The 51456-nt window shown below is 39.7% G+C and overlaps 1 protein-coding gene across 1 annotated transcript; it reads right to left on the reverse strand.

Annotated features, from left to right (window-relative positions):
- Positions 1-387: 387 nt before the first annotated feature.
- On the reverse strand, positions 388-46144 carry LOC124147682 (platelet-activating factor acetylhydrolase-like). The gene is made up of 9 exons (XM_046518409.2): positions 45841-46144; positions 38244-38358; positions 36654-36819; positions 7803-7980; positions 6620-6733; positions 3837-3928; positions 2227-2397; positions 1053-1201; positions 388-667 (listed from the first exon to the last, which is right to left on the reverse strand). Exons 1-9 carry the CDS (start codon positions 46012-46014, stop codon positions 567-569), a joined length of 1260 nt encoding a protein of 419 aa, XP_046374365.2. The 5' UTR covers positions 46015-46144; the 3' UTR covers positions 388-566.
- Between the last annotated feature and the right edge of the window lie 5312 nt (positions 46145-51456).

Here is a 51456-nt window from a genome sequence, read left to right on the forward strand (position 1 = left end):
AAATCAGATCTTAGTTTTTGCTACTGCTAAACAAAGATCTGAGGACATCCCATTATGGGTCACGTCAGAACGAACTTTCGCGAATTTTGACCGACTAATGAAATGACTGACAAGAAATCGACATTAGCTAATCAGAAGGCAGCTTTCTCGAGCTTTACAACACTAGTTTCAAACTGGCGACTACGCTTCGAAACATATTTTGTCGTATTCTCGATTAAAGAAATTAAAACTGATAAGAAGAACATTCTGGAATTTCTTATAGATGGCCTAGATTGTATGGATATAATCATAAAACCCGTAACTGTCGTTCGGAATACCCTGTGTTAAATATTTCTTGGTTGCATGATTAGAAAACACATTCCGAATGTCACTTTCATGATCTGGTAAGCGACGCTCTGATTGGTTGGATGAAAGGTCGTTCTGACGTGACCCTTAATGGGATGTCCTCAGATCTTTGTTTAGCGGTAGCGAGAACAAAGGTCTGGTTTTAATGAGATTGTGGTTGTCTCCAGCCACAACATGTTGCCCTGATCCCTGGTCCATGGTCCGCTTTCAGGTGGGTGTGATCAGCTGAGGTCCAGCAGGGTTCCCATGACAACATGTTCCCGCGTGCCCATCAATACATCATCAAACTGGTTCCCTGTGCATGAATCAGTACAATCCTGACCTGCAGAGGAAATGTAAAGTATGTTTATGAAAAGTAATTTACATATTTACTAAAGAGATGGATATTTCAGATTCCCCAAAACTTCACCAGTCTTCTATCTCAACTGATATCATAACACACTGGGACAATACGCAGTCCTTGAAAAGTGACACTTTGGATACAGTTGTGAATTTCTTTGCATGTGAAAGGTAAATATTTGAACATCCTTGCTTGTAACTCTGGAATGATAACATCCGAATCCCCCAAGCAAGTCTAGATTTCTCCAGTTTCTGAGAATCGCTTTCTTCGGACTCCTTTCTATAACATATTTGAGGACAATTTAACCAAACACATTGTAATCTTTTTTTATTTGAGAGACATAATGCTACACTACTGGCCATCATACCCAGGTGTTTCCAGAGGAAGCCCAGAGTTCCACAGCGGATGATGTCCATGGCGACATGTGGAGTGAGCTTGTTCCGCAGATTAAACAGGCGACCCATTGCCTTGTTGGTGAGGAACTGGAAGTCTGAGACACTCTGATGGCATGTACCCCTGCGGGACACATGATAGCATTGTAAATATACACTGTCAATTGCGAATACTCTGTCTAGATTATCTGCCGAAACAGATTCCATTTGACAGAAGGGGCAAAATAGCTGTGAAAATTATATGAATGGACCACTGAAAATCAGTGATGACACCAGGTGTTCATGAAAATGGCAGACATGTCCTGCCCTTACGGTAGCACCCGCCATTCACAAGTTAAATTAATAAATCCAGTATTAAAAAAATAAATTCAGAAATACATACCAATCAGGACAAATAAATGTGAGATTTAAAAGACAGAACCTGTTGAATCTGCTCTGTGTCATGTTCTTTGCTCAATGTGACATGCTACACTCCATGTGACCTGCTATGGTCACTATGACACATGATTTTACCTGCTAAACCCCCAATACCCAAAACACTCTATAACCCACCATGTGACCTACTACTCTGTGTGACCTTGACCTCTATGTGATGTGTGGCCCTCAATGTGACCTGCTACAATGTGACCCTTGACCTTTACATCTGTGACCCTCTGAGACCACTGACTGTGTATGTGACCTTGACCTTCTATTCCACACATGAACCTCAACCCTCTAAAGTCACACATTACCCTCTATGTAAGCTGCTGTTCTGCTCTCTATGCAACCCATTATACACTAGATGTGACCTGTTACCCTCAATGTGACCCTTGACCCTCCACATGACCTGGTAAACTCTATGTGACTTATTACTCTCAAGTCATTGTATGGCCTTAATTAATGTTGATGCGACATTAAGTTTTGACTCACTCACTATTACTCTCCATGTGACCCATGACCCCTCAAGTACCTGCAAAAGTCAATGCGACATGCTACACATGATGTCACCTGTTACTCTCTATGTGACCTTGAACCTCTAAGTGACCCTTGAACTTCTTTGTGACCTGTTACTCTCTATGTGACCTTGAACCTCTAGGTGACCCTTGAATTTCTATGTGACCTGTTACTGTCTATGTGACCTTGAACTTCTATGCGACCTGCGACACTTACTTTATTGTCAACATCTGCCTCTCCACATTGTCGGCCTTCAGCCTCATCATCTGCTGCACGTTCTTCCTCCACTGGAACGTCTCCATGTTGAGCATCAGGATGGGCTGACTCACGGTCTTGTACACCTTGTCATCTAGGGGGTGCATCCACCCGTCTAACACCACACCAGCTCTGTACACAACACGTTGCAAGGAATAAAGTGGATGGACAAATACATCAAATACACTCAAAAGAAAGCTGGAGTGCCTTTGAATACTGTGCATAGTGGTTCAGGTCATCTTTCAGCAACATCTCAGCAGCAAAGTAGAGATAATTTATGGATAACAACTTCTTTATTTACTGTAAAGGCACCATTTCAGTGTAGATCCTTAAGGCCTTGCTTGACAATGGTATAAGGATCTATACCGAAACCTCGCCTTTACAGTAAATAAAGAAGTTGTTATCCATAAATTATCTCTACTTGTCATCCGTCAACTTCTAAGTAAAGCCTATCAAACAATTTAATCTCAGCAGCAGGCAAATCATGTAAGAAATCTCACATCTAAGTTCTCACTACCGCTAAACAAAGATCTGAGGACATCCCATTACGGGTCACTAAGATCCGATTTGAATGAGATTAGGCATGTAAGCAAATCTCAAGCCGCCTTACCAGCAGCTGATAGCGTGAGCTTCAAGCTCTCAATGGAGTACAGAGTTACACAAATCCAGCCCAGTAATGATGGACGCAGCCCTCCAACATGGCTGCCTATTCGGGCACTATCAACAGGTTTGTCATCTGATACCCTCATGAGATCTTACTGACAAATATTGTATAATGGAGACTCCATGCAGTTTGAACACCAATGGCAACAGATTTAATCTAGTCTCAGTATAATTTCTGTCACAATTGTCCACATGAAGCCATTCAATGTTTCAGCTTCCATCTTTGTTGTGCTCTTCCGTCTTTGTTGTGCTTTGTTAAGCTTTTGTACACACACAAACAAAGGATGACGTACTTAGAGTTTCATCAAGGTAGGAATGAAGACAGGATTCTTTCCTTTTTTGTCAATACAATATTTTGGTACAGATGCTAGTACCTTCATCAAACAAGTGGAGAAAGTTGAAGTCAATTGTGACAGTGCCAATATCAAGGTAGGAGTGTGATCAAGTCAAGCACTTCATTACATGTAAAGCGGTTCATGTTATCCAAGTGAAATGTTTTGTACCAAACAGTTTATGCATAAGGCCTGAAAAAATAAAAGAATTGGTTCTCAGGCAATGACCTTTGAAAATTACACAGTACGAACTGGCGGTAGGTAGGTTGTTTTTTTGCATGTTCAACTAGTATGTAACCAATTTAACAGTTGTGTACCATCAACCTGGGAAAGGGCCTCCCTACATAAACAAGCATACAAACTCCTATTGCCACCATGACCTTAGCACAAGATGCACACTAATGTAGTAATCATGTAAAGGGAAGTAACTGCGTGCTATATTGAATCCCATTTCAGTATTAGAATTTCTTATTTTATTTTGAAAATGGAAATAAAATGTGCGGCACTTTATGATGTTGAGAGCAGTACCTGAGAACCAGGACTATGAGCAAATAAATGAGTTCACAAGCTGCTTACTTAAACCTCTCATCGTCAGACAGTGCACAGACACAGGTGGCGCCACCAAACGAGTGACCGATGATGGAAGCTTGTGTGATGTCCATGGTGTCCTGAAGGAAATACATAATCATTAGTAAAACATTGTAAATCAGTAGTAAAACATTTGTAAAACATTTGTAAATCACCCAGGAACATATATAGGTGTTGCCAAATCATGCTAGTTACAACCAAATCATTCAAAAAGTGACTGACGGACTGAATGTTGTTCTACACCACAGTCAACAATATACAGTCAAGTCTCGTTAATCCGACATCGTTGGTTGCACATGATTGTGTCGGATTAACGAGTATGTCGGATTAACGAAATTAAGTGATTTGTGATCGAAAATCGGACGTCTTCGCGACAGATAATAAGTGTGTGCCTTGTAATAAAATCATTAAAAACGAAATATTTATATTATAATGTTGTTTATTCATTCATTCCTTAATTTATAATCAATGACAGTGCAACAACACACGTTTCCTCGTGTAAATGCAAGTGCTACTGTCTTAACAACTTGCTTCATCAAATGACCACGGAGTACGATGACCAGTGTCGGATTAACGAGACTGATTAATGAGTGATTTCGGTAATTCGTTGCAAATTAGGTGTGTCGGAGTCGGAGTGCAAGAATGTCGGATTAACGGGGCTAAATAGCACTGAATCAATCGATTCCCATCATTTGTGTCGGATAAAGCCGAGTGTCGGATTAACGAGTGTCGGATTAACGAGACTTGACTATATCAGGTATATCACTGCTAGGAATACACAATGCCATTTAGAAAGTGGTCAAATGTAACACTTTCTTAGAAAAGTACAGATTCTAGTACTTTAGGGGGTTGAGTCCCGTCCGTCCATACTCAACCCCAAAAAGTACTAGAATCTGTACTTAACTAAGAAAGTGTTAACCCAAACATAACATTTGTCATTTATCACTGCTGTCTGTAAATAATCGAGTCTGGATCATAGCATGGCCATTTGAAATGTGTATATCTATCAAAATAATTACATCTATAGCTGCTTAGATCTGCATCACTTCAGCAAGATATTATCGAAAAAATGTGAATCAGTTAATCCATGTATCAATTTATTAGTCCATCCCTGTGAATCATGTTGGTTGACCAAGGTGATTGTAGAAGCACAGTACTGAATCATTCAACTACAGTGAGTGAGTGAGTGAGTGAGTTGGGTTTAACGCTGCTTTTAACAGTATTCCAGTTACATCACGACGTGTCAGCTTATGTGGGAGAAAAGCCCGAAGTGATGAAGGTCTCAGATGTTTACCACTTCGGTGAAACCCACGAGCACGGGTATGGTGCTGACAAACCTAGAAACATAATCGGGACGAGCCGGGATTTAAACCCATGGGACGCAACTCTGCACAGCGAATCGCAGCGCCTTAGACGACTGGGCCACCCGTCCCCCCTAATTCAACCACAACTCACCATACTTAAACCTCCTTATATCAACAGCAGACAATATTTTCAAAAGATCATCTTTAGATTTTGTGTTCATCTTCTAGTGTATCAAATGTCAAACAGCCATATGGTTTTCAAAATAAAAAATAATTTTAAACCATTTCATGAATATTTAAGAAAATATTTGGCACAGGACTCTGGAATCTCAGCAGTCAACCTGTAAATATTTCCTTACCCCCTTCTTATGTATGCATGTATACCCAGGATACAGTAAGACAGTGTATTGATTTCAGCAATCAGAGCACATATAGTACAATGTGCAATAATGTGTCACACAATATGCTATTGATCAGGTATCAATAAGGACTACAATACTCTCCTATTTCACCCATACTGTGTGTTAAGATACTTGGCTCCGGGATCAATACTTCTGCCTCTTTATAACACACAGGCTCTTTCACTTTACCTAATGAGCTGTGTGTCTCACAATGACATTAACATAAGAAATAGGGCTGATTACTCTTTCATGGAAATTTTTTTTTGGGAAATATCGTTTTATGGTCTTGACATTGTCAACTACACAGCTCCACCTTAGATTTGATATGTGAAGATTTGCAAAGGTATTAGGTTAATATCGCCTTTTATTAGTATTCAGAAAGATTTTTTGTAGTCATTGAGTTTAAAAGGCATTTAGAAGTGATACACAAAAGGGTGAGAATTTATGGATGTCAACTTCAGTATTATGAGGAACACAATGTTTTGGAGTATATACTTACTCCTTCATTCACTTGGTAAAGGAGTAAGTATATACTCCAAAATGTGAATATACACCTGATGAAGGAGTAAGTATATACTCCGACACATGAATATTCACCTGATGAAGGAGTAAGTATATACTCCGACACATGAATATTCACCTGATGAAGGAGTAAGTATATACTCCGACACATGAATATTCACCTGATGAAGGAGTAAGTATATACTCGGACACATGAATATTCACCTGATGAAGGAGTAAGTATATACTCCGAAACGTTTTGTTCCTCATAATAAAAAAGCTGACATCCATAAATTCTCTTTCTTATTTTTCATATATCAGTTGAAACATTTACCATATTTCTGTAGACATATGTTGATTGTGTATATTTTTTATCATAACATATTTTCATTCTGTTTGGGGATCATTTCGCAGATCAAATTGATCAATGAAGATCTTTTTAATTCTTTTCTTCAATGTTCAAAATATGGAAACTGGAAGCCAATCTGTAAACATGGTAAACCAAATTGAAATAGGCAGGCTCCCTATAAAACATTAGAAGTTTCTGGTGCATTCTAATATTGACCTTGAAGTGACTTGTATTGATGATAATTCCCAGGGAGTTGTACAGCGGTTTGCCATCATTCAGATCCTTGAGGATGTCCAAAACACGGCTACACTCTCTAGCTCTTTGGTGAACCTGTAATATTGAAATAACATGTCGCTGGTACATCCAAACTGGCTGATCATTCCACATTATCAGGGTTATTTTACTACTTGACATTCTGAAATCACACAATATATTCCGAATTTCTTGTTTTCAGTCTACCAGGCCGAACCGACTCCGACTCCTTCATTCAAATATTACCCAAGTGCTCAAAAACTCTTGCATGTAATATTTAAATCAGGTTCAAGAAAATTTCATGAAATCAAATCTCAAAATATATATTAAAAGAAGGATCTATGTTGAACATAAACTAAATGTCACTAGAGATATCAAATAGACTTCTTCTCATCTGCGTCTCTTAAAATGTTAAATAACATGACTTTATATACTACTCTAAAGAAGTTAAAAAACAACTGATTTTGTTCATATGACTATAGTTAATCTGTCATGGCTATGGGTATTGCAATACGCAACCTCCATTTGTAGGTGTACTTTAACTTTAGTAGAAACATTTCTGTCACTCAATTAATCTAAATAACTTTTCTTTTCTTTTTCACCATGTATTGCTATATTTCTAAAGCACATCAAAACCAACCCTGAGGTCAATCTATACCTCACATTATTCTATTACAAAATACTACAGTTTCTGTAAGTAAACTTAAGTGGTACTATTAGGTTACAACTAGCTACTTATCAATCAAAAGATCGGCATATTTGTTGATCAGATTACCACAAGATGGAACATGAAACTAAGGCTGATGCTGTCTGTTTAGATGCCTGGTTGTGGTGTGGATTATGTGAAGTTTCCAAGTAGCTTTTGTCCACGTGAGGTATTGTGACAGCACTAATTGAAATGATTAAAGGTAGTCATATGGTAAGCATGATCTTGTAGTCACCTGTCAACCTCCGAACTGAGTATGATTAGGATAATTAACTCCTAACACATACCTTGCAACACCTTACACAGCTAGTTGTTGCTAATCATTGTAATTTGTACAAATGACCCCTTCTGACGAGGTCTTTATTATCAAAACATTATCACATGATTAGGCTATCTCACATATATGCTGTCATTAACGTTCTGGTAGAAATCTCTATTAACCTGTTTGTTTCTGTAGTTAAAGTCATCCCACTGGATGTGTTTTGGCTTGTCAAAGATTTTCCAGTCCTCGCTGAAGCTGTTGCGATGATGATGGTGACTGTGGTTGTTGTCGTCAACGTGTCGGACGGAGTGACGGAAGCTCTCTCGGAGGCAGAGAGTCATGGAAGCGGATCCATCCCTGCAAAATAATTTGTTTTTTAAATTCAACACAATCCAGAAAACCTTCTTAATGTAAAATAGGGACAGACCTCATGCACTTGTCCAAACTCATTTCTGTTTATTTTTATGTTATATGCAAAATAACTCCATTATGGAAGAAAAAAAGTAGTTTCTTCACACTGACACTAGTCTTGAGACCATCAGACTAGTACAGTCTCTAACCTTGAAAATAAACTTAAATACCCTCAAAATATATTTGTCACCTTTTACCTTATTCATTTACCCTTGGATATTTGTCAATACCCTGATCCATTTTCGTCTACCAGACCATTGATTAAAGTGTGTAAGGGATCAGGTGGTCAAAGGGCTATTATGACTTAGACTGCACACAACTCAATCAGATAGTTTCAGCTGAGCCTGTGTGTCCTGGTACCCGACAGTGTAATAATCAATGTTCACAATCAGTAACAGGCCAACCCACTCCAGACCTGAGTGACCCTGACAAGGCCATGTTGACTACACCTTGGCTTTAGTAACGCCCGTCTGCCTGCCAATCCCAAACTGATAACTACCCGGTATTTCGTATTGATTTGTTTGTCTTACTAGGAAGGGGTGGTCGGGTAGCCTAGTGGTTAAAGCGTTCGCTCGTCATGCCGAAAAACCCGGGTTCAATTCCCGACATGGGTACAAGGTGTGAAGCCCATTTCTGGTGTCCCCCGGCCGCCGTGATATTGCTGGAATATTGCTAAAAGCGGCGTAAAATCAAACTCACTCACTCACTCTTACTAGGAAATCGATTATATATATTTAATTGATTTTAGGGTCATAACAAAGGTTTGAATAATGGTCAGTAGAGTACAATAAAAAAATATTTTTAGAATTAATTAAGAATATAGGTCGAAAATGTTAACGTAAATGCTTTTATATTTTTCTCCAAAAGTCATTAATTAAAAGTTCTAACAACTTAGCAAATCTTATAAGCACATTTTGAAAACAAAACAAGCACTATATTTCATAAATGTGCTTTTACATAACAACCTTGATATCATGCTGATGCAGAAAAGACAAAGAAGTGTCAGGTCCACATTTGAAGAAGAGGGTTTCAATATGTCCATCATTACTTCAAGTTTGGGAGCATACAATCCCCTCTACTTGGTAGAGCAGTGCTAATCCTACAGAGACTCCATCTGTATGCTACAGTCAAGTACATGAAGCTTCTTGACTCCTGTAGCAAGTCCTTGAGTGATCATTGACACTAATGTAGCGACACAGGCTTCTCATCAGCACTTTAACCTCTGCTCCACCAATTCGTTCTCACCTCCTCCTGTGTCACAGATCTACGTTTGCTCTATTACACAATGCACGACCATGCTCATCCAGGTGGCAGTTCAACCGGTGTCGTCAGAACGGAAATGGTGTTGTCTTTAAAACTAACAGGTTCCTTTGGGTCTGTTAAGACCAAACTAGACCCTTTGTTTAGCCAATTATGTTGAGGCCCTAACAGGATCCTTGTAGCTCTGACCAACCAAGGACCTTCCCCAACATCTGTGCAACACTGGGCCTATGACAGACCTCACTAGAGACCCTTAGTCTCTGAAAATATATAACCTTGACAGAAAAACAACTCCATTTAAATTGAAATGGAGCCTCAGTGTGATGGGTGATTCCCTCAAAACTGTGGAAAATCTAGACTTGCTTCATTCAGAGCTATTACAGTAAGGACTCGGTGGAAGGGAGACTAGACTAGTCCCCCCACCCCAACATCTGTACACCACTGGGCCCATCTAGTTCTGTTTAGTTCTATTCTGTTGACTCCCTTAACTTAGCATGCATACTGCTACTCCAATTCGAGCTCCTATACTTCATTCTATAAGTCAAACATATTTCCAGTCTTTCACCTAACCTTGCTCCAAGTCTGTACTGACTGATAAAGTTCATTGACATAATTCTATATAGATAGTAATTATATCTTTACAACAGGCAAGCCTAAATAAGCCAGTCTTTTATAAGGACAATTTGTTCTTATTAATTATATAATCTAGATATTGTGATTAAAACTTATAATCATTGCCTTAGAGACTTGTGCAAGTCTATCTTTTACCTGACACTAACAGGCACACTTGTTTCCTCCGGTCTACCATTATAAGATTGTGCCCTCCTAAGATCGGAGTAACCTGTCAAGTTGTATCAAAGTAAAGTCTGTGTAAGACATGTTTATGTAGTTGCACCGGACTGCCCCCTTCTACTGCCCCCTTCTACGTGTGTTGTCTGTCCAGTTGAATCAAGGGACTAATTAGATCAAACATTTGAAGACAGACTTGATTAACAGGTTTCCCCTCCTTCAACACATTCAACAGATTCCCCATTTCACTTGGTGATGATAAAAAACAGGACTTTCTTGAGTAGCTGATTAAAGATTGACAACATTCAGTTCCAGTTTTCCTACGCTTGTGATATGGGAGATGTGTTGCCCTAACGATTCCAGGCAGGAATCTGTGAACCCCCCCCCCCTCCCCAGCCTGAAAGTTTTTAAATATATGATTGCATTTTAAGCAATTTAGTGCAGTTTGCACAACATTCACACCAAGAAATGTAACAAGTCAATGGCAAAAGTCAATAAGTCAAATAAACAAAGATGGCGGATGCAGTAAAATTTCGAAGTTAAATCAGTACTTTTAAAAAATCCGGCATAGCTGCTGTGCAGGTCTGGGAGCAATACTGCCATAAACTTCACCCCCCATCCCCCAGACACAAGGACAACTGTCACAAGCGTGCAATGTCTCACCCTTTCCCCATGTTGATGCATATTGAAAAAAAAATACCTTGTACTTACTTACCGTTTGTTGAAAAAAAACCAACCCATTGCGACCATAAGATATTAATACAATATATATCCCCGTGTTATGGGTTGTCTGACGCCGAAGAAACATTCATAGTTTTCTCATTTATTTATAGGCTAAAAGACAACTTTATCTTAAAAACAAGCCATCATCTGATTATTTACAATTTCAGTGTGATGCCACACCCCACGTTATAGTGCAAGTATTCGTGATAGAAAACGTATGATGTCTGAAAACCTATGATGCTGAAAGCTCTGATCGAAAACAGGACAATCCTCAACGGTTTTCGATAACATTTTTCGGAGTGTTTTTTAAAAAATCTGATTAAATTTTTACGCTGAAGAGGATTTTTTTCCAAGGACTACTGTTTTAAAAGTATAATCGACTGCATTTGGCCGAGATTTCTTATGAATATGGGAAGTGTTTTGTTGTTTTTATTTCTAATTCATAATTCAGTTTGACAATTGGCAAATATAGCAGCCCACAAAACAAGCCAAGATTAAAGGTACATGACACCCCACAACATCAACATGGATGATTTCCTGATCATTTATTGGTAACTGACGGCAACAGGAAATGGTCCGTCTGAACCTATTAATTTCTTTTATGTCTATCAATGCCATAGTATGTTAACACAATATATGTATAGCAGATGGCTGTGTTGTCAATATCTTTCCTCATTTGGCAACCAACCTGTTAACAGCCTTATCATTTGGTTGTCAACAGCAACAATGTAAACATTTACTGATGGGTCATTAGGTGAGCATTTTGGAGTGTTTCCATATTTGGACTTTGACTTCAGGTGTTTGTACTAAAGGGAACACTCAGTGGGGTTCTAATAATTAACTCATTCTCAATGCAATAAATTTGCTGACTGTACAGAATCATGAAAAGAAGAATTTCTTTTGTGCTCACAGTCTACTGCTTTTGAAATGGTCATTCTATCAATTCAAGGCCATTGAATCCTGAGGTGGTATCAATGGGGCGTGACTGTTTACTGTTTGTATGGCGTTGCCAAAATACCACCTGTCCTTGTGATATATGTCCTATCTGAATTTGTGGATCCTACGTAACATTTGAATAGGAGGCATCTGAAAAAAGAATATTACATCTGTTCCTAAGGGAGACATTTATGGAGACACGGCCATATATGTCACTCATATATCGCTTTTGAATATTTCTTGGATCAGCCAATTACATGACAATTTCGATTTCAGTTACCCGATCACTTACAGAAAACATGATTAATTATTTGGTGGTTGTTTATTGGAGTTAATATGTGTGTTAGAAAAGTTCAAATCTATTTCACTATTGTAGTTATTTTATTTCATTTATTCACCTAAAATTTCTTTGAGAAAAAAATTCAAAAATCACGAATCTTCATCAAACATACATTTTGCATAAAAAAACATAAGGTTGATTAGGTGTAGTGTTCATTTAAACCATGTTAATAGTTAAATCAGGTGAAAGAAAAATACCCAAAAATACTGCAGTACACCAAACGTATCATATCTATACCTGACATACTAATTACCAACAATTTGGTTCACAGACGCTACCGGCCAGCTTTACAGCTGATCTCACATGAGTAAGTGTTTGTGACATATGCATCATTGATGACCCCAGGACACACAGTAAACAATACAGTCAGGGGAAGAGCCCTCACAATCATCTGGGACTTCGTGCTCCCATGCAATGTAGGTCTGTGGGTACTTCATAATTAATGGCCTCATGACACTACATTTCAATGAGAAAAGAGCAAGCTAATAAACTAGACAAGGAACAAGAGATTGACAACAAACACCAGACAGACATTGATATTTGTGTGTCTTCACTTGACACAAGTCAAACAACTTGAACCCTTATCTACATTCTCTTTGAGATTGTTCACTAACTTATTGTTGAAGTCTTACAACGATTTCATCAGATAAGAGTGAGTGAGTCTGGGTTAACGCCACTTTGAGTATTCCAGTTGTATCACAGCGTGTCAGCTTAATGTGGGAGGAAAGCTTGAAGTGATGCACGTTGGTGACACCAGCATAGGTATGATAGTGACAAACCTAGAAACATAACCATGGGATACTGGAATTCAAACCAGATCCTAGGTTTCTGGGATGCCCAAGGGATACAACTCTACACAGCGAATGTCCAACAAGTGCCCACTGATCAGATAAGAACGGAATCAAACAGGTGAGGTGAGGTGAAATTTGGTTTAACGTCGCGTCCAAGATTATTGCACTTATATAGCGACGTGCATGCACGTGTATGTGTGTGTGTGGCTGCTTGTACTAGTCCGGACTGATGCCGATTTATAGTGCTAGCTCACTGAGATACCATGCCGCAGTTTAACATGAATACCCCACTCAGACACAGTATACTGACTCCGAGCCGACCAGTCCTTGTTTTAGCCCCTTAATGCCGAGTGCCAGACAGGGTAACAACAAGTACCATCTTTTAACGTCTTTTTGTATGACGCGGCCCGGGATCGAACCCTGGACCTTCCGCTCTCCGGGCGGACGCTCTACCACTAGACCACGGAGGCGGTCCGGAATCAAACAGAGTAGAGAGGTGGGGGATATTTGCAATTATTTTGTCATGGTTTTTTTTTTATTTTTACTTCTCAGTATCATGTACACAGGAGTACACCAGCCATTTGTGTCCACAAGGAGATTCTGGGTCTCTAAGAACTTCTGCTTGTCGTATGAGGCTACTAAATGGATTGGGTGGTCAGACTTGGTGATCGTGCGTCAACGTACACTGCTAACATGGACACTGCTCATAATATCAATCACTGGTTTGTCTGGTATGAATCTTATTATTTTCATGTCACCATCATATAGCTGGAGTTGCTGAGTGTGGCATTATACAACAAACAAAGTTGTCGTTTGGTACTTAATACAACTCTCATCTTGTTCATGGGAGGTTGGGTCCCATTGTAGGATGTCTTACTGGACACATTCAACATAATCATGGTGATCCCAAAGTTAGAATAGCTGAAGATCTGTTGTCTTCTACATGATGTCTATAAGGAAGAGAATATATGGATGTCAACTTCTTTATTATGAGGAACACAACGTTTCGGAGTATATGCTTAGACCTATCAATGTTAATTACCCCCCACCCACCCCCACCCCCATTTGCCCAGTGTCCATTACCAATTACTTAGCTCTGATTACTTGAGTGTTGGCTTCTATTGTCTATCGCTAATCACCCATCAGCCCCAATCATCTGTTGGCTTCCTTTGTTAGCTTGTTCCCTTTGTTAGTTTCCACCGTTTGTTATCTTATTAATTTTGTTGTCCTTACATGTACATATATATGCTCTCTGCCTCATGGCATTCATTCACCTGATGAAGGAGTAAGCATATACTCCGAAACGTTGTGTTCCTCATAATAAAGAAGCTGACATCCATATATTCTCTACCTTCTGTGAATCACTTCTAAATGCCTTTCAAAGACCTGATGATGTCTGATGAACACTGATTCAATACTCAAAATGCTGTATGGTCCTGCACAGTGACTGTGGAAGTTGACTTAATCATTGGCCTCAAGTCTAGATGGTGAAAATAGATGTTTCGCTAACCTAATCAACATCAGAAGCAGAAATCTTATATATATCTAATATGATTTCATAGATAAACGATAACCAATGTACGATATAATTGTATATTACAATTTTAAACATCCCACTATTTATTAACCCTATTATCAGTTTATATACCGCCATTCTAGACATAACACTGGAACATCATAGGCGGATTCTGAGGGGGTGTTCCAGGGGGTCCGGACCCCCCTTTTGAAAACCAAATGTAGTATGGTGTAGGCAGTAAAATTATCTGTGAGAGGATTTCGATATTTTAGCCCCCTCCCTATTAAAAATCCTTGATACGCCCTTGAATTTTTTTGTTATAAACATCTATTGATATCAGCTGTTGAGTGTCTCATATGACCAACAACACAATGTCTTAATATCTTTTGAACCTATTGCACCCCCATACATGAAGAAGTCTAACTCAATCAAGCTGATCAAACAGCCACAGCTGAAGAGCTACTAAAGACCACTGACCACGACTAAAGCAGAAGCCATAATGACTGTATCATGTACTCCCATCCTCCCAAAGAGAGATGCCCATATAAGTTCAATAGAAACTGTTTATGTCAACACCAGGGGTCACCCCAACCTGTCAACAGCGACACAAGCGTCCTTATAGTGAGGGAGGTGTACCTCAGTGTATACAGTTCCCGCCTCTGTTGACATATGCTGCATTCCTGTCAGCCTTTCCACACTGGAGGTCGACCTCCAACCTCACCCACACCTACACGTGCCCGTCAGCTGGGCCACATAGCTACTTATATACCTACATGTGCAGGACTGAAGGGCGTGGCACTTATCTCACCATGGGGGCAATCTGATGACAAGGAATTGACTATGGACCTGTCGACCTATTTTGATAAATGGGACATTCAGTATTGAGGGGAGGTGTCCCGGACAATCAAATGTTCTTGGTCTCAAGGTACTTCTGTACATACACAAGAATAATGGGATTACTGTCATACAAAACTTTGTCCACACGAACCTTGCCTTGTGTGTCTAGGCATACAAGTCTGTATTTTGTAAGACTTGGGACTCTAGAGACAAGTGACCATGCAGTGCTGACAAGTCCTACTGTACCATGATCCCCAGTGATTGTTTAAACACTGTCACCAGGGGGAATTGAGGATCAGGTGGACAAAATGGCTGCTTGGTATGGATAGTGCTGGAATGAAAGACCATGTGAAGAAACTATATGTATGTGAGGGATACAGTATTATTTCAGCAATTACAATATCCAAGCGGGATTCATCAATCACAACTTCATATCGTACACTGGGTGCTAATCATATTTTCTTATATCCACACATCAGGGATATCAGGGATGTGTGGCATGATTAGGTCTAAAACTAATCATATTTTCTTATATCCACACATCAGGGATATCAGGGATGTGTGGCATGATTAGGTCTAAAACTAATCATATTTTCTTCTATCCACACATCAGGGATATCAGGGATATTTGGCATGATTAGGTCTAAAACTAATCATATTTTCTTCTATCCACACATCAGGGATATGGGGGATATTTGGCATGATTAGGTCTAAAACTAATCATATTTTCTTATATCCACACATCAGGGATATGGGGGATATTTGGCATGATTAGGTCTAAAACTAATCATATTTTCTTCTATCCACACATCAGGGATATGGGGGATATTTGGCATGATTAGGTCTAAAGCTAATCATATTTTCTTATATCCACACATCAGGGATATTAGGGATATTTGGCATGATTAGGTCTAAAGCTAATCATATTTTCTTATATCCACACATCAGGGATATCAGGGATATTTGGCATGATTAGGTCTAAAACTAATCATATTTTCTTCTATCCACACATCAGGGTTATTAGGGATATTTGGCATGATTAGGTCTAAAGCTAATCATATTTTCATATATCCACACATCAGGGATATCAGGGATATTTGGCATGATTAGATCTAAAGCTAATCATATTTTCTTATATCCACTCATCAGGCCGATATTAGGGATATTTGGCATGATTAGGTCTAAAGCTAATCATATTTCTTCTATTCACACATCAGGGATATTAGGGATATTTGGCATGATTAGGTCTAAAGCTAATCAAATTTTCTTGAAAAAACGCAACTTTTGGATGAATAACTTCACTGAATGTAACTCTGTGCCAAGTGTGGAGTACTTAACAATATTTCTCATTGGAAAAGCTTCACCAACTGAAACAGGTTTCTCAAGCCTTGTCTGGTCATTCAACCTGGCAATATACTTAATGTTTCTACGGTGAGGGAGGCAATAATTTGATGTTGAGAGCTATAGTTAGTAAATACATGTACAAGGAATATTATATAAAACAAGAAACAAGAGAATAACTTGATTATCCACAGAAACAGATGCCATTTTTAAAGGCCAAATACAGGTGATAAAAAAATATTTTATTAACAATGTCAAGAAGTAGTCCGAAGTACTGCTGATGTTTGCTTACAAATTTGAAATATGTTTCACTTGATTGTGTTCGTGGAATTTCATGCAAAATATCATTCTGATTCTGCCAAAATGGTAAGGGTTGGCATCACGGTGATAAATAATTATTTGCTGAAATATTGCAAAAAGTGGCATAAAATCCTACCTCACTCATACATGATCATATAACTGACATTAAATTAAACATCTCATTCGCAGTAGACCTGTGTACTGGCAAAAGATATGCACTGCAAATATATATTGTGATATAGGTATCAGTATTGCAACATAATCTGGAAGCAGAAGTGTTTCACATTGGTTAACCTTTAGCCTGCTGAATTATTTTCACACTGCTTACCCCTGCCTGCTGGATTAATTTTAGCATAAGGCGCTCTAAAGAGGGTGGGTGATTTCAAACAGTCGGTGCCTCATTAAACAAGGGCCAATTGAAGAAATATTTTGCACATTTATTGCTGATAGAAAACTACACAGTACTTTATAAAAATATCCCGATGTTTTCAATCATACCAAGGTTAAGACCAAAGCGAACACAAAATTTTAAAATTTTCTTGAACTTACCTCAATTGCGTTTGTACAAGCAGATCCTATTTTCTACATACTAAAGTAAATATTATTCAGCATGGTCAGTCGCTGCCATTTTGTAGTCAGGGAACCAGGGGAGATAACAACATAACACTTCCACATTTCCACCGTTTTGTCAATCAATTTCAAGGGGAAACATTATTTATGAATGAATTTCCGTCTTCATTTTTTGTTTAACGATACAAGTAATAACAAAACTTCTTATATTTGTTTTTACTCAATATACCGAAACACAGAAAAAATATTGCAATAAAGTTTGTAGAGCGTGTTGCAATATAGCGGTATACCGGTAATACCGTACATTCTTAATAGGCAGTACTACAGCCTTATAAGGGCAATGATGTCATACTTGTTAAATCTGTACCAGCATCATAAACCTACACTGGAACCAGTTTTCTGTTTTCCTTTGAAGCAGGGTAAAGGTCACGTTTACCTATACAAACTGGTTGTGTAGAGGAATCCATTCACTGCTAGATCAGTGGGGGTGGGGGCAGGTTACAGTTAAACCAAACAAGTTTGCATGGAGGCACAGCAGGCTTTGCTTGTGATGGTATTTATTTTGCATCTATTTTTATATGTGTGTTATTTTGTGTTAACATGGCTACAATGACACTTAAGGCCACACTATATTTATTTCATGGTTTAAGGATTTTCGCTTACCATTGACACCTTGGATTGGGCAAAACAAAATAAAAAGAATATTTTAACATTTTGTTGGACGTGTTTGGCATGGATGTATTTTAGTCAGTTGGATCTTTTGGGAAAAAATCAATTACTGTAACATATTATGAACAATACATTGATCAATTGCTGTAACATATTACAAACAATACATTGATCAGTTGCTGTAACATATACTGAACCAAATTAAAAACTCCAAAATCCTAAAATTTTAACATTTTGACCAGTTATCATTGTGGGCCCTTATTGTGTATTTAAAACAGTAATGGCCACGTATTGTCTTCAGATAACACCCGTTTTTGTGCAGGTGAATCGAACAAAATAATTTTCACAGCACTATAGTGACAAAAGTGTTTTTTCACGTGCAACTGGTCACGTGGCCATAATACCGCACGTGTTTTCAGCCATACTTATTAGCAGTCATTAACAAAAAAAGAAAAACACAAGAAAACAAAAGTCTTTACGGCCATTTGTCATGCCACGCCTTTCAAATGTGCAACGTTAACGTGCAATCGGCATGTTGCAGACGGGAACGTCCGTAGCTGAAGTCGCAAGGATGATGGGTTGTAGTCGACGGACTGTTTATGATTTACAGACGCGTCTACAGCAAACGGGTACCACCGCTGATCGCCCTCGGCTAGGTCGACCACGTGTGACGTCACATGCAGAGGATCGTCAGATTGTCTTACGTCACCTCCATAACCAATTTTTGACGGCTACATCAACCAGAAATGAACTCTTTAGACTGAGTGCGCAACCTGTTCGAAACCGTCTGAGAACTGTTCACCTTCAAGCACGACGGCCATACTGCGGGCCGATTCTGACTCAATTACACAGACGTCAACATCAATTGTGGGCACAGCGACACTTACGATGGACTCAGAGGAATTGGAATCAAGTCGTCTTCAGTGATGAATCCCGATTTCATCTTCGATTTGCTGATGGTAGGGCGAGGGTGTGGAGGCACCGTCATGAACGTTACGCCCAGTGTTGTGTACAGGAAGTTGACAGATTTCGAGGCGGAAGTGTCATGGTGTGGGGTGCTTTCTGTGGCAATGCACGTTCCAGGCTTCTTGTCATCCGTGGCAACCTCAACGCTGCTGCTTACCGCGACCAGGTACTGGCACCAGAACTTCTGCCTTTTATGGCAGCACATGGACCCGGTTTGATCTTCCAACACGACAATGCCAGACCCCACACAGCAATTTTGACAAGGACTTTCCTTCAGAATGCGGGAGTCAACGTCATGGACTGGCCGTCAAGGTCTCCCGACCTCAATCCCATCGAACACGTCTGGGATGCTCTTGGCAGAAGTCTGCGCACTCTCCAGAACCAACCACAGAATTTGCAAGATCTTGGCACCATTTTGCAGCAACAATGGCATCGTCTTCCCAATCATGTGTTCACAAGCATCACAAGGTCCATGCGGAGGCGTTGTGTGGCAGTTGTCAATGCACATGGTGGCCATACACGCTACTGAACTTGTGTGCCAACAGATTCTCGTGCTTGGGACTTATGATTTAAACTGTTGATGTTATTACCGAATACCGTAGGTGCTTTGAACAAAATTATGGTTACCACCGTTAATTAAAATCCTTCTTTGGACATTAATGATTAAAAATTACCTTCTCTGATACATTTGTCCGTTGTATATCATATATGGGATTACTTTTAAAAATGTGAAGTTTTTAATTTGACTCAGTATATTACAAACAATACATTGATCAATTGCTGTAACATTTTACAAACAATACATTGATCAAATGCTGTAACACATTACAAACAATACTTTGATCAATTACTGTAACATATGAACAATACATTAATCAATTACTGTAACATATCAAGAACGATGCATTGATCAATTATTTGAACTGTTATTAGTTACCTTAAGTTTCTTTGATTTTGGAATCGTATCATTTCATTTTTTCTAATCCATCAAAGATGAAGAGGTTGGCCAAACAAAATAACTTTGAATCATTTTGATTTGATTTTCTGTTTGTGTCCTGGCTTCAGTTACCAGTAGTCGAATCTGTAAACCCCAAAATAACAACTCCCCATGTGCAGTGTGGTGCAGAAACTACTTCCCTAGCACCTGTAGGAGACCACAAAATTGAACATAAGTAAGGGACATCGGGTGGCTATTTTTAAAACCAAAAGGAAAAAATTTACGGCCAAAACGTGAGTAATAAGAGAGATAATTGACTACAAGATACTTACAACGTCCAGACGTACTTATATTGAATTTATAGGATGTTTCTTATAGGTTCTAAAAATAGCCACCTAATCTCCCTTACTTATGTTAAATTACGTGGTCTCCTACACCTCTATCTGAGACAACAAGATACACCTCACACAGACATGGCTCGTGTACAGGTTTAAGACAGCCAACAATGTCTTTCCTGTTCATATTTAAAGGCTAATGTTTGAACAGTTTATATTCAGGATTATTTCTAAAACTGTAGCACGATTGTAACTTTGGGATTGGTGCCTGAAGGTCAAAAGTCAATTAATATTCAGCATATGATCAGAAATAGTTTCTGAAACCTTCTACATCAGTGTTATCTGTTGGTAAACTTGGATACAGAGCAGCCATTGTTCAAAGTCACATGTGACCGCCTCTGTGGTCTAGTGGTAGAGCGGAAGGTCCGAGGTTTGATGTCATACCAAAAGACGTTAATAGATGGTACTTTTTGTTACCCTGTCTGGCGCTCGGCATTAAGGGGCTAAAACAAGGACTGGTCGGCTCAGAGTCAGTATACAGTGTCTGAGTGGGGTATTCATGTTAAACTGCGGCATGGTATCTCAGTGGGCTAGCACTAGGACTAGTACAAGCACACACACACACACACACACACACACACACACACACACACACACACACACACACACACACACACACACACACACACACACACACACACACACACACACACATACACACACATGACACTCACTGTCTGAAGCAGACATTAATACTTTGTGTGTGACTGTCTTGCTGAGTTGATTAAATCGGTGTCAGATATATTTAATTACACAAGTTCGGTACGCTACACGCAAATGTAATAATGTCTTAACTTATAATCCATTCTTATTAAACGGGAGTGCTGCCTTCTATAGAGAGACACGTGTCAACGAGCTAATAGTATCCACATGACCTTAATGCTGTGATATATCACTACTTACCTCGTCAAGTGATGTCGTCTTACGTCAATAGTGTTTGTAATGTGTCAGTAACGCTGTGAGGCATGACATATTTAGTATGATCCTAAACATGTGCTTCATCGTGTCCATATGGATTGTTACCGGTATAACATGTTTATAACCACATGGGTGTTGAGTTCATAGTGACCCATCAATTTTCCCTTGTTTTCCAGAATTTCTACACCAAAGCTTAGTAAAGATGTTGAAACCAAAGGAAAGTGTAATAATGGTTAAAGAGAGACAAATTTATACACCAATATGCTAAGATGGTTAAAACAAAGGAAAGTGTAATAATGTTTAAAGAGAGACAAATTTATACACCAATATGCTAAGATGGTGAAACCAAAGGAAATTGCAATAATGGTTAAAGAGAGACAAATATATACACCAATATGCTAAGATGGTGAAACCAAAGGAAAGTGTAATAATGGTTAAAGAGAGACAAATTTATACACCAACATGCTAAGATGGTGAAACCAAAGGAAAGTGTAATAATGGTTAAAGAGCAACAAATGTATACACCAATATGCTAAGATGGTGAAACCAAAGGAAAGTGTAATAATGGTTAAAGAGCAACAAATGTATACACCATTATGCTAAGATGGTGAAACCAAAGGAAAGTGCAATAATGGTTAAAGAGAGACAAATATATACACCAATATGCTAAGATGGTGAAACCAAAGGAAAGTGTAATAATGGTTAAAGAGCAACAAATGTATACACCAATATGCTAAGATGGTGAAACCAAAGGAAAGTGTAATAATGGTTAAAGAGCAACAAATGTATACACCAATATGCTAAGATGGTGAAACCAAAGGAAAGTGTAATAATGGTTAAAGAGCAACAAATGTATACACCAATATGCTAAGATGGTGAAACCAAAGGAAAGTGTAATAATGGTTAAAGAGCAACAAATGTATACACCAATATGCTAAGATGGTGAAACCAAAGGAAAGTGTCATAATGGTTAAAGAGCAACAAATGTATACACCATTATGCTAAGATGGTGAAACCAAAGGAAAGTGCAATAATGGTTAAAGAGAGACAAATATATACACCAATATGCTAAGATGGTGAAACCAAAGGAAAGTGCAATAATGGTTAAAGAGAGACAAATTTATACACCATTATGCTAAGATGGTGAAACCAAAGGAAAGTGCAATAATGGTTAAAGAGGTGAGGTGAGGTGAAATTGGGTTTAACGTCGCGTCCAAGATTATTGCACTTATATAGCGACGTGCATGCACGTGTATGTGTGTGTGTGGCTGCTTGTACTAGTCCGGACTGATGCCGATTTATAGTGCTAGCTCACTGAGATACCATGCCGCAGTTTAACATGAATACCCCACTCAGACACAGTATACTGACTCCGAGCCGACCAGTCCTTGTTTTAGCCCCTTAATGCCGAGCGCCAGACAGGGTAACAACAAGTACAATCTTTTAACGTCTTTTTGTATGATGCGGCCCGGGATCGAACCCCGGACCTTCCGCTCTCCGGGCGAACGCTCTACCACAAGACCACGGAGGCGGTCCTGGTTAAAGAGAGACAAATGTATACACCAACATGCTAAGATGGTGAAACCAAAGGAGTGAGTGAGTGAGGTTTTACGCCGCTTTTAGCAATATTCCAGCAATATCACGGCGGGGGACACCAGAAATGGGCTTCACACATTGTACCCATGTCGGGGATCGAACCCGGGTCTTCGGCGTGACGAGCTAACGCTTTAACCACTAGGCTACCCGACCGGCCCCGAAACCAAAGGAAAGTGTAATAATGGTTAAAGAGAGACAAATTTATACACCAATATGCTAAGATGGTTAAAACAAAGGAAAGTGTAATAATGGTTTAAGAGACAAATTTATACACCAATATGCTAAGATGGTCAAACCAAAGGGAAGTGTAATAATGATTAAAGAGAGACAAATATATACACCAATATGCTAAGATGGTGAAACCAAAGGAAAGTGTAATAATGGTTTAAGAGAGACAAATTTATACACCAATATGCTAAGATTGTGAAAGCAAAGAAAAGCAAAATAATTATTAAAAAGAGACATATTTTTATACCAATATGCTAATATAGTGGTAGCAAAGGAAAGTGTAATAAGTTTAAAAGAAAGAGAATTCCTGACAAAAATTCATAAACCACGTAGCTAAACGATCACCAAGTATATTGACTAACAATTCCAAACAGGTCAGATCAAACTCAAGTCAAACATACTATTGCCAAGCAGGTTTCTCTTAGTTTCATGTACTCCCCCAACAACAGATGTCATAATTAGTGAGGGCTGTTATTGACCCAGATGTACAAGCTGTATAAACATGATACAGGTTCTCTTAGAACTAGGCCAAAAAACATGGCAAATCAGGTCCAAATATGTGGTTAGCACAAATAATGAGTACATGGCTGTTATTCCGCGTGACTGACACCATTGAGGGTTCAGGTGTGTGATCGTCCCATCTTTGTTGGAGATTGTATCGGTGAGCTTCCATGTCAGTAGAAGCTATTGTGGGCCTGGCCATGCTTCACTGACCAAGGCCCTGATCAACCCCTGGAGAAAGCTAATGGGCGATGTAGACAGGAAGTGGATGATATAATAATTAACACTTGAGAGTCTGTCATGTTATGGAGGCTTATTTTGGAGGATTAAACCTATGTTACAGAGGTGTTTGTTATATATTTGTATTTTCTGCAGGGAGTAGGAGTTGAAAACCATGAAACAAAGAGAAGAATTTGTCACACACACTGCATGCACATCACCATATAAATGCAATAATCTTGCAGCCAATGTTCAATTCTAATTAACCTCGGCTCATCAGTGATATCCTGACCATGTTGACTGGCTTAGTATGTCAGAACAGAGACCATAAAGTAGAGGTCTTCGGTCAGAATGAACAATAGACAAGTATATTTTTTATTTGTAGTTACCACCTGTTATGCGTATTTGGAGAAGATTTGCTGTTTTTCTATGCTTACCATTTATCCATAGACCATTCTTGTACACACTATTCAACAGACCATTCTTGTACACCCTATTCAATAGACCATTCTTCAACACACTATTCAACAAACCCTTCTTCTACACACTATTCAATACACCGTTCTTCTACACACTATTCAACAGATCATTCTTCTACACACTATTCAATAGACCATTCTTCAACACACTATTCAACAGACCCTTCTTCTACACACTATTCAACAGATTGTTCTTCTACACACTATTCAACAGATCATTCATCTACACACTATTCAACAGATCATTCTTCTACACACTATTCAACAGATCATTCTTCTACACACTATTCAACAGACCCTTCTTCTACACACTATTCAACAGATTGTTCTTCTACACACTATTCAACAGATCATTCTTCTACACACTATTCAACAGATCATTCTTCTACACACTATTCAACAGATCATTCTTCTACACACTATTCAACAGATTATTCTTCTACACACTATTCAATAGAACATTCTTCTACACACTATTCAATAGACCATTCTTCTACACACTGCTTTACATCCACTTCTTCTACACACTATTGCAAACAGTGCTGGATCAAACACAACTAAAATGAAAGTTGAAAACTGTAGCAATCAGTATAGGTATCATGTACCTATAAAACTGATATTGTTCACCTGGGTCACATGTCTATAGTCACAGGTTAAGTTATCAGCAGAACTCCAGGCAGACATTCACAGTGCAAGCTGATCATGTGACACCGTCCACACTTCATTATATGTAAAATCTCCACGTCATTTAAAAATTCCTACACACAACATGAGTTCAAAATTGACATGAATCTTAAACACATCAAAAACACATAACTGGACACAAACTCAAGTGCTAATGAATTATTCATGAAAGTTGTGGGCACAAGTTGTGTGGTCTATACAAGTAAGGGTATTGTACTGTAAGTTCAACAGCGAACAATGTGTGGGTGTCGGTTTGTGTGAGACACTCGGCTGGGCATCCTGCAATCAACTGAGACAATAAAGGGTGGGTTTACGATGTACTGGTTGAATGTTAATGTCGCCCTAGACAGGATGGGTGTACTATACACTGGTTGAATGTTAATGTCGCCCTAGCCAGGATGGGTGATCAATGTACTGGTTGAATGTTAATGTCGCCCTAGCCAGGATGGGTGTACAATGTACTGGTTGAATGTCAGCCCTAGCTAGGATTGGTGTACAATGTACTGGTTGAATGTCACCCCTAGCCAGGATGGGTGTACAATGTACTGGTTGAATGTCACCTCTAGCTAGGATGGGTGTACAATGTACTGGTTGAATGTCACCCCTAGCTAGGATGGATGTACAATGTACTGGTTGAATGTCACCCCTAGCTAGGATGGATGTACAATGTACTGGTTGAATGTCACCCTAGCCAGGATGGATGTACAATGTACTGGTTGAATGTCACCCTAGCTAGGATGGATGTACAATGTAGTGGTTGAATGTCACCCTAGCCAAGAAGGGTATACAATGTACTTGTTGAATGTCAATGTCACCCTAGCCAGGATGGGTGTACAATGTACTGGTTGAATGTCACCCCTAGCCAGGATGGGTATACAATGTACTGGTTGAATGTCACCCCTAGCCAGGATGGGTATACAATGTACTGGTTGAATGTCACCCTAGCCAGGATGGGTATACAATGTACTTGTTGAATGTCAATGTCACCCTAGCCAGGATGGGTGTACAATGTACTGGTTGAATGTCAACCCTAGTCAGGATGGGTATACAATGTACTTGTTGAATGTCACCCTAGCCAAGATGGGTATACAATGTACTTGTTGAATGTCACCCTAGCCAAGAGGGGTATACAATGTACATGTGGAATGTCACCCTAGCCAAGATGGGTATACAATGTACTGGTTGAATGTCACCCTAGCCAAGATGGGTATACAATGTACTGGTTGAATGTCACCCTAGCCAAGAGGGGTATACAATGTACTTGTTGAATGTCACCCCAGCCAAGATGGGTATACAATGTACTGGTTGAATGTCACCCTAGCCAAGAGGGGTATACAATGTACTGGTTGAATGTCACCCTAGCCAGGATGGGTGTACAATGTACTGGTTGAATGTCACCCCTAGCCAGGATGGGTATACAATGTACTGGTTGAATGTCACCCCTAGCCAGGATGGGTATACAATGTACTGGTTGAATGTCACCCTAGCCAGGATGGGTATACAATGTACTTGTTGAATGTCAATGTCACCCTAGCCAGGATGGGTGTACAATGTACTGGTTGAATGTCAACCCTAGTCAGGATGGGTATACAATGTACTTGTTGAATGTCACCCTAGCCAAGATGGGTATACAATGTACTTGTTGAATGTCACCCTAGCCAAGAGGGGTATACAATGTACATGTGGAATGTCACCCTAGCCAAGATGGGTATACAATGTACTGGTTGAATGTCACCCTAGCCAAGATGGGTATACAATGTACTGGTTGAATGTCACCCTAGCCAAGAGGGGTATACAATGTACTTGTTGAATGTCACCCCAGCCAAGATGGGTATACAATGTACTGGTTGAATGTCACCCTAGCCAAGAGGGGTATACAATGTACTGGTTGAATGTCACCCCAGCCAAGAGGGGTATACAATGTACTTGTTGAATGTCACCCTAGCCAAGAGGGGTATACAATGTACTTGTTGAATGTCACCCTAGCCAAGATGGGTATACAATGTACTGGTTGAATGTCACCCTAGCCAAGAGGGGTGTACAATGTACTTGTTGAATGTCAATGTCACCCGAGCCAAGATGGGTATACAATGTACTGGTTGAATGTCACCCTAGCCAAGATGGGTGTACAATGTACTGGTTGAATGTCACCCTAGCCAGGATGGGTATACAATGTACTGGTTGAATGTCACCCCTAGCCAAGATGGGTGTACAATGTACTGGTTGAATGTCAATGTCACCCCTAGCTTGGAGGGGTATAAAATGTACTGGTTGAATGTCATTGTCACCCCTAGCTGGGATGGGTATACAATGTACTGGTTGAATGTCAATGTCACCCCTAGCTGGGAGGGGTGTAAAATGTACTGGTTGAAGTCAATGTCACCCCTAGCTGGGATGGGTATACAATGTACTGGTTGAATGTCGCCTTAGCCAGGATGGGTGTACAATGTACTGGTTGAATGTCACCCTAGCCAAGAGGGGTATACAATGTACTGGTTGAATGTCAATGTCACCCCTAGGCAGGATAGGTGTACAATGTACTGTTGAATGTCACCCCTAGCCAGGAGGGGTGTACAATGTACTGGTTGAATGTCACCCCTAGCTGGGATGGATGTACTATACACTGGTTGAATGTCACCCCTAGCCAAGAGGGGTATACAATGTACTGGTTGAATGTCACCCTAGCCAAGAGGGGTATACAATGTACTGGTTGAATGTCACCCCTAGCCAGGATTGATGTACAATGTACTGGTTGAATGTCACCCTAGCCAGGATGGATGTACAATGTACTGGTTGAATGTCACCCCTAGCCAGGATGGATGTACAATGTACTGGTTGAATGTCACCCTTAGCCAGGATGGGTGTACATTGAACTGGTTGAATGTCACTCTAGCCAGGATGGATGTACAATGTACTGGTTGAATGTCACCCCTAGCCAGGATGGATGTACAATGTACTGGTTGAATGTCACCCTAGCCAGGATGGATGTACTATACACCGGTTGAATGTCAATTTCACCCCTAGCCAGGATGGGTGTACAATGTACTGGTTGAATGTCAATGTCACCCCTAGCCAGGATGGGTGTACAATGTACTGGTTGAATGTCAATGTCACCCCTAGCCAGGATGGGTATACAATGTACTGGTTGAATGTCAATGTCACCCCTAGCCAGGATGGATGTACAATGTACTGGTTGTATGTCACCCCTAGCCAGGATTGGTATACAATGTACTGGTTGAATGTCACCCTAGCCAAGAAGGGTATACAATGTACTGGTTGAATGTCAATGTCACCCCTGGCCAGGATGGGTGTACAATGTACTGGTTGTATGTCACCCCTAGCCAGGATTGGTGTACAATGTACTGGTTGAATGTCAATGTCACCCCTAGCCAGGATGGGTGTACAATGTACTGGTTGAATGTCAATGTCACCCCTAGCCAGGATGGGTATACAATGTACTGGTTGAATGTCAATGTCACCCCTAGCCAGGATGGGTGTACAATGTACTGGCTGCACGCATCCTCAGAGTGATGTTGTGACACCTGACTCCAAGTGACACTACACTCTAAATCTGCTGACAAAGATACCCTCTATATAGGACGATGACTCATAGGACAAAAGGTACTCGGTACACCTACCAATTTTTTTAAGCTCCAGCTAGACAACTCGTAACTCATAATTTTATGGCTGGATCGGAGGTTACATGACAAGCATCAAGCAGTTTTATTCTGATACTTACTCAAAATCTGTAGAACAAACTTGCAGTGTTAGCATTACAGGTAATTTGATTCCTATCCAGATTTGTTGGTTCCGAATGAAATCTTGTGCCATTGAATACTCAGTTAGATCCACAAATATGAAGACACAATGTTTATTGCCGAGGTGTTAACATTTTAACTACAGGCTTTATTTCAATCTGGATATAAAAACTCTACACACAAAGAGGGAGATGGGGTGCGCGAGGGCACATGGAGACGTATTGATGTGTCAGTCAAACTGATCCCGAATACGTACATGCTCGTGTGGTGAGGTGAAATGGGGTTTAACATCCCATTCAAAATTATTGCACTTATACAGCGACTTGCAGTAGGTGTGTGGCGGCGTAAACTAGTCCAGACTAATGTTGGTTTATTAGTGATTAATTAGAGATACCATGCCACAGTTTATCAAGAGTACCCCACTCAACACAGGATACTCCAAGTCGTCCAGTCCTTGTTTTAGCCCCTTAATGCTGAGCACGAGGCATGGTAACAACAAGTACCACCTTTCAACATCTTTTGGTACGTCAGTCAGGGATTGAACCCCAGACCTTCCGCTCTCTGGGCAGATGCTCTATCCACTAGACCACGGAGGCGGTCCATACTAATGTGGTAGTGTAGTATAGCACAGACAATATGTAGTTTATTTAACGTGGACCATATGAATGTATTCTGTACAAGTACATGACTGGTAAGGAGACTGTGTACTCTCTCTTGAGGAAGGGAGAATTGTTTTACACCGCTTTTAGCAATATTCCAGCGATATAACAGAGGGCTCCTACTCTCTCTGCAGAGACGGGTGAAGACTACAAAACGACATACAACGCTTAGCCTTTATACTTTTGTTGAGAGTGGGCTCGCCAGTAATGCAAGATAATAACTTGAAAATGATGGAAGTGCGTAAATGCAGAATCTTGAAATTGAACCAGCGAGGTGACTCTGATATAACTCTTTACCTCTGTTTATCACTGGAAATAACTTATTAATAAACATGATAAGTCATCACATGACCATGACATTCTCAAGAGCAATCCTCTGTCTGCTGACTTCCCCTCTTTAATCATCCACTTCCCCTCCTAAAACTGGACGACTGCACCTGGTGACCCCTCGTGACCAGCAACATCAGCGACCTCAACCATCAACACTGGACGACTGCACCTGGTGACCCCTCGTGACCAGCAACATCAGCGACCTCAACCATCAACGCTGGACTGGACGACTAAACCTGGTGACCCCTCGTGACCAGCAACATCAGCAACCTCAACCATCAACGCTGGACGACTACACCTGGTGACCCCTCGTGACCAGCAACATCAGCGACCTCAACAATCAACACTGGACAACTGCACCTGGTGACCCCTCGTGACCAGCAACATCAGCGACCTCAACCATCAACACTGGACAACTGCACCTGGTGACCCCTCGTGACCAGCAACATCAGCAACCTCAACCATCAACACTGGACGACTACATCAGGTGACCCCTCGTGACCAGCAACATCAGCGACCTCAACCATCCTCCACTTCCTGTCCCAACACTGGACGAGGACACAAGCTGACCTGTCGTGACCAGCAACTCATTGACATCAGCAATCATCTACCTAAAACTCCCCCAACACTGCCACCCCCTAATGACATCAATCAGCCAGCACAGCTTGTGTCAGTCATGGTCTGTGTGCTGTGTCCCTGTCATCACAACAAAGGGCACTGCTACTCAGTGTGCGATGTTTGACAGTCCTGTCTCCTCCTCCATGGACGATCCCATTGTGTCCCGACTCTAAGCTTACTGTCGTGATAGGTCGGTAATTTGGGAGGGACACAGGTTAAATAATTTCATGTGACTCTGATTCATGAACTTGTTGACGTTTACAGTGTGGAGTGTGTGAATTTCTTTCACAGGACTATATTACACAGTCTGTTGCCCATTTGCAGCAGAGACTTAAATATCCGTGTCCTGTGTCTCTGTGTCATTAGGTACATGGCTATCTGTTAGACAGGCCTCATAAACAACAGGAACACGTAGCTGTACAAGATTTTTTTTAAATATTGACCCATTTTCATCCTCATAGAACACATGGGTAATTTGTTTGTATGTTATTTTTTACAGCTACATATTCTTGTGCATTAAGATGGTGTGTCCACGACTTGGACCAAATTTGCTAGAACAGCTGATTTTGGCTCACCCATAGTGTTCTCCCAGTATTCCAGCTGTACCTAGGTGGCCTGTATAGATGGTATATAATCGGGCCTACCGATGGTTGATAGCATGAGAAACATCCATGCTGTAGGGACATGGTGTTACGAGGCAGGCTACACTCTTAATCCTGATAGCCTTAGAAATTATCTTTTAAGACTTAATAAATTCAGAGATCTGGGTGCCGTTGTACAAAACAACCTAATGATACGACTGTTGTAAGTCTATATTAGCGCTAAGATCGCTTCGTACAATGGCACCCTGGTGTAAAACTTATTTCACTCGTCCTCCGAGTTTGTAGCATTCCAGCAAGACTAGTTCGTATTAAGACCAAAGTGTTGAGAACTGGTAAAAATTGAAAGCCTTCTAATGTCACTTGTTTCTTTTTCATAATAGATCCCCAATCCAATTCTGCATTGCACTTTATCTGCTTCGACAGTATTGTGCAGAATCGTGAAATACAACATGATTCTCCTCCTAAGACTCTTCCCTTCAAATACGATTATTATATTTTAGATCATGCACTTCCTACATACCAGCAACAATGGCAAGCTATGGTTCAGTGATCTAGCATTACCAATAGTTAGGAAGCATTAACAAAATAGTGTTTTGTTGAACTAGTAGACAGGGGAGACACACCGGGTTACACCGATAAAACTTTACCCGATATGTTAAATCAAGTTCAGTCCTCTCTCTCACATGTAAGTGTGCATGCCGCAGACACATTACCACAACGTAAACATAAGTGCATGACAACGCCACGAACATGTTGGGTTCTACTTAGGCTAACTTCTATACAAATTCCATTTAGCATGCATTTTATTACACTATTTAAGTGTTTGTGACAATAAAATAGTTTTTGTTGAATCAACAAAATCTTTTCACAAACATGACATAGGCTGTATAAACTAGTCTCCATTGTTAACTCTATGACTGACTGTCTACTTTATGACAGATACAGTAAACAACGTTTATAAGACCACGCTTATAACAAACTGACGAAAATAATGCACTATTTCTTCAGTCTCTGCCATTTGCTGTATATTTCATCAAATAAAATGAATGGAAGCGAACACGCCTATAACGAAATAACGGATAGAGCGAACTCGCTTTGTGGTCCCATTTGTACTGTCAAAGACAATGCTTTTGTTTATAAGGAACAGGTAATCTGAACTGTTCACGTGTCACCAATCACTCTATCAATACATCCGGGGCCACGCATGGCTGTCCAAAACAGCAATAAACAATTGAAGGCAAGTAATTAACTGGATTTAGTACTGACACCTTGTCCACAATCAACACCCTCAATTAACAAGAGTAAAACAGTCATTAGACTATAGCCTTTGAAGTGGGTAAATTCTGTCTTTAAATGTGAAGACTTCGGAGGAAATTCAGTCAAATGCTTATAACGAATTACGGTTATAACAAACTAAAATTAGTGGTCCCTTTGAGTTCATTGTAACTGTAGTTTACTGTACTTCACTCACATTGTCATTTTGTTCAGTCTTGTCCCTGGTCACTCCATACCTACTTCTCAAGGGAACCTTAACTTCCTTTGAGTAGTATACATATGATATACCTGCGATGACTTGTTTGTTTGTTTGTTTGTTTATTTGTTTGTTATGTTACATGTTTTCATGCTTCAGTCAGCAATATTTCATCAGCATCATGACACAAAATATTTTAGTGTTTCCTTTTTATCAATAGTTTTTTATGCATCTTAAAGGTCTTATGGCCATATTGGCAGGTATTGTTCACATCAATCAGAATATCTAGTATTTTATTTTTATTTTATTTTTCCTTCTTTATTCATCACAGCAGGTACAGCATATATATACATGTCATGTCAAGAAATTGAGGTACATGGTGTTTGAGAAGTGTAAAACTATTTATACATTTAAATTCCTGTCTCTAAAGTCAAAGTGTCATACTCACTATGTATTGCAGATTGGTTTTAAAAACAAAGTGTGGAAGGAAGGCCAGAAACTAAAAAAGTTTTCATAGTTACAAATTGTAAATGACAAATCTAGTATTTTATTTGCGGTACAAAGTGTGGCAATTAAATAATCATCAAGCAATTTCCCATGTCATTGGGGACACGTAGGCTGACATTGAAACAGCTGACCTGACAACGTGATTTAATTGCATGTCTCTAAGACAGGCAAGACATTTTCTAACCCAATCAGGTCCAAATGAACATCCTGTGACATAATCTTAGGTCTCAGACACCTTTACCGCCTTCAGGGTACAAATCTAACTTGTTATTCATTCTACAATGTTGAGAACATGCAATAATGGCTTCACACGAACCAGTCAAGCAGGTTGTGCTCGGCAAGTAACTGGTCTTGTCAATCTCCATGTTAGGATGTATTGTTAACGTAATGCCCCTAATCCCTGAAATAGTTCAATATCTGTTTTCCCCACGCAAAACATTTCTCCAGACCAGGCCAGAGACAGTCATGCACAAAATGCTTTTTGGGCAAAAGAATAACATGTCGAGTACTCTTGAAATTTCAGTGTCAGTCTGACTGAAAACTAGTTTCAACAACAGTGTCAGAGAAAAGGGGCAGGCATTGTTTATTAATTACACAGAACGCTAAATGGAACTGTCCAACAAAGTACACAGAATGCATTAAACTATGTTTATAACGAACACGCTCATAATGCAGTGACGGATATAATGAACTGTATATTGGTCCAGTCCATTTGCTGTATATATGTGTATATGCTTATAACAAATTATGGTTTTAATGAACTAAAATTAGTGGTCCTTTTGAGTTATAACCGTAGTTTACTGTGTATTCACTGCATTATTATAGTTTACTGTGTATTTCACTGCATTATTAAAGTTTACTGTGTATTCACTGCATTATTATAGATTACTGTGTATTCACTGCATTATTATAGTTTAATGTGTATTCACTGCATTATTATAGTTTACTGTGTATTCACTGCATTATTATAGTTTACTGTGTATTCACTGCATTATTAAATCCATCTGTCAGCTTGCCATGTATTTTCATATTCGTGGTTGTTACTGAGAGTCAATGCTCAGAAATATCATTGGAACCGATGAGGTTAACAAAAGTCATCGCTCATAGTAAATAGCAGTATCTCTCTACTTGAACTTTCAAGGTCGTGAGACAGACATAACATCACGCCGGAATACTATCACAAAAACATGGATTATGTCATATGCTTCCATGATAACTGAAATGTGGGCAAAAAAAACTAAACCAAATTTGCTCTGATAAATATCGACCAAACTTAATATTTAATTGATGTGGTATCCATTTTATCAAGCTGAATGGCAATTTTTTAGTTCAGGATTAAGAAAAAGTGGACTTCCATTCACAATGAATAGTTTTGTACAATCAGTTTTCAATCTTTATTGTTTATTTTATATAATTGAATAAAATTACAAATTAAACTTATGTTTATTCAAAAGATCCAAGAATATATCAATATCAAATATATCTTGTCAAGCAGCAGCTTGTATTGGGATGCATGTGTCATCATGTCGCAGTGGACATATCGTATCCTCTATTTCAGCCAGAAGGAGACCACACAATGTAGTGGGGACTAGCGAGGGTCTAATTCTCCTGTGCAAATACCTCAGCCTGACAGAGGGAGGAAATGGGGAACTATTTCAGGACATTTGTATGCTACTTCATCATCAAGAGCATCAGTTCATTGTTTATTCATGATGTTGACACCAAAATTTAGGGGAGGGGGATTTGTGTTTCTGGTAACGAACCCTGGTCAGATGTGGCTTAGTTACTAGGTAACACAATTATATATATTGTATGCACATGGCTATAATTAAAGATTCTTCAGGGTGGTGGGAGTGTTTATAAAAATATATATAAAAATTTGACACTAGACCTGTGGGTTTTTCCTTTTCATGCAATATCAGCTCATCCAAAAATAGTGTTAGTAGATATTTGTTTCTCCATTTTCTTGTTTAAATGACGGGATAAGCACAACACATTAATCTGGTGGTATAGAAAATGGAAAACATAGGAATGTTCATAAAGCTGCAGTGTAACTCGAGAAAAAACAGAAAAAAGGTTTTGGGTCGTGGACACCAGATTAAAGTCGGTCTAGAAACCAGAAACTCACAAATTTGTTCTTGGCCTTACCATAAACACAAATACATATTCTTTGCCTTACCAGAAATAACATCTTGTAACCATGGCAACCATGACAACATGACATACAGCAACAGATGGTTCATTTCATATCTCAACAAATTGTTCAATTTGCTTAAGTAAATAAGCCAATCACAATTTTGTTAGAAAAAGTCTAAATATAAACTTTTCAACTTATATATTTCACACATTACTGCCAACCAATGGGTCTTCAAGTACTTTCAATCTTATTTTCAATGACAGCACTTGCTCAAATATCAAATCTCTCAGTTCATCTCATTGAAAAGCGTGATTATTCCCATAACACAAGGATGGCACCTTGAAAAGGGAGTGCAAAATGAAGCAGCGCCTTCAGCAAATCATTATTTCCCAGCCCCCGCTAGAGTTTCAAAGCAATTCAATCAAGGACACAAGTAGATGTAGCCGATTAAGTAATTATGGACTTCTTGCTGTATGATGTAAGGCACTTGTGATATAACAGTCTGATTTCAACCACCCACTACTTCAGGCCAATATTTGCATGTATGGCTGGGCTCGTTAGCTGGAGCTGTTCGTGTTCAGAGTAGTCTATTTCCTGTCTATAAATAAGCCAATGGGTGGGCAGGGACCTTATGTGGATGGAGGAAAATAAATGCTCTGAAAAGCATGTGAGGAGACATTGAGATTAGATCAATAAGCACTTTTGGTTAAGCCTAGTGGTTAAAGCGTTCGCTCATCATGCTGAAGATCCGGGTTCAATTCCCCACATGGGTACAATGTGTGAAGCCCATTTCTGGTGTCCCCCGCCATGATATTGCTGGAATATTGCTAAAAGTGGCGTAAAACTCAACTCACTCACTCACTTATTTGGTTATGCCAGGGCTCAACTGCACAAAAAGGACTTAGCGCTGAGACTTCATGCTATACCTTGACATTGACTTAACACTGACAGTCCTAGCATCAACATCGGTCTGTGCATGTGAGCTAGTGTCTCTTACCATACCTACTGACCCCAGGGAATATATCAAATCAAATTCACCCTCATTCCACCCTCAACGCCATCTCAGCTCTAACACCCCATACTCATCCTCTATTCTATCTTACTTCAGGCTTCCTTTAAAAAATCTGTTTTACCTAAATCATAACCTATTTTCAAGGACTATATTTCTACATGTGAGCCCCAGGGCTCATTTCCACTAAGGGTCAGTATGGAAGTTATAACAGACAGCCCTTAATGTCTTTTTGTGGAAAGGGGCCAAAATGATTTAAACATGTTGAGTCAAGATTTGGTGTAAACAAAATATGACTTATCTTTACAAAAAATACCACATGCCAGTTGCTGGCAGAGTTCTTGATTATTTATACTACATTTCCAATAGAATTGGTGGAGTAATTGCTGAATAAAAGTTTTAAATTCTTGTTCAGCTTTGTGCCTGATGAGCTTAAAGCAACATTTGAACAAGCTTCTGTACTTCATGGACCCCTAAACTGCCAGAAAGATGCTGGGTCAGTGAATGAGTCTGATGATAGCCGTGGCTCTCACCTGTGTTCCACTGCTGCAATGATGAAGCCCTGAGATGCAAGCTCGAGACACAGGGTGGTGTAGGTGGTCCGGTTTCCTCCCAAACCATGGGAGAGTACGATCACTGGAAACTTCTTCCCATTCTGCAGCACCGGAGCCTGCCATAGTGCCGGAACATATACATCACCTGGGGAATGAGACACACATCAGAAACAGCATTCACACGGGTGTCATCAGAACTAACATTCACATCGTCTGTCATCAGAACTAACATTCACATCGTCTGTCATCAGAACTAATATTCACATAGTCTGTCATCAGAACTAACATTCACATCGCCTGGCATCAGAACTATATTCACATCGTCTGTCATCAAAACTAATATTTAGATAGTCTGTCATCAGGACTAACATTCATATCACGTCATCAAAACTAATATTCACATAGTCTGTCATCAGAACTAAAATTCACATCGCCCGTCATCAGAACTAATATTCACATAGTCTGTCATCAGAACTAACATTCATATCACGTCATTATAACTAATATTCACATAGTCTGTCAGTAAGGACCGCCTCCGTGGTCTTGTGGTAGAGCGTCCGCCCGGAGAGCGGAAGGTCTGGGGTTCGATCCCCGACCGTGTCATACCAAAAGACGTTAAAAGATGGCACTTGTTGTTACCCTGTCTGGCACTCGGCATTAAGAGGCTAAAACAAGGACTGGTCGGCTCGGAGTCAGTATACTGTGTCTGAGTGGGGTATTCATGTTTAACTGCGACATGGTATCTCAGTGAGCTAGCACTATAAATCGGCATCAGTCCGGACTAGTACAAGCAGCCACACAAACACACACACGTACATGCACGTCGCTATATAAGTGCAATAATCTTGGACGCGACGTTAAACCCCATTTCACCTCACCTCACCTGTCATTAAGACTAACATCGCCTGTCATCAGAACTAACATTCACATCACGTGTCATCAGAACTATATTCACATCACCTGACATTAGAACTATATTCACATCGCCTGTCATCTAGACTAACATTCACATCGCCTGGCATCAGAACTAACATTCATATCACGTCATCAGAACTAATATTCACATAGTCTGTCATCAGAACTAACATTCATATCACGTCATCAGAACTAATAGTCTCATAGTCTGTCATCAGAACTAACACTCACATCGCCTGTCACACAAGGAAACACACTCAAAGCATGATGGGTTTCATGACAAAGCCCCATCACTGATCACCACCTGTCTCAACAGGTAACTGTGACATAACGTCCTGAAGCTCACACTCAGCCAGTGTCTGTCTTAAAGAGGTGACGACAAGATTCACAAGCATGTGGTGTTGACCCTCACATTCCTCTGATGCATTGTGGGATTTCTCCCAAGATGTGAATGAAACTTAGTTTTGCCCCAGGCTCAGATAAAGCCTATTTCAAAATAGGGCAATGAATTTGTCTTGATGCACATCCCCCATACCCAAGAATGCCCTTATATCATGTCATATGGTTTGTATTCCAAAGACTAGTACAGGAATGTGTCTTTTTTCAAATGTGACGACAAGAAAAACTGCAATTAAACAACAAAATTCCACTCACCTCCTAACCAATTGAACAGCTTTCCAAATATTTTTGGATTTCTTCCCAGAAAATACATGTAACCAATTCCATACTGGCGCCGAGGTATCCATAACGGCCACTGTCTATCTCTTTTCTGAAAGAAAAACAGGGAACCTTTCTTTAATAAAAAAACACATATTGAATCGGATCACAGAACGCGATATGTCCCTGCTACTTAACATGATTTAAAAAAACATCACTAGTTCTGCATCATAACAGACTTGGTGCAAGATTCATACCCTGTCTTAACTTGAGAATAATTAAATTAATGAATATTGTTTTTTTGCCACAGACAGCAAAATCCAAGCTACATAACAGCATGGTCAATAATGTGGTCTGAGCCAGTGGTTGATAGCATACAATGATACCATCACTCATTGTGACCAACCAATCCTCGTTCATGACAAGCCTGTATGTTTTGGGCCTAAGAATTAAGTGACCTACACAAATATGTTGCTTCTGTGTCTTGTGAATAACGGTAGATTATCACAACAAACAATATATTTTAGGTACTGATTTATATATTACCAAATCTTCTTGTGTATAAACACCTTCTCTACCAAAACACAGAGGGGCGTGCACATAATATACAGACAACAATTATTTTTCCAGCAAGGGACAGACATTATCGTGAATCATCATGTCTAGAATTCTCTTATCACAAAATTTTCATTTTCATTGACCAAGTTTGTTATCTTCTGTAAATCTTTTATCCCAAACCCCTGAATGGGTTGTGCATATACTCAAGTGTGCACAATACATAAAAAAAATATGGTAAACTAGGTTTATTACAATAACTCTGTTTACAATGTTTATACACAAAATATAAACTTTCCCAATCCACTTTAAATTTCATCAAAAGTTTATACATGTAGTGTATGATAAAGTTAATGATGTAAGATTGAAAACAGAAATATTATTGCAACTCCCAATTTATTTCAAAGCAATAAAACTGAACTAAGCGCAAAATTATCAAACACACTTATCCCCCAAAGCGCAAAATGTCAATAAATATGATAGAGTGAGCATGAAGGACCACGGCAGAAATAAACACCCCAGCGCCTAGGGGCATGCTCCTGATAAGTCTCTTATTACATTTCCACATCATGCTCTCATAACTTTGTAATTGACAACTAAATTATTAATTACATCATATTAAGTCACTAAGCCCTGTGACATGGCCATAGTAATGTTGGCACCATATTGGGCTTGCTGTATTTGCTCTGCCTTATAATGAGGAGGGGCAGTAGAAACTGTCATACCGACCCAGCCGCTTCCTGACAAGTAGCGGTATGGTTCATTATGGATATGTAGAACTGATATACCTAGAATATGATGTTCATAACGCCTTCCGGACTCACAACTTCTTCAAAGGGTTATACAGCACAGATAATTGATCTGGATTTGAAAGTGGCGATAATTTCCCTTCGAAACAGCTCTTTGATCATAGATGTAACTTAGGGAGTTATATAATGAAGTCTACAGAGGTGGAAATACATGTGTTGTATATCAGGATACTTAACACCTGATGTGAAAATCAGAATCACTGGTATAGAATAGTTAAAAACAGCTGCTGCAGATGGGAGATTATCATGTTAATTGCATTATGTAATAGTATATTGACATTATTGGAATCCTAGAAATTTTATTTTTGTTTTGAATAGTTCAATTCAAAATTATTTGAGCAGTCATTAATAAAACACTTTCTGTCACCACCATGATTCTCTCAGTAGTCATTGTATCCACTGAATTATTATTTTTATTTAAATTGTTTTTTATTTTTATTTAAATTAATATTTATTTGGGAGTCGCTATTACAGAGTTGATCAGGCATGTGAATGTTGACCTTTAAACAATCAAGAGCTAGTACAATGAACTCTCACACTGGTACCTTAATGTAAAGAAATCTACACACTGATTATGCAGCTAGAGGGGGACGAGGCTCAAGCAAATTGTCAATCCAAACAAATTTGATTCAAGTTGTTAAAAAACTACTACCGTATTCAGCTTAATAAGAACCCTTGACGCTTAGAAAATGGACAAAGTGGAGTGCACTTATTAAAACCACACACAAGTTAAATATGTTTTCAGCAATCAAGCCACAGTTGCCAAACTAAGTTCACATATTCATGAAACTAAAAATGTTTTGATAATAGTTACAGTGCTGTAATATAACCCCCATCTGCGTTGATGTTTTCTGTAAAAAAAAACATAATATACACAAAATATATTAACTGGCATGTAAATATTTGGTCTTGTAGGGCAGTTTATAAGAATTATTTTGGTCAGGGGGTGTTTATAGGAGCAGGTGGTTATTAGGGCGATATACGACATGTTTACCCTAATCATGATTATGACGGAAAGATGTTGTCTAGGCCTACACTGTACATGGGAAACACTCAAGAATAGTCCCTCTTTATTTACATGACTGCTAATTAATCCCAAAAAATCAACATGTGACCATAAAGATCATGCGTATTATTATGAAATAAATAAATCAATATCACGCCTGACATTGTGAATGCTAATTGTTGATTACTGATCAACTTGTTACTGCTTTGGCTTAAATCATCCCTTTGACAACATCAATGCACGTTAATGAAGGCAGAGCAGGCATGAGATCTCAGTCTCTGTTCCAAATGTCTCCCATTCAAAGGTTAATGTTCCATCCCAGCGCCTAGCGACACGTCAACAGTACAAACTCGTTAATTAGTCACCTCGTTATCAGCTTCATTTGTTCACCTGGAGACTTCCACAGGTAGGGTTCACATCATTGAAGCTGGGTTCTTCCAGATATAAAATCAATGGACACGGGTACTCAGAAAGGAAAGTTTGCTGGTAGGGACCTTTCTGGCTCACATGTACTTCCAAATTTCAAATTTGAAGGGGAAAAAAAAGAAATTTTAAAATCAAATTAAGATATTGAGACAATTCATTTGAGTGTTCATGTGCACCAGTGAAAGAAGGACCATTTACAGTTATTTGCATACTTATATCATGGAAACCTGTGAAGATCCAGTGTAGAATAGGTCTTCAGCAACCCATGCTTGCTGTAAAAGGCAACTATGCTTGTTGTAAGAGGCAACTAACGGGATCGGATGGTAAGGCTCGCTGACTTTCTTGATGCATGTCATCGTATTCCAATTGCGTGGATCGAAGCTCATGATATCAATCACTGGATTGTCTGGTCCAGACTCGATTATTTACAGACCGCTGTCATAAAGCTGGAATATTGCTAAGTGCGGCGTTAAATAACAAACAACAATCAAACAACTTATCGTAGGCTTATGTAATGGGTAAATGATTAAGTTTCAATGATAAATTATTTTATTTAACACTGCCAAATTTTGAATTGATAATATTATGTCAGGTCGAGACCAATAAAATTACAGACCGGCCGTCATATAACTGTAATATTGCTGAGTGCTGCGTTAAACAAACAACTTGAAAAAACGAGTAAATAAACTACCCGAATCATCATACAATTCTTTACATACAACTGACAAAAAAGAATTGCATCACTGATACAAACTACATCCCTCTGAGTTCAACACCAACACTGTCTATTTACTTTGGACCATTTCCTTCTTTTCTTTTCACCCTGCATGGATTTTACATTATAACCAAACATGTGCAACCAATAAAATTCTTTGTTGTCATACCAACATTTGAGAACAAATTCAAGAATTTGAAGACTTCTAAGTGGCAAATGATGCCCCCCACACCGGCACAATGCCTGTACTAACTCTAGATGAGAGCCAGTTGGGAAAGTCACGCTCACCGAGGCACCACACCCAGGCGTTACACAGAGCTGCTGAAATTAACACCCTTTCTGTTTTGTGAACTTTAAGCTGGGAGCACTAAATCACTGATTTGGTAGTAATTATCATTCAGTCGACTTAACAAAATATTTTCTTATCGTCCTGAATCTCTATTCATAAAACAGGGGCGGTCGGGTAGCCTAGTGGTTAACGCGTTCGCTCGTCATGCCGAAGACCCGGGTTCGATACCCGACATGGGTACAATGTGTGAAGCCCATTTCTGGTGTCCCCCGCCGTGATATTGCTGGAATATTGCTAAAAGCGGCGTAAAACCATACTCACTCACTCACTCACTATTCATAAAACTATATTTCCATGTTTGTTTACGTAATATGCCATGTCCTACAGTGAATGTGATAATAGTAAAAACTGGTCAACTAGAGCATAGAGCTCATTAGCAAAATTCTAATATTTGGGTAAATATTCGTGGATGAGAACACCCTATGAGGTGAAAGGTTTGGTCCATGATAATGCATGAATTTCGCTAAAATGCCCTGTGACTGGAGGCAACATACATCAACAACATTGGTGGTTCATTAAACACAATCCAATAAACCTAGACATGATTTTGCATCATAATTATAACTTTACTTTTTAATCAGAGTCATCCAGCACTGTAGCTCACCTGGGTAACAGAACATCTTTGTTGAACCCATTACTAACTACACCAAATTTTATTACATTTGGAGTGGAAATGACCTTAAACATGATAGATTCTTGAAGAGCCATGGCAGCCATATTGAAAATCAAATTTGAACCTCTTAAAGACATTCAGGTGTCAGCTTCACTGGTCCAGTGGGTACTCAGAAGACATTCGCAGAAGATGACACCAATGCCAGACAAGCAGACCATGACATAAACATAAGCTCACCTGGCTTTCAGTCAGGTGAGCTAAAAACTGAAGAAATTAACTGAAACCAAATTTCGAAAAAAAACAAAAAAACAAGGTGACAACATGCTACAACTGTTTTATCACACATGTATTTTACACATGTTTCACACATTAGTTTTTCATATCCCCTGTTTGTTCCATAGAAAAACTTTGTTACCAAGTTCCGCTTCAAGATTGTTAATGTGATTGTTAAAGTGATTTGATAAATATCTAAATCAGTATACCAAACCATTCAAAAGCAAAGCTTTCCTTCTCTTTGTCGGGTAGATGTGTAACCAAGTGGTTAAAGTGTTGGCCTGTCATGGCGAAGACATGGGTTTGACTCCCAAAATGGTTACAAAGTGTGAACATCATTTCTCTCCCATCATCATATGGATGAAGTAACGCTAATCACATCCCCAAACTCACATGTAACAATAATAAGCAGTAGTCTCATTATAATGACCAGCAAAAATCAGTCTTGTTTCTCCTTACTTTTAAAAAATAAAAATGGACAGGGTCAAAAGGTAGATTTTATTATTTTATATCTTTGGTAACTTAATTCTGGCCACGCCACTCCAGCATGAGATGCAAAATACGGAATTCAATACAAAAAACAAAATTTGATTTTAATAGATCATTTCTTAACAGTCAGAATACTGTGTCTGCGTGGTGTATCTATGTTATAACTGTGGCATGGACAGCGTCACTATTTAAAACATAGGGCAATGTGGGCATTATGGGAAAAAATATGTATGGTCCGATATGGTCATAGTTTGATGGTTCTTTCTGAGGGAAAGCTAATTAAAATTAAGTTTTCAATTTAGTCTTGTAGATTTTCATGTGTTTTCTGCAAATGACTCTTGTTTGTAGCATAATAATTGCTTAAAATCAGTTTTAAAATTCAGAAAACATAACCAAATAATGATAAATCATTTTATGTAGAAGAGATTAATTAGTTAACATGTTTTTTTTAATAGTTCATGCAAAAGTGTTGTTTGTATTTTGACACGGATGCTCAAGGAACTTTGTCCAGAATACAAATGTGGATCTGCCAGATCTAGACTCCTACAGCAGTGAACTGTGCACCAGTACAACAGATGTTAAATTGTCTTTAATAAATGAACTTTGTACATTAATTCTTTCTGTTACTTGTTAATATTTGGATATGAGAAAGGATGAGATTTTCTTTGGGATGACCCTTTTTGGTTTATTTAGAGAGAAAGAATGTCCAGATACATTTGACCTGGTCATTTATTCTTGTAGACCCTGCCTGATGTAATAACATCTGGATCTACTGGAGGTTGAAAATAGACGTGGAACAAAAACATTATTAGTCCATTAGTCCTTATAATGATACCATATAGCAAAACCATTGAATATGGTCACTTTCTACTAGTTCTTATGATATCTTAGTGATGAGCAGTTTGAATAAGTTTCTAACGCTGAAACATTTTTGGTTTGTTCCAATGCCCAAAGTTATTTCAAAATTTTCCGGCAAATAATACTTAAAGCAGGGTGTAAAAGGGAATTGTGGTGATAATTGTACTCCCAGTATAACCTGACATGACAGGTAGAACAATATGTTTAATTATAAGTTTACATTTTGTCAATAACTAGATGTTGTGGGTAGGTTGTAGGAATGTTGTTACTTGACCTGTGACGGGTTACTCGGGTACTCGGGTTGGGCAGGTCCTGATAAGCACCTGGGTACCCACAGGACTACCGACACCCGTAGTCAGTCACGCGATATATTCTTTAATGACAAAAATTATCTTGAACTCTATGGTTACACTACATGTCACTAATGTTCGCATTTCTTTCTGACTATGCACCCATTCCTTCTGACTTTCATACGTTTGACTAAAGATAAAACTTTAGTCAACTTCAGTGTATGCATGACCAGATCGTTTTATATGTGTATTTTAATACATTTTGCCAGGGCTGGTCACAAATTATAGACAATCAGACAATTTGTACCTATCGCTTGAGACCTACAGCAGGTACCCGGGTAGGGTCGGTTAATAGGGGGATGGTTACCCGGGTAGTTAATTTGGACTCGTCCCAGCCCTAGTTGTTACCAATGTTTGGAAGGAACGTTGTCACTACATTGGGACCACACTACAAGTTTATGTTGACTAAACGACGTGAACCAACGCTGTAGCAACCACAAAATAACGTTCAACCTGAACTTGTTAGCTTGGAATTTGCAATTTTTGTCAATAATGTAAGTAATATTCATTATAGGGGTAATGGCTTGTTTTCACTTTATAAGTATTAGCACACATTCAACTATCTTCGTTTATTAATCATCGCGATATTTCATAATTCTATTTCAAGTGGCGGAGGCTTTAGTAACTTTTTGATAACGTTTGTAACTTTGCGGTCAAATCAAATTTTCAAGTGTATATTTTCTCTTGCCCGGCACGTTAGATGTTTAAGCAAAACTATTTTAATACACGTCCAGCCGCATACCACACCCGCGTGTGTCGGTACCAATCACATACGCATATATCGGAAGCGGGGCGTTATCAGACAAGTATATTTTCCCACCAAGTTGCCTGATCTGTGAAAGTTGAAGAAGCTGCATGCAAGCTTCGTCCGTCACGCATTGCTTGCACTTGTTTAAACTCAAGACATTCCCTTCATATACCAATAAAATTATTCCAATAGATGGTCCGCGTGGTCATAAACCTGTACCGTATCGTTTTTCCTGACGGGCTTATTCTAAACCCGTCGGTAAAGACAGCTGACTGCAGCCTAACGGGGTCTATAAAATGTATACCACAGCTCCCCGTTTTAACGCGAATTGCGTACGCTGTGATTTTGATTATTATCTAAATATCTGCGGATTAAAAAGAGTGGGTGAAACAAAATTACTTACGTATATGTCAGTGTCGTTTGTTGGGTAAAATAACCTAAAGAATGATCCATTTTCAGTGTGGCCACACATAACATCAACAGTCCCGACAGTGTATGGACCTTTTCCAGGAGGCAAGTGCCGACGAACTTTTCTTTTGCCGTTTTGTTCCATTCTATGTGAGGATTTCCCCTCCATATCTGACCATTGACGAGGTGAGAATGGTGAATCCCTCTCACCTTGCCTGACAAGTCGCCTCCGCCGTCCACGCCGCAAACACGGGAACTGTCTCGTTACTCCACTGGCCAAAACACAACACTGTTTCCAAAGTCGCTCAACTCTGACCTACCGTGCGGGGGCGGCCTTCACATTCCGGAGTCGACAACCTTCACCTTGAATGGAAAGTACAGCGATTAACCTCTGTAACCTGAATTGACCCAAACGGACAGAGCCTCGAGACGTATTTCGTGATATTGCGACATCGTTATTTGATTATTGCCGAGTGTGAAGTAATAAGATCGATTGAATGGAAATCGGACTAGAAATGCTAATCATGGATCAAGAAATCGTTCACACAGCCAGCAGGGAAATGTTTTTTAAAGCTGAAGTCGATAAAATGTTATAGCTTTATAGGGGCTACAAGTAACATATGAGCTCTCGATCGAGGACACAAACATATTATTTATTTAACCAAATAATTCAATATTTGGTTATTGGTCGTAGCATTCAGAATTGCAGACAGATCACCTGACGACGTGTCAAAAATCATTTTAAAGCTGAAATTAACTATCGTCAGTTTTTTATAGCTTTGCATTCACGTTAATAGTTGATTGTTTTTATTCGTAGCTGTTTGTTGTAAAATGTCATCGGAAAGAAAGCTTTAACAAATTATGAGCGAATGAAACTTCTTTGAAGCTTTTACAAATGTTCTCCAATTCTAGAGTTTATTTTGTGTCCATTATTTTAGGGAATCTGTATAAGTTATGTGGAATCTCTGATTACACCACTGGTAATCCAGGATAAGTTGAATAAACTCACAAAAAGCGTTTGAGACAAGTAAGCCGTGTGCACATATGGGCAAACACATCTGGTTGTTTCAGCTGAAGAGGGAGAACACATGTTGTGCACGTGCAGATCGTGACGATGACATTAACTACGCTCCCGTCGACACAGGTGCTGCTCATAAGGCTATAAATATCGGTCGCCATAAGAAATCGTTGTTAGCCGAGACAGGACACGCGCATATCTATCGCACTACTTGCCGCGGACCACCCGTTACCCCTTTCTTCACAATGGTACACGTCAGAGGGCTGACTTCATACATCGTCATACGGGGTTAATTGTCAGGTCACAACTCAACTCATCCTAGTGATATTGCAGTGAAGCGTCAACCGATATTCGTCTACAACCTCAGCTACAAATACAATACTTTTTAATATTTTCTTAAAAAAGTTTGTTCACCCTATGGGTATTTAGGTAGTGCAACAAGTGTTGCAGTACCATATATGCAGTTGTCTTATTTACTCATTGATGAAGCCAATTTGTCAGCAGTAAGTCGATTTATTCATAAACGAGGATGTCGACACCCCTGTGTTACGCTGGATTCTGGGGGCTATTTAAGAGGGTTTTCGGAACTCAGCAGTGCGGTACGCGGGACGCAAATAAAATCGTTTTTGGTACGCAGATTCAACATTAATATTTATTTTTTTTAAATTAAAAAAATGGTATTACAAAAGTGATCCATACAAAACGAAATCGGATTTCTTCGATAAATCTGTAAGAATATCAGCATAAGACAGTTTGATTCCATGGACGCGCTCGATTGGACGACCCGATTTAAAAGCGCTGATCGCTAATCCCCCATTGCTCTGATGATCTGCAAGACTAATTAATCTCATTTAAGTTTACGTGACACCAAACATGCCAATAATCCTGGATTACAAGGCACGGAGAGCTTTAATCCCACTGGTAGGGACGGGGTAGGAAGGTGTGTGGAACGACATCTCTGCTCCTGCATGTGTGTTCCGAATATAGACTAAACTTACGTAGGTACAAGAACAGTTTATGTCCATAAAGACACCATGAAGCTGTTCAGAGTTGTGTCCCTTAACTTGCCAAGGCGTATGGGTATTAAATCCCTTGATTCGCTTGAGAGCTTGGGTTTGTAACCACATGGTATTAACGGGATCCACTGCATATTTGAAATTGACTTTATTGCACTGGTGCCGCAAAAGCTCGGCACAAGTAGACTCTGTGCAATATGACATTCTACTTAATCGGACAAAATGTTTTTATCATATAAAAAAATGATCTGTGTAATCCGACATCAACATAAGAAAAACCTTCAGTAAACAAACGATTTTGTTCGTATTTTTTGTATCCTTAAGCGACAATGTTTACATGAAGATTAGTGCATGTATTTAGTATTTTTTAATTCATTCATTGTTTCACTTTATCTAGTACTTGTAGGCCACGAGCCTTTTCTTACAAAGGAAATACAATTTAGTATTTAGTATATAACCTAATGCTTACAACCCGGGTCGTCTAACTGTCAGAGCTTCACTATGCCTGGGTATCTAACCATGCATGAGTGGTTTCTCCGCGGCTCAGTGTATTCACTGACCCGTATAATCTGTTTGGGAGGGACTATCATTGGGCATAGGGGTGTATGGGTTGGGACAGCTTAAAATAGTGCTACACTATAGATATTAACAACACTGTATTTATTAAAGTATTTAGGAATTGGATTAAAGAAATTAAAGGGATTTTTCAATTAAGAAATGTAAGTGAACTGAGATAGTTTGACAATATGGAGATTAATAGTAGATAAGAGAATCAAACACCTAGTAATGGGATAAGATTAATTACATATTTTTACAATTAACAACTGTAAGTGAATTAATTAACTAATTGCGCGGCGAAGTATAGTTAGAGAACGGAGGAATAAGATAAGATTCGGAGTGGAGTTTGGATAAACGCCCTTGTTTTAAATATATGTGAAGTTTATATAATTCCTTGAACACCAATTTCAGTATAAACACATGTCTCTACAGTCATCCAACACTTGGCAATAGTACAGTTATCTTCTAACCTTCGTGGTGGTAGACGTGTGTATCATGCAGGCTACAAGTACTCTAAGGACAGAGAGAAGAACGGCTGTGTGTACTGGAGGTGTGTATCATGCAGGTGGTCAAGTACCCTATGAACAGAGAGAAGAACGGCTGTGTGTACTGGGGGTGTTTATCATGGAGGCTACAAGTACTCTGTGAACAGAGAGAAGAACGGCTGTGTGTACTGGAGGTGTGTATCATGCAGGCTACAAGTACTCTATAAACAGAGAGAAGAACGGCCGTGTGTACTGGAGGTGTGTATCATGCAGGCTACAAGTACTCTATGAACAGAGAGAAGAACGGCTGTGTGTACTGGGGGTGTGTATCATGGAGGCTACAAGTACTCTATGAACAGAGAGAAGAACGGCTGTGTGTCCTGGAGGTGTGTATCATGCAGGCTACAAGTACTCTATGAACAGAGAGAAGAACGGATGTGTGTACTGGAGGTGTGTATCATGGAGGCTACAAGTACTCTGTGAACAGAAAGAAGAACGGCTGTGTGTACTGGAGGTGTGTATCATGCACTCTGTGAACAGAGAGAAGAACGGCTACTGGAGGTGTGTATCATGGAGGCTACAAGTACTCTATGAACAGAGAGAAGAACGGCTGTGTGTCCTTGAGGTGTGTATCATGCAGGCTAAAAGTACTCCATGAACAGGGAGAAGAACGGCTGTGTGTACTGGGGGTGTGTATCATGCAGGCTAAAAGTACTCTATGAACAGGGAGAAGAACGGCTGTGTGTCCTGGAGGTGTGTATCATGCAGGCTAAAAGTACTCTATGAACAGGGAGAAGAACGGCTGTGTGTACTGGGGGTGTGTATCATGCAGGCTAAAAGTACTCTATGAACAGGGAGAAGAACGGCTGTGTGTACTGGGGGTGTGTATCATGCAGGCTAAAAGTACTCTATGAACAGGGAGAAGAACGGCTGTGTGTACTGGGGGTGTGTATCATGCAGGCTAAAAGTACTCTATGAACAGGGAGAAGAACGGCTGTGTGTACTGGGGGTGTGTATCATGCAGGCTAAAAGTACTCTATGAACAGAGAGAAGAACGGCTGTGTGTACTGGGGGTGTGTATCATGCAGGCTAAAAGTGCTCTATGAACAGGGAGAAGAACGGCTGTGTGTACTGGGGGTGTGTATCATGCAGGCTAAAAGTACTCTATGAACAGAGAGAAGAACGGCTGTGTGTGCTGGAGGTGTGTATCATGGAGGCTACAAGTACTCTGTGAACAGAGAGAAGAACGGCTGTGTGTACTGGAGGTGTTTATCATGGAGGCTACAAGTACTCTGTGAACAGAGAGAAGAACGGCTGTCTGACTGGAGGTGTGTATCATGGAGGCTACAAGTACTCTATGAACAGAGAGAAGAACGGCTGTGTGTACTGGAGGTGTGTATCATGGAGGCTACAAGTACTCTATGAACAGAGAGAAGAACGGCTGTGTGTACTGGAGGTGTGTATCATGCAGGCTACAAGTACTCTGTGAACAGAGAGAAGAACGGCTGTGTGCTGGAGGTGTGTATCATGCAGGCTACAAGTACTCTGTGAACAGAGAGAAGAACGGCTGTGTGTACTGGAGGTGTGTATCATGCAGGCTACAAGTACTCTGTGAACAGAGAGAAGAACGGCTGTGTGTACTGGAGGTGTGTATCATGCAGGCTACAAGTACTCTGTGAACAGAGAGAAGAACGGCTGTGTGTACTGGAGGTGTGTATCATGGAGGCTACAAGTACTCTATGGACAGAGAGAAGAACGGCTGTGTGTACTAAAGATGTGTATCATGCAGGCTACAAGTACTCTATGAACAGAGAGAAGAACGGCTGTGTGTACTGGAGGTGTGTATCATGCAGGCTACAAGTACTCTGTGAACAGAGAGAAGAACGGCTGTGTGTACTGGAGGTGTGTATCATGCAGGCTACAAGTACTCTATGAACAGAGAGAAGAACGGCTGTGTGTACTGGAGGTGGGTATCATGCAGGCTACAAGTACTCTGTGAACAGAGAGAAGAACGGCTGTGTGTACTGGAGGTGTGTATCATGCAGGCTACAAGTACTCTGTGAACAGAGAGAAGAACGGCTGTGTGTACTGGAGGTGTGTATCATGCAGGCTACAAGTACTCTATGAACAGAGAGAAGAACGGCTGTGTGTACTGGAGGTGGGTATCATGCAGGCTACAAGTACTCTGTGAACAGAGAGAAGAACGGCTGTGTGTACTGGAGGTGTGTATCATGCAGGCTACAAGTACTCTATGAACAGAGAGAAGAACGGCTGTGTGTACTGGAAGTGTGTATCATGCAGGCTACAAGTACTCTGTGAACAGAGAGAAGAACGGCTGTGTGTACTGGAGGTGTGTATCATGCAGGCTACAAGTACTCTATGAACAGAGAGAAGAACGGCTGTGTGTACTGGAAGTGTGTATCATGCAGGCTACAAGTACTCTGTGAACAGAGAGAAGAACGGCTGTGTGTACTGGAGGTGTGTATCATGCAGGCTACAAGTACTCTGTGAACAGAGAGAAGAACGGCTGTGTG

Source organism: Haliotis rufescens, unplaced genomic scaffold (assembly GCF_023055435.1).
Source record: "Haliotis rufescens isolate VD_foot unplaced genomic scaffold, xgHalRufe1.0.p SCAF_1, whole genome shotgun sequence".
Lineage (NCBI taxonomy): Eukaryota > Metazoa > Mollusca > Gastropoda > Lepetellida > Haliotidae > Haliotis > Haliotis rufescens.

Coding starts and splice junctions, on each gene's coding strand:
- LOC124147682 (XM_046518409.2), bottom strand. CDS start 46,014: ATGGAGGGGAAATCCTCACATAGAATGGAACAAAACGGCAAAAGAAAA. Junction 3,929..6,619: donor TCAATACAAGTCACTTCAAG/GTCAATATTAGA, acceptor TATTTCCTTCAG/GACACCATGGACATCACACA. Junction 668..1,052: donor CTTCCTCTGGAAACACCTGG/GTATGATGGCCA, acceptor TTTCCTCTGCAG/GTCAGGATTGTACTGATTCA.